Raw genomic sequence first — 68,642 nt, 5'->3', positions numbered from 1 at the left:
CGTTAGATTGTATAGCGTAAGTCGGTAATTCCGCTATTTGCTTTGCTATAGCTTTTATATTTTGCTTTATATCCTTCTTTTCTTTCGCAAACTCTTCGCGTAACCTCCGAATCTCTTCTCTTTTTTCCTTCTCCTTCCTTTTTAGACTTCGTGAGAGTAGTAAAAGTGGTTAAAGCGTATTATTCTCGTCGTCCGTAAGGTTTTCGGCGGTTTACTTTAAATCGAAGCTTAAAAGTATTCTTTATTACTCTTTTATTTCTTAAAAGGTCTATTAATGTTGCTATTCGTCGTTCAAGAGCTTGACTATTCTATTAGCGTAGCCCTTTTGCTTTAAAAAGCATTATACACCTTTAAACAGCAAGTGTTCTTTAAAGCTAATAAAAGTAGCAAACTTAAGGCTTCGTCTCGTATTGTCTTTCGTCATCGTAAAACTCGTCCAATCTTAACGTAAGAAAGCGTGCCGGGGCCCGGAATAAGCTCTACAAGTCGTAATCTCTTAGCCCTTTACATTTCGCATCCAAGAAGTCTTTTACTATTGCTCGAGCCGTAATCTCACTATCGGGCCTTGCGTATAAAAGCTCGTTTAAGTCAAATGAGATGCTCGATATCTTATCGTCTAGTCCTTCCGAAAGGCTTAAGAGTCTTAAGTATAATGTTTCTTTTGGCTGAATAGCTAAAGGTTTCGTAAGTAATAATAAAACTCGAAAGGTATAATACCTTACTGCTCTTTGTCGGCTAGACTCTTTACTTAAAGGTCTAGTTGCTCGATCGGCTATAGTTGTTGTCTGTTTGTATATAAGTCGATCTAAATTTAATTGGGTTGCTATATGTAGCAAGCGCGGCTCTTACAGCGTTAAAGTTGTTGTATAAAAGTAACTTAGTTCGGAATCACTCTTCCGTAAGAATAAAGAAAATCGGTAATATAAGAAGCGACTTAGTACGGAATCGCTTTTCCGTTATAAAAAGAAAGAAGTATCGTATTAAAAAGTATCTTCGCTATAGAGTCTTAACTTCTTTATGATTGATCACTTAATAGTAAATCAACCACTGATCAGTATTAGATTGCTTCTAAGCGATTAAGAATATATATTCGTAAAGTCGTAACGGTCGTCAAAGTACTTGCAATTGCAAAACACTCGGTTGATAAAGTATTTGAATTCTATCTGCTCCTCAAAGCTCAAAGGAGCTGATTCCTTTTATACGATTAAAAAGAATCACGTGCACTAGCTAGCTAATAGGTTTACTTGTCAAGTTGAGGGTCCCTTGACTGCTGACATGCTAAGCGAGGCATGCCAAGTGGCCCGTGAACCATGGTTCACGGGTGAGCTTCCCCAACTACTACTACTACTACTAGCTAGCTAAGGTCGATATGGATATACCGACAGATATAGCTATTGCTATATCGATTACTTTCGTTTAAATTATAGCTTAGCTAAAGATCTTTAATTTCTTTATAATTATATGCACCGACTTTTATTCGTTATACGAATGTATAATAAAACTAAAGACCATTAAAGAGAAGCGCTTAATAATCGATATCATAGCTATTCGAAAGTCATACGAAAAGCGAAAGCTTTCTAAAGTGCGCTAAATCGGAAGCAAATCCAACCTTGCTAACGTTATAACTAAAATCGAGGCCAATTCTTCTTTGCAAAAGCTAGTTTTGACTAATACCTTGAAGGTACAAGTGGACGGATAAGTAGAAAGGCCGCTATAAAGAGTTTAAAAGAATAAAATTGTTTTTCTTTTATTTGATAATTTACTTTCCTTTCTTTTTCGGTCGATATAGTAGTTGGCAAAGCACTGCTTGCTAAAGAAAGAGTTGCCGGTGTCGGTATCTTTATATCGATCTTAGCTAGCTAGTAATAGTAGTTAAAGAAAGCTTACCCGTGAACCATGGTTCATAAGTCACTTAGCATGCTTCGCTTAGTATGTCAGCAGTCAAGGGACCCTTAACTTGACAAGTAAACCTATTAGTTAGCTAGTGCACGTGATTCCTTCTAATCATATAGAAGGAATCAGCTCCTTTGAGCCTTAAGGAGCAGACAGAATTCAGATACCTTATCAACCGAGTGTTTTGCAATTGCAAGTACTTTGACGAACGTTACGACCTTACGAATATATATTCCCAATCGCTTAAAAGCAATCCAACAATACTTTTATTTAAATGTTATAATAGCACCTTACTTACTTAAAGAATTCCACTTAGCATACTTTAAAGCAAAAAGACCGCTAAAAGCGCTTCTACTTTAATTGCAAGCTTATAACGAAAAGAAGAACGACTATAATGACTTCGAAGATAATAAACTAATAGTACAAACTGCGAAAGCGCAGTTTTTTAAAAGAAGAAAGTAATATTACGGTAATAAGAAAGCGCCGGGTTACGTTTTAAATCACGTGGAGAAGTATAAAACGATACGCATATAAATTGCACGTTACTTCGTGACTTTAAGCTCTCGTCTTAACAAGACTTCTTATAAAACCTTTTCTTTAGCATTCTTTCCTTTTCTTTCCTTTTCATCTTTCTTTCTTATTATAAAGCGTACTTTTAAGTAGCAATATAATCATACTGCCTTCGACAGCCGTAACAAAGGGCAGCACGCAAGTAGTAACTGCTTTGCGCAGTAAGGCCGTAGATAGACCGTAAATTGTTTTAGCGAGACTGCGGATATATTAAGCGACTTTCTTAGCTTTAGCCGCTCGTTCTTAAACATATCGGCGGAACTTTAACTTGCGGTTAAACTAAACTTTAAGCTATCGTATCGCAAGTGTGTCTTCGTCTTTCGGACTCGTAATAATGCACGGAATAGTTATAATATCGATTACGAGAAAAGAAGTATACGTACCTTTTTTACGAAAGAAATATATTATTTCAATCTTCTTTAAAGCAAAGGCAATTTTATAAGTATTACTTTACTTAATAATAGAATTAATATCGTTTCGAAGCATAGCGATATTCCGGTCGAAAGTGCGACTAACGCGATACAAGCAAATATCGTTAGCGTACTCGAAGCGCAATATCCGGTCTTAATTAAGTAGCTCGGCCAAGTAGAGCATATAAAGCACCGGTGATAACGGAGATCTTTGCGGAGTGCCGCACTTTACGTCGTAAGTGTCCGTGATTTCTTTTTTTAATCGGACTTTAACTTTATAATTTAAAAGAAAGGATTCTATTAGCTTAAGCAATAAGTACGGCTAGCCTTGCTCCGTTATACGTTTAAAGAAGCGACGAATTAAGACCGCATCGAAAGCTTTTTAAACGTTTATAATAACTATAATAACTTAGTATCTAGCTGCAAGTGCGGACTCGATATCGTATGTTAAGCACGAAGCGAGGTCTAATGCAAAGCGCCGTAAGAAAGCTCTCGCGTGTTATAAGCTGAAAACGTCGTTAGTAAAGGCAGTCTACGCAATTCTTTTCGCAACGATGCGCTCTAGTCCTTTAAAGATGCACGAGAGCAGCAAATACTTTAACGACCTTACGAAGTTACGAATATATTCTTCGATCGTTAAAAGCAAGTTAATAGTGATTAATAAATGTGATTAGTAAATACGATTAATAAATGTATTTTCTATTATCGTATTTATCGTCGTAATTATTATCATAGCTATCGTTATCGCCGTAATCGTAGTCGTCGTTTTGCTGATTTTCGGCATTGCTTTCAAACTCGTCTTGCTAATCTTCGGCATTGCTTTTAAACTCCTTTCGTAACTCTTCGATTTGTTCGGCGAATCCATCTTCTTGTATTTAGCTGTAATCGTATCAAGGTTGATCAGCTGAATGAAAGTGAAGTAAAGAAAATCGAGTAGCAAAAGGTTGAACCAAAGGTCGAGGTAAAGGAAGCTAATTATCATCAGGTTCGTGAATGTACTATATACGTACGTACGTACTTACTTACTTATTTACTTACGTACCTGCTTTTCTTTTTTTAAGTACTTTTTATTATTTATTTATTTTGATTTACTTATATACTTTACATTTACGTTGCGCTGCTTTACTTTGCTCTGCTCTGCTCTGCTCTGCTCTGCTCTGCTCTGCTCTGCTCTGCTCTGCTCTGCTCTGCTCTGCTCTGCTCTGCTCTGCTCTGCTCTGCTCTGCTCTGCTCTGCTCTGCTCTGCTCTGCTCTGCTCTGCTCTGCTCTGACTTGCTTGCTTTTTCTTTGCTTTGCTTTGCTTTGCTTTGCTTTGCTTTGCTTTGCTTTGCTTTGCTTTGCTTTGCTTTGCTTTGCTTTGCTTTGCTTTGCTTTGCTTTGCTTTGCTTTGCTTTGCTTTGCTTTGCTTTGCTTTGCTTTGCTTTGCTTTGCTTTGCTTTGCTTTGCTTTGCTTTGCTTTGCTTTGCTTTGCTTTGCTTTGCTTTGCTTTGCTTTGCTTTGCTTTGCTTTGCTTTGCTTTGCTTTGCTTTGCTTTGCTTTGCTTTGCTTTGTTTTATTAAAAGAAGTTCGAGAAAAAGATTTTGCTAAGTTCGCGAATGCTTTGTATTTAATCGACTTTTAAATTTTTGCAAAAGAAAAACGCTTTCGAATCAAATAAAATTTATTAGCTTGCATTTAAATTAGCGACGACGACGAAGATTATACGAAAATTAATACTTTACTTTCGTCTTTTTTAATTAAAATAATGCTTACTAAATAAGAAGAGCTTAAGAAAGAGCTTGAAAAAGATGAGAAAGATTCGCCGTCGATTCGATTTATAATATCTTTTAATTCAATTTAAAAAAATGCGATAAAATAAAATTTTCGTAGCTTAATTGAGAATGAATAACATTATTAAATATAGACATATATATATATACATATTACTTATAATATCATAAGCAATATTATAAGCAATATAAGTGTCTACGTTCCTCGCCGTTTTTTGCGCTGAAGCGGGACTGACTTTTTTCGCGGGACTACTTTTTTCGCCCACTTTAGGGAATGTGTCACGGTACGAGAGCAAGGTCTTCGAATAAGGTCTAAATTGTGTACGAGGGATAGAAGAGATACTAAGGTACAAGAAGAGATACTACGTAAGTCCATTATGGAGGTTCGTGCGTTCCTCAGCCTTGGCATTCCTTGGCTGAATTGTTTGTTTCCTCCCCTTACAGAATGGCCCCAAAACCTGCGACGTCAAGGCCCACTATTATACAAATTCTACCTAATATATTAAAAGGGGGCTGTATATTTCGGAAGTTCAAGCTCCGAGACAATTGTAGCCAAGAATATTTACCGCGGGTAGCTCGGCAAATACTACTCTCCCCCCCCATGAATAAATGTCGGACCCAGTTTAGGCCCATAAATCATTGAGCGGTGGTTTCTTAATGGCTCAAAGCCCTGTCAACTCCACTGTATAGACTAAATACTGGTTCAAAGATACTTTCCATAGCTGAATCCTTATAAGTTGATTGGTTTAAGCCTTGGTAAGATCCTCTTGCGAAATTATACTTTCGACATTTATTCATGGGGGGGGAGAGTAAAAGGGTAATTACCAAAGTAAGCAATCAATCTATCCCCATCATTGCAATCTCTTGACTCGTAATGTACTGTGATGACCCGTAGGTCAATGACTCGTAGTTCAATGAGTAAGGAACCGACAGGCTCCATTTAATTTACTCGATAGCAAAAAGATTATTAAAAGCGCTACCGTTATAGCTAAAAGCTTATAACGAATGAAAAGACGATTATAGCAAATTGAAAGATGATAAGCTAATAATATCAATTACGAAGACGCAGTTTTTCGAAAGAAAAAAATGTCACGGTAATAGCAAAGCATAAATCACGAAAAAGTCACGAGGCTTAGCATACGTATGTAAATTATTCGTTACTATCCCCCCCATGAATATATATCGAAAGTATAATTTCGCAAGCGATCTTATCAAGGCTTAAACCAATTAACTTATACAGTAAGAATCCAGCCTTGAAAAGTATATTTAGATCAGTTTTTAGTCTATATAGTAAAGGTGACAGGGCTTTGGGCTATTCAGGAACCACCGCTCTACTATCCCCCCCCATGAATAAATGTCGAAAGTATATTTTTACTAGGGGTTTGGCAAGGGGTTTGCAGGGGAGCTGTGGGGGATTTGCAAGGGGGCTGTGGGGGGTTTGCAAGGAAGAGAGTGGCAGTGACTTAAGGAGGTCAGCCAATAGAATTAGCTAGAAACCCTTAGAATACGATCCGCAATTTTAAAAAACTGGCAGAATTCGTTGTACGTAGTACGTCGAGCAATTACGTTATCGCCGCTATCGCAACGATGAAAATTCAAGACCTTCTCAACTACGAACCTCAAAAGCTACCGCGCTACGAATATTACGATGAAGTACCTGATTCTCAAGCTTTAGAATCTTCCGCTTCAACGCTAGTTCCGAGTTCTCAAGCCTCTACGCAATCGTGGGACTCTCGAGACGGCCCTCGATCTACTACGCCAACGCCTTGCGATCAGCCTCGCTCTCCTTCAATTCAAATGCCTTCTACGCTAATTATACGAAAGCCTGTACCGTTAACGACTCGATCTGATCGTATTCGGATTAAAACAGCGCTATTTTTCGGAATTAAAGCGAAAGAGATACAAGAGAAATTAAGGTATACGGAAAGACAAATCCGTTTTGCTAAAAATTCTCTAGCTACCCCTCAAGTTCATCGACGCGGACGTAATCCTGCTCTCGACACGCCAAAACAACAACGCCTTAAAGAATGGCTTCTCGAATCTCCTTCACGCCGTCGAATTGCCTGGCGCCATATACCTTATCACGAATCTTTTCTTACCGAGCTTCGCGGATACGGTGAATCAGCTATAAAAACGGGTTTAAAACGCGCAGGGTATGTTCGACGAGCAGCGAAAAGAAAAGGATTTTCTAACGATCTTGAAGTTTAGGAAGAAAGGCTTAGATTCGCTCAAGAAGCGATTCAATGGTCTACTGAAAGAGTTGCTCAACAAGCCTTTTCAGACGAAATTTGAGCTTGCGGAGGAGCATTTTCACAATCGTATGTTACGTGCTTAAAAAACGGCGAAGATCAATTCAACCTTGAAAATTTGCAACACAAACACAGCAAACGTCCAGCTTGGATGTTCCACGGAACAATTTCTAAGTACGGTAAAGGGCCAGCACGATTTTAGGAAAAAGAATAAGGGAGCATGGATTCAGCTAAATACGACGCGATTATTCTTGAAGGTGTTCAGCAATGGCTCGATTTAAACCAATTATATTAGCAACAAGACGGAGCCAGTTGCCACCGATCAAGACTTACTCAAGCGAATCTTCGACGTCGAGGTTTTAAAACTATTAAGCATCCTCGATACTCTCCCGATCTTAATTTAATCGAGCACGTTTGGGCTTGGATGAAAAGATGGATTCAAAAGCATTATTATCAAGCTTATTACGACGCAGCTTCAATATCTTTCGATCGACTTCGAATAATTATTTAGGACGCTTGGAATGCAGTTCCTCAAGAATTCATTATTTCATTATATAATTCGTAGTGGAAACGATGTCAAGCAGTAATTGATGCACAAGGAGGGCCTACAAAATATTAAGAAATCAATATATACGTCATCTTGCTACATTTAGTAAGCGGTGAACTTCACGGTTTAAATATACTTTTGCTAAGTGGGTCCGACATTTATTCATGGGGGGGGATAGTATCATTTATAGGCCTAAACTGGGTCCGACATGTATTCATAAGGGGGATAGTACTACTACTTCATAACTTTTATTCCCGTCTTGGCACGACGGCTTATAAGATTTACCTTTCATATCTAGTTTCTTTTTCTTCTTCATCTTTCTTTTTTAATATTAAGCGTACTCTTAAGTAGCAATACAATACTGCCATCCATAGCCGTAATACATGCGATCTGCTTGCAAAGCTATAAGTTGCTTTCGTCGTTGCAATGCTTTCGTATTAACTTCGATAGTGCTGGTCGTGACGTAGTTAATACAGTATAGATGCTTCCTTTTATGAACTCTCTGATTCCGCTCGCAGTAGCTGAGCGGGGCTCGGGAACAATAAGCTTTTGATATCCAGCTCATGATTTTTCATTTGCCGATGGCCAAAGATTTACTTCGAATAAGATATGCTACTAAGGATATATATTTGACCCACTTAATAAAAGTATATTTTACAGGCAGAGTTCACCGCTTATTAAATGTAGCAAAATGACGCATAGGTAGTACATTGATTTCTTAATACTTTGTAAGCCCTCTTTATGCGTCAATTGTTGCTTAATATCGATCTTAATAAGAATTACCTAATGAAACGATGAATCCTCGAAGAACTGCTTCTTGAGCGTCTTTAATAATTGTTCGAAGCCGATCGAAAGATATCGAAGCTGCGTCGTAGTAAGCTTAATAATATGTGCTCGATTAAGTTAAGGTCGAGAAAGTATCGAAGATGCTTACCCTCCCCCTATCCCCATACGTACTCTCCCCCCCCCATGAATAAATGTCGAAAGTATAATTTCGCAAGGGATCTTACCAGGGCTTAAACCAATCAACTTATAAGAATCCAGCCTTGAAAAGTATATTTGAGTCAGTTTTTAGTCTGTGCAATAAAGTTGACAAGGCTTTGAGCCATTCAGAAACCACCGCTCTATAATTTATGGGCCTAAACTGGATCTGACATGTACTACTATTTAGTAGTATAAGGAGAGAGAATACTATTGTCCTCCCTGAATGAAAGACCGACCCACTTGGTAAAAGCATATTTTAATCGTTATGCTGACCGCTTGTTAAATGTAGCAAAATAACGTCTATATTGATTTTCTAGTGTTTTATAAGTCTTCCATATGCATCAATTATTGCTTGATATCGATTTTACTACTATTCATATGAAGAAATAATGAATCCTTGAGGAACTGCTTCCTAAGCGTCAGGGTTACAACGCTCTGGCCAATCCTTAGTAAGAATATACTTTTCGTCTTTTATTCAAGGGGATAGTACGTAGTACTAGTACGTCGTACAAAGAATTCTGCCTTGGGTCACTGCCACTCTCTCCCTTGTAAACCCCCCACAACCCCCTTGCAAACCTCCTGCGTAACTCCTAGTAAAAGTATACTTTCGATATGTATTCATGGGGAAGGAGAGTATAGCGAAGGCGAGGACCCCTTTTGCTAAGCCTCTTCCGAAGTATGATACGCAAGTAAACGTTCCCCTAAAAACTCCTTTTGGCCTTCCACTTGTTCATCTGCATCCTTTCTCGTGCTTTAGCTGCTACACATCATCGTTATGAAGGCCTCACTTATTAATGCTCTTTGCATGGCCACCCTGGCTGCCGCAGCTTGTTCTAGCAACGCAGAGGTATTTGCCAGCTCGAAAACATGCGTGAGCCTACAAATCCTAACCCATCTAATGTAGATCATTGCTGACACCGATCAAGTGTAACGCCCTAAGGGAGGAAGGCAGTCCGTCAAACACATTTTACCCAGACCAGCCGGGCTACAATGCGTCCATGGAAGGGTTCTGGTCGCTCCAGACAACCTTTGACACCCCCTCGTGCATCGTCAAGCCGAGGTCTTCGCAGGAAGTCGCGACCACGGTGCAGCTATTTGCCAGGCTCTCTTGCAAGTTTTCGATCAAAGGAGGGGGCCACACGCCATGGGCGGGAGCCGCGTCCATCAGCGACGGGGTGACTATCGACATGACCGACATGAGTGATGTAGCGCTTAATGCTAACAAAACTGTTGCTCGAATCGGCGCCGGCGCCCGCTTCGGCAAAGTCTACCGGGCCCTCGAGGAACAGGGCATGATGGTCGCAGCAGGACGTGATGCAAATGTTGGGTTTGGAGGCCTCGTCCTTGGTGGCGGATTCTCCTGGTTCACCTCGACCATGGGGCTCGTGGCAGACGGACTAGTGAACATCGAGCTCGTCACTGGAGACGGGAAGATCATCAACGCCAACGCCTCCTCCAATGCAGACCTGTTCCAAGGACTGAAGGGCGGCGGGAACAACTTTGGTGTTGTGACTCGCTACGACTTGAAGGCCTTTGAATTCTCCGAGATGTGGGGTGGCCTCAGAATCTACCCAAACACCACGCAAGACCAGCAGATTGACGCCTTTGTCAACTTCACAAACAATCTCCAGACCGATACGAATGCCAACATAATCAACTTCTCCGCGTACAGCGCTGCCTCCGGACTCCACCTCAACTGGAACTTCATGCACTACACGAAGCCCATAGTGGACCCCCCTATCTACGCCGAGTTCGATAGGATTCCGGGTAAGCTCACCGATTCGACCCGGATTGCCACAGTTTCCAATCTCACCGCGGAGCTGGGCACCAGTGAGCAAAGAGCCAGGTAAGCTTTCAAAGCCCGAGAAGATGACAGGATGTTTCTCACACCATAAGGAACCTCTTTCTGACCCTCAGCTTCGCCAACGATGCGGCGATGTACAAGTCGGCAGTTGACATTTCCAACTCTTACCTGAACGATTTCTTGGACACGCCTGGCCTTCTCGTACGTGCCAATAGTCTTTTCGTCGATATCTCAAGATCTGGTTCTCGACCCACGTCTTCGGAGCTGAGACGTCAATTCTCTTAAAATTTCGCAAACACTTGCAACGTGCACGGCTGACTCTGGTACAGTGGGTTCAGCTCTTCCAGCCTATAAACACGATCATCAGCAAAGCCTCTGTCGCTAATGGTGGTAACATTATGGGAGTCGATCGCAACAAGGACAACATCATCAGTATAGATCCCCCCTTCAGTCACTCACTCCCCTCCTCTAACCTTCCTCCCCCACCCACATTCTCACCACCTTCTAACACGCAGCCTAGTGTACCAGCTCTTCTTAACCTGGGACAACGACAGCGATGACGAAGACCTCATCAACGCCGCGTACGCCAGCATCGAGGCGATCAAAGCCAAGACCGTCGCCACCGGCACCGACAACCCCTTCATCTATCTCAACTACGCCGGCAAGTTCCAGGACCCGCTCGGCGGCTATGGCAAGGCCAACGTCGCGAAGCTCGCCCAGTTGTCCGCCAAGTACGACCCGAATGGCGTCTTCCAGAGGCTGGTGCCGGGCGGGTTCAAAATCGCCAATGCGAATCCTACCACGCCGTAGCGAGCGAGAGGCGGTTCTAAATGGTGCAGGAACCCTCTTGAACAACAGAGGAAGTAATTTCATCTTCTTTGACTAGTAGTGAAAGTCAACGCCTCTGCTAATCCTCCCAGATAGTTAAATACTATCAGGGCCAATGATTTCTCAATGTTCCCAGGGGGAACACTTATCAATATAAACAATTCATATTATATCTCTAAGATATTAAAAATTGAATGATCGCTAGAGAAACAAATCTGCCGCTTTCCCGTCCTCTACTAGTAGGCAGTGCAATTACACCATTGTGGCGGTCATATCGGGATATCGATCCGGCCGGGGCAGTATTGAAATCTTGCCTCACGTAAGGTAAATAAGTATCGGTGGAACCCTTTCTTTCTTTCTTTCTTTCTTTCTTTTCATTTCCCACGATCCACGACGCGCGAGATCTTTGGCATTGATGCAGGTTTTTCCAAGAAGGACTAGAGATAGGGAACGATTCATTTGAGATGTGTCTAAGTGTATAAGTATATTAGTGCGCCGAGGAAGAGGGATTTGCGGTGCTAGATGGCTTTGATAGTTGACTTGATGAAGATGGACTTGCAATTGGGAGAGGTCTGGCGAAGACTCTGACGCTGTCATATTAGTGAAATTGGTGATTAAATTAATTGTTAAAGTCCAGATGTTTTAGTTGCTTTTGATATCGGAGGCAGCCGTAGATGGTGTGCTTAGGTTTGTTTGAACGTTGTTGTCGTTGTTATTGTTATTAATGTTGTTGTTGTTGTTTTTCATGTTGTTTTTGTTTTTGTTTGTTTTTGTCATTGTTATTATTGTTGTTATTATTGTTTTTGTTGTTATCATTGGAATCCCGGCTTCGCTTATGGCCAGGCGCGTAGCGCTAATTGTTGGAATATTGGGTTCTACCTGTATTCTCGGTATGGACTAGCCTCTTGGCTGTCCTCTTGGCTACTCCTTTGTATACCGGTATAGGTAGCTCTCAGACCCTCATACCTAATCTACTGATAGTGGGCCTTAACGTCGCAACTTTTGGGGCCCTTCCCAAAAGTGGGCGAAAAAAGTATGTCCCGCGAAAAAAGTCTGTCCCGCTTCAGCGCAAAAAACGGCGAGGAACGTAGACACTTATATTGCTTATAATATTGCTTATAATATTACAATTAATATATATATTTAATAATATTATTCATTCTTACCTAATTAAGCTACGAAAATTTTATTTTATCGCGTGTCTTTTAAATTGAATTAAGAGATGTTATAAATCGAATCGACGGCGAATCTTTTTATTTTATTTTTTTTATGAATCTTCTTCAAGCTCTTTCTCAAGCTTTTTTTATTTAATAAGCATTATTTTTATTAAAAAAGACGAAAATAAATTTTTATTTTCTTATAATCTTCGTCGTCGTCGCTGATTTGAATGCAAGCTAATAGAACTTCATTTAATTTGAAAGCCTTTTTTTTTTTTGGCAAATATGTAGAAGTCGATTGAATACAAAGCGTCCGCGAAGTTAATAAGATCTCTTTCTCGAATTTTTTTTTAATAAAGCAAAGCAAAGCAAAGCAGAGCAGAGCAAAGCAGAGCAAAGCAAAGCAGAGCAAAGCAGAGCAAAGCAAAGTAGAGCAGAGCAGAGCAAGTTAAAGCAAAGCAAAGCAAAGCAAAGTAAAGCAGCGCAAAGAAAAGTGATTACAAGATGTAAAATTATTCTTTAATCATCATCGTCGGTTTCCTTAAATTTAATTCGAAAGATTAACCGACTTGCTGTAGCAAGTCGGCCCCACCAAGGCGGGGAACAATAACGGTGTACTACTCATTAAACAACAATTATTGATATAAATAAGAAATAATAAAAAAATTTATATGCTTAAAAAAGTTTTGCTTCACAAACGTAAATCGAAAATATAAATATGCATTTATTTTTAGTGATCTAGTACATTAAAATGTAAGGAAACAAGGCATATTGCATATTGCATCAAATGTGATTACTTGTTGTAAACGATCCAACTCAAAACCCTTCCGATCACTACCTCCTAATTCAGTAAAGCCAGTAGCCCAGCTCCAGCTCTTATTTTTTTTTTTTTTTTCGTTTTTTTTTTTCCTTCCCCTTCCCGATGCCTGGTTTCTGTACAGCCTAACACCTTTATTGATCACTTCCATCTTGCTTCTTCCCCTTTCTCTACCATACTCTGCTTACATTACCATCTTCGAAATCCAAGATCGTCATCCCATTAATAAATTCTCCGTCTTGGGAATCGGGTTCGTGAGAGATCATGCACAAGCGGCTTCCATACGACACGTCAGCAAAACAGGAAGAAGCTCAAGACCGAGGAATCCCTCGGAGAGCTCCCTTCTCGATCCCTGAGAGTTAGCCGGTCCACATCTAATTCTAAGCTCGGAATTAAGTGAGAGCTCGAATCTTCCATTGAAGTTCGGGTGGGAGGGGGGTTGAACCCCAGCCGTCTCTTTCAACAACTCAAACTCGAGAAACGAAATTCGGAATTCGAGCTTGAATCGTAACACGGACTATACAGCTTGAGCTTTGGGAGTTTGAGTTTCCGTGAGTTTTGATACACTGGAATATCCAAGCGACGGGGCTATTCTAGATCGATTCCTCTCGGCTGGATTCTCCAAGGCCCGCTACGCCAGAGAGACAGTACCATGTATATGTCGGTGTATTCATTGACTTCCAGATTAAGACGCCAGCGCATTTCAGGTTCTGCTCGGCTTTGTTGGAGATCAACCGAAGCTGAAAGAAAGTCTCATGTGGATTCCTCTGGGGCAGGCAAGCATGAACCAAGAGTTGTCGGTAGCCGCGGATTTTCTCCCGAAAGCCCGGCTGTGCAGCTGTGCAGGTATTAAGTGCAAGTTGCAAGGCACATTGACGATTACGCCTCCTTGACAAGAAGCTCTTTGAGGTGGCAAACGGTCTTCATGAAAGTATAAAATCTGCCCGCTCCCCATCCTCTCTTCCTCCCGTACCAACTTGCAGATCAAGCAGTTCAAGTTACTATTTACACACGAGCTCTTCACTCACTCCCTTCCAGCGAAAAATTATCGGCAGCTTTGTCGGAATGCGATTAAGTGGTGAGGGCAAGTACAAGGACTTAGCCTCAGGCGGCCGCATTAGCTTCGCGTAGGTCATGGGGACACGTGACCGGAGAGGCTGCGCGGCTTCCGTAAAAGGAGCTACAAGCGAGAACCTCCAAAGTAATCAAGTCGATTATCAACACAACCAGAACATCAAGTGTAGACCGACCCAACACCTGTGTGTTACCAACAAGCTTCTTTCCCCGAAAGACACCGCAGAAGCCGTCATCATGTCGACAGCGAACAATCCCACCGAAGCCACCAACCCGGAGGAGGTTGACACTAATGTCGTTTCGGAGTACGTGGAGCTGCTTGGAAACACTTCTTCGTTGGAGGACCTACAAACCGACGAGCAGAGGAGAGTTCTTGATATGGTCAGTAATCATTTTCCCCTTATCGGGATTTGGTCTCTAAAATGGGTTGCTAATGAACCGAACCTTGAACAGGTTGTGCAAGTCCGAAAGTGCGGACTGGACGACAACCTTTCACTCCCTCAGCTTGTTGTCTGCGGAGACCAGTCCTCGGGCAAGAGTTCGGTTTTGGAAGCCCTCACCGAGATCCCATTCCCCCGAAACGACAACCTGTGCACCCGATTCGCGACGGAAATCAGCCTTCGGCGTGCCAACACGGAGTCTCTGACCATCAAGGTCAACCCGGCCAGCACTCGATCGGCTGCCGAGCAGGAGAGTATTAAGAAGTTCACCGAGGTCATCACCAACTTCAGCGAGCTTCCACGAATCGTTGAGCTGGCAATGGGCGTTATGGGCATCTCCAAGGGAACCGAACCTGACTCCAAGCCCCGAGCTTTCTCTCGAGACGTTCTCAGCATCGAGATTAGCGGACCCAGACGCCCACAACTTACACTGGTCGACATCCCGGGCCTGATTGCAACTTCGACCAAGGGAACGACAAAGGCCGATGTCGACATGGTAACGGAGATCACCGAGTTTTACATTTCACAGAAGCGAACCATCTGCCTTGCTGTGGTCTCGGCCACCAACGACTATGCGAATCAGAAGATCCTCGACAAGGTCAGAGACGTCGATCCCAAGGGTGATCGTACTCTTGGCATCATCACCAAGCCTGACGGACTGGCTCCAGGCTCGGGGGCGGAACGTGGCTACATCGATCTCGCCATGAACGAAGACATCGAGCTGAACCTCGGATGGCACGTTCTCAAGAACAGAAAGTTTGAGGAGACCGACTTCACCATCGCCGAGCGAAACGTCGCCGAGGCTGCCTTCTTCCGCAAGTCCAACTTCAAGAAGCTGCCTCCCGATACTGTCGGCATCGAATCGCTCAGACGTCGATTAAGCTTGCTCTTGTTCGAGCACACCAAGAGGGAGCTTCCGCAGCTTCGTCAGGACCTGGAAGATCAACTCGAGAGCTCCCGGATGTCGCTCGTGAAGATGGGTACGCGCCGATCGACAGCCGTCGAGTGCAAGGCATACCTGTCCCAGACAAGTTTGGACTTCTACCAGACGTGCAAGGCTGCTGTGGATGGACACTACGAGGGTGCCTACTTCCAGAAAAATATCGATCTCACCTTCTCCCCAAGCTCCCCGTCCACAGTAGCACGGACCAGAGCTGTGATTCAATCTCTGAACATGGAGTTTGCAGACACGATGCGTCTCCAGGGCCACAAGTACCAAGTTGATATGGATACAAGACGTTCGGATTCGTCTGATAACGGGTCTAATGATGGGTCTGATGGGTCTGATGCGTCTGATGATGATAATGCTGATAACGATAATGAGGATGAGGATCACAGTGCCATGGGTTGGGCAGTCAAACCAGACCAGGCTGGCCCCAAGCCATTGACAAAGGATGAAGCCCTACAGTGGGTCAGCAAGGCACTGACGCGAACCCGCGGGAAGGAGCTCGTCGGCAGCTACAACCCCCTCCTCATCGGCGAGCTATTCTGGGACCAGTGCTCCGGCTGGGAGAAGCTCGCCCTCTCCCACGTCGACGCCGTAGCCAAGATCTGCCGCAGCTTTCTCAAACAGCTGCTGCGCGACAACTACCCCCCGGACGTCGAGGCTCGGATCTGGGCCTTCAAGATCGAGGAGCAACTGCGCGTTCGGTATCACAACGCTGTCGAGGAGCTGAAGAAGCTGACGCATGACCTCCGAAGCTACCCGATCAACTACAACCATTACTACACGGATACCATCGCCAAGCGACGCCAGCAGCGACAGAAGGCTGCCCTCAAGAAAGCCATGGAAGAGGGGACCGCTGCAGCGTGGAATTCAGATGGCCTCGACCTCGATGTCTCGCGGGTCGTTCGCAGTTTCGCCGACCAGATCAACCCGAACATGGACAGCTTCAGTTGCGAAGAGGCCTTGGATTCCCTCTTTGCCATCTACAAGGTAAGTCCCATCATCTAAAAAAGAAGAAGAATAATAATAATAATAATAAATAAAAAAAAACCCCTCTTCCGCCCACCAGCACTCCATTGCCCACGGCCTCTTCCAGACTAACGGAACCTCCCCGTCTAGGTGACGCAAAAGACCTTCGTCGCCAACGTCACGACCCAGGTCGTGGAGCGCCACGTCGTCACGGGCCTCGAGAAGATCTTTTCCCCCGTCGTCGTCAACGGCCTCGAGGCGGCGCAAGCCGAGGCGCTGGCGGGCGAGCCCGCGGCCGACCGGCTGCATCGGGAGCGCCTCGAGGCGCAGATTGCGAAGCTGGAGGAGGGCCACGAGATCTTTGAGTATGTCATGTGAGGATGAATAAACGAGGGATGAATCAACGAGGGATGAACAAAGAATGAGAAGCAAACAGATAAAGAATCAAAAAGAAATCGCCAACTCCTCGGGGTGGTAGGTAGTAGTACCGGTAGTAGTAAATAATAATAATAATAATAATAAACAACAACATCGACCCTCCTTCTAATCAAAAATTCCCCCTCCTTCCCCCCAATCTAAAAACCGGCCATCCTACTTACTCCCTATAAAAAAGGATTAACAAGTACCTACCTACCTACCTATCCCATCCCAACCCAACCTGCAAACCTCACTTGAACCCCTCTTGCCTCTCCCTCTCCCCCTCTCCATCCTTCTCGTCCTCTCTCTCCTCTCAATCATTTTCATTTTCATTCTCATTTTATTCATGTATTCATTTATATTCATTTATATTCATTTATATTCATTTATATTCATTTATATTCATTTATATTCATTTATATTCATTTATATTCATTGATATTCATTTATATTCATTTATATTCATTTGTATTCATTTGTATTCATTTATATTCATTTATATATATTTTTCCTGCAAATAAGACCTCTCCCTCTCCCTCTCCCTCTCCGTGGCCTATATACAAATGAAAAGAAAGATAAAAAGATAAAAAGAAAGAAAGAAAAAAAAAAAAAAAAAAAAAAAACCCGCTCAAGTCCGCCTTCAAAGTCTTGCAACTCCCATAATAGCCTTCTACCTATTAACACCTGCACTCTATCGCTCCATCTCTTTTCCAACAAACCTCCGGTGCCCTTCCTCTTGCTCCGCTTCCCACATGTACATGTATTTGTGTATATCGTGCTCAAACGACGTCGTGAAACCCCCGGATCAAACATTCTGGACAAATATATACATGCGTCCCATGTCCGTCCGTCTCGTCAAGTTCAGGATACTCCAGAGCACCACCCCAATCCAATTCAATCCAAGCAGCGGAATGAATGCTAGCAAGCAAGTCCCCAAAACACCGCAAATCATAAAGCTCTCTCTCCCTCCCTCTCCGCCCTGGTTTTCATTCCGAGGGCTTGCAAGCTCACCCCTCAGCCCAGCCAGCTCCTCTTCTTCCCTTCCTTCAGACTATCTACAATCCTGCACTCCCCATGACTCTGACACACCTTGCTCCTGCCCAGGTTCTTCCACCGCGGGCCCAGCGGCCCGTTGACGTAATGGTACTGCCCCACAAAGCGCCACTGTCTCCAGTCTCCCAGACTGTAGAACTTGTCGCCCCAGTGGCCGCTAAACCACCACCAGCCTATCGGCGCCTCGGGATTGTTGAGAGCCGGCTGCAGGCTCTCTGTCATGTGTTGCAGAGGGAGGTTCGTGGTCATGGAGCGGGCGTCGGCCCCGTGCGTAATGGACGTGTTGAAGTGGTATGCCAGATAGTTCTGCGCGGGGTCCCAGAGAGGCCCGCGGTCGGTCACGTCGGCGAGAAGGCCGAAAGGGAGGACATAGGGGTGCGAGCCGGGCTGCGCGTACATGGCATGGCTACCCAGCGCGGAATAGATGACCGGGCGGCCCTCCCTGCCTTTCCCCTTCCCTTTTTCAACCGCCGCGTACGAGTAAGCGAGACCGCCGGAATGGGCCGAGAAGAACACAGCCTTCGGAACGCCATTGTGGAAGCGGATGAGTGAGTGTTCCCAGTCGCCGACGTGGTTCCCGAAGCGGACATTGAGAACCGTGGTGCCCAGGTTGTAGGAGTAGAAGTAGAACCAGTAGGCGTCGAGGATGCCGGAGCCTTTGTCGACCAGCACCAGAATGGCAGGGGCCGGCGAGTACCCGCCAGGCTTCTGGAGCGCGGGGATGCGTTTCCTCAGGTCTTCGCGGAAAGATGCCTTGGAAGTTGAGTCTTTTTTTATTTGAGGTGGAGGTTGGGATTGGAAATTTGGAGCGATGGGCGCCGAGACTTTGTGCCTGGGACCGTACGGATCGAACCACGTCTCGAGGTCTTCTTCCGTTGGGACAGCGCCGGACGAGAACTCCTCATATACCATCGCTTCCTCCTCCAGCTCTCGTTCCTCCGTGTCCTCTTCATCCTCGTCATCGTCGTCGTACGGAATAGGCTTGTTAAACGCACTACTCAACCACTCCGGCCTCTCCTCCACATCATTCTTGCTGGTCAAGAACACAAAGCGCCCCCTCCTCCCCTCATTCAAACTCAGCAAGTTTTCCTCGTCGGGCACATAGTCCGTCAGATTCAGCGCCGTCTGGTTCTCGTACGGCACGACATGTCTCAAATGCTCGCGGATATCGCTTGGCCAGAACTCCTCCCTGGAGCACAAATGAACCAGCGGCGCATGGTCGAGCACAAACTGCGGCACCTCCTTGAGCACCCTGGTATCGCCGTCCCAGTCCCCCGGCTTCATGCGCTCCCCCTGCCCCGGGATCCGATCCCACACCGACTGGGCGTCGATATCACCCCCCTCGTCTTCCTCCGCCGGCTCCTGATCGGCCGTCTCCTGCTCCATGAGAAGCTCCTGCGCATTCTTCATCCTCATCTCGCGGCGGTTGTCATCCCGTCGTTTCGTCCACGGCCGCACAGCCGGATCCGGATGCCAGTGGGCCAATCCGCACAGGCCGATGTACCGACATGCCTGCCGGTCCAGCCAGTATTTCGAGGTGGAGATCCAGGCCTTGTCCTCGCGCTGCTCGTCGGCCTTGTGTTCGTTAGGGTCGAGGTGGTCTTTGAGCGCCGAGAGGCCGAATGCGGTGGCCACGATCAGGAGGATTGTGATGCCTCCGCGCACGAGGAGTTTCATTCCGGGGAACTTTGCGGCACGAGGAGTTGTGGTACAGCGTCGAGGTTGGTTGATATGAGTGAGGGTATGGTCGTGTTGTATAAGGGGTGATGGGGGGGGTTTAGCATGCTTTTGCTCGTCAATGCCCGGCAAAGAGAGGCGGGGCGGGGGATGATGCAATGCAGCGACGAATCGTAGTATGGTAGTTTGGTAGTATGGTAGTATGGTAGTATCGGTCCAGCGAAGGTAGTGTCAACACAGTCGAGGCGAACGGATGTACAGACCAGGCCGCGAGTGAGGTCCGACCCAGCAACGGCAGGGTGGAGAGAGAGATGAATGTATATATGGATGTATACAGATGGCAGTGCGCGGTCGGTGGTGCAATCCGGGTCCTGGGTGGTGGGTTGGTGGGTGGTGGGTGGTGGGTCGAGGTCCTGCTCTCGGGCCCGAAAGATCCGACGCTCGTCCGGTTCGAGGTTAGTGAAACCCGACGGCCCCGCCGCTTTGGCAGTCAGCCTTGGAGCGATACGCTGGCTGGCCTTGTCAATTTGTCATCATGGGGCTGGGAATGCAAAAATACTACTGTACTACTGTACGTCCCAGGCGGAAGTATTACCCCTTGAGGGTAGGGTAACCAGGGGGTTTAAAGTGGAAACTAAACTTTTGAAGCACCCTCGAGGGGTAATACTTACTACGTCGCAGGCGTAAGTATTACCCCTCGAGGGTAGGGAAAACAGGGGGTTTAAAGTGGAAACTAAACTTTTAAGGCACCCTCGAGGGGTAATACTTAGGCCTGTACCGTGGTAGTTTGGCCTGTACCGTGGTACTACAGTACTGTACTACTACTAAATACGTATCTGTACCTATCAGCTGACTAACTGGATGGGTCTTCCCGCTCCCGAAAGCCAATCGAGGAAACCACCACTACAGTACCACCACACCCCATCTAATCGTCGGCTCGCTTAGGTGGGCCTCCTTTCAGCCTTTCAGTCTTAGTCGGTATAAGCGACTGCGGATCGGAAGCGAGTGCGGATTTTTCGAAAATATATTAGAAATTTTTATTTATTATAGCAAATACTATTACAACTCAAAAATATTTACATAAATAACTAATCTACTACTACATCTTCTTCCGAAACATTTAAAATCGTATCATCTGATGAAATATCTGACTATCGATCGTTATTTTCATCAGATTCTGACTCGTCTTTTACCTTACGCAACGAATCGTTTGAATCTCTATTACTATCAGAATTGAAGCCATCGCTATCGATATTAATACTAAGAAAAGGAATAACATCTTGCTTTAAAGAGGGGTCTTTAACAGTGTCGGTTGTAATTATTAAATCGTCGTTATCGAGAGAAAGTTCGGGTTGAGAAAGAGTTGGTCGAGGAATACCTTTTTTACGAGGCCGCAAAATTTGACGCTCAAAAGGTTGTTGCATCTATCAAATCTCTACTTTGTAAACCAACTCTAGCTTTGCGGCTTCGCATATTCGTCGTATATCTTGCGTAAAGCGAATATAACGTTGTAAATCAATTGCGGTGTAGGAGTAAGCTAATTAGTAAGAAGTTGAAGAATGAATTAGCGTAACGCGTTGACATGCCAGCTTTGCAAGATCTTGTTTTGACCGCCGTGCTTGCGATTCTTCGGTCGCTTAAAGTAACTATTTAACGTGCGCTCATTGAGATCGTAAATACGCGCGGCAGTTTTTTAAGTCTCGTAAGGGTATTCGGACAAGAATGTTGTAGCGCGTCGAAGACGCGTCGCAAGATCTTCAATTGCATTAGGACTACTTGGTTAAGCGTGGCTTTTGTATTGAAAAATCCTTAGAGGCTTCTTCGAACGAGTGCGTTTTCGACCTATGATTAATTGTAAAATACAATTAAATTGGTTGTGCGGTTGTAGATTAAAAAGTAGTGTTGTAAATTGTATTTTGTATACGAAAACTAATAGTAAAAAAAAAAATCCGCACTCGCTTCCGATCCGCAGTCGCTTATACCGACTAAGACTGAAAGGCTGAAAGGAGGCCCACCTAAGCGAGCCGACGATTAGCCAACTGATGCGTGACCCGTATGAGAATCACGTGATCTACCTCAAAAAAGACACCACCGATCTCTGTCCCCCCCAATAACATCCCGACTATAAATATCCGCATCCTACAACCCATATATATCCATCCGAACCTATTATTACACACGCACTCATTTCTCCATCTAGGGTTACACCTTCATCCATCCATCTACTCTTCCCAAGTTCTTGAAAATAGAAAATCCTTCTCCTACTTTAGTTGCATAAGGTAAGGTATGTATGTAAGTTGCATGAGGCATGTAAGTTGCATAAGGTATGTACTTTGTAAATAAAACAAAATACCTCCCACCCACTGCTTCGAATCATGCGTCTTTCCTTCCCCTTCCCCTTCCTTTGATATACAGCTAGCTAGCTCTCTATCCTCTCCCACTAGGGAACTCCCGGATCAAGAATCAATTTAAAAAAAAAGAATCTAAAAAAAACCCAAGAAAACATAGATAGAAAGTGGAATTACTTCATTGATCGTTATTACAATCATCATTCTTGTTATTATTATTATTATTATTATTATCATTTACTATTATTATCATGATCATCACATTCCCCACCGTGCCAGCGCAGGAGAGATAAAGAAGGGGTTACCATTCCCCTTCCTTTCCTTCAGCCTCGCTCGCTATATAACAATCAACGAGGACTATGTGCTATAGATCTAGCCAGTCGTCCCAAACTGGCAGAGGTGTGCATAGTAGCGGGTGATGGCCTTTTTTATTTCTTTCTTCCAGGCGGAGGATATCCTCGGTACGTCGGTACGCAAGAGTTGATGGGATGGATGTTGACGACAGATGTAGCGAAGTGCTTTTTACTGAACGGCGATATACCTAGCTGGTGCTCGCTCGTCGGCTGGTCGAGCCGGAACGGAACGGACGTAGTCCACAACGCCGTGTGTCCACTGCGCGATAGCGTTTGGCGTAGGGCGTATTTCGCTGCATGGTTGTATCTGATGGTCCATCTGATGTTGTGTTGGAGAATTCAAGCACACCACAATGAGCGCGCTAGCCAGTGACACCGGGTGGAAGGCACGATTCGTGGTAGGCACGGCGCGGTAGCAACCACTTCCCGTCGAGTTGCTCATATCGGAGCGAGCGAGGAATATCAGACCAGATGGATGGCTCCCTCCAGCCGACAGAACGGAGATGGAGGGGTGACAATTCCGGGTTCCGTTTTTGTGAGATCAGGGCCACCACGATCGAGAGAAGACGCACAGCCTACGGCCAGAGACCAAACTCGAATGGATCGACGTAAGGGTAATCCGCCCGCGTGCCCATGATGGTGCTGTACTCGTCCTGGAGGATATCCGAGCCCAGGTTCGCGTACTCGGGGTATTGGCTCAGCTCGTGGCGCCGCAGGGCCACGGTCCACGGGAAGCTGGAGTGCGCGACCCCCATGAACGCGCTCGCCTTGAACATGATCAGGAAGTCGACGAGCCCCTGCTGGTCGAAGCCCATCGCCTCGAGCCGATCCCGGTCGTGGCCCGTGAGGAGATCGTATTTGGTCACCACCGTGACGTTCCGCGGCGCGAGGGAGCCGTCTGGGGCCACTTTGGACTCCTCGGCGATGCGCTTGTCGAGATACTGAGCGAAGAGATCGACCACGGTCTGGTTCCCGCTCGCAACGTAGACGATGCGGAGATTGGTGCGCATGATGTTCTGGAACTGCTGCTCGAATTGGTCCTGCATTCGAGAGAAGCGCCAGTGCTCCGGGTCCCAGGCCCAGACGGCATCCCTCTCGAGCCGGAGGTGCGCACCATAGAAGGCATCCGGGTTGATGGCCTTGCGTGGGTCGATGGGCAGTGAAAATTGTTGCTTCAGTTGGTAAAGGACCCGGGCTGCCAGAGCCTGCGTGTCTCGTCGGAAGGAAAGGATTTTGCCAAATTCGGCGGCGAAGGCGGTGCTGTCGTGGTGCACAGGATACTCGATGTACGTCTGCTCGATCTTGACATGGACCGGGGCCTTCGAGCTGATCATGACTTGCTGCTGCTCGAGCCACGTATCAAAGAAGCGTCGCCACTTCTGGGGCTGCTGGAGACCGGTCCGGGGATGGTCTGGCTCGAATTGGTCTCCTCGCAGAGATAGAGGCTCTCCCGCTCGTTGGTTGTAGAACGGGAAGTCTTCGACGCGATGGTAAAGACGCATTCCAGGGCATGCTTTGGTCAGATGATCGATAAAGGCTTTGCGATCAAACATGTGCTCCAACGGCACCTCGTTGCTCGTCTCGATGTCGGAAATATTGCCCGGATTCCGCTTCGCCATAGAAGGGATGACAACCGCAGCACCTCCGTGAATCGCATACCTTATGCATTTCAGAATCTGATTGCGAACCATACCGACGCCACCATGCTGCTCCTCGCACGTAAACACCAATCCAGGCCGGAAATTCGATGGGTGCCGCGTGCACACTTCCCGAATGGGCTCGTAATCAATCGGAGCCGGGAATTCGACATTCATCGCCTGGTGCAGGAACCTGCTGTCGTCGCCGGCGAGAAGTTCCAGGCTGGGTTGCGGTTCGTAGAAGAGGCCTGGGCCCCGAATTTTGATGAGAGAGGCCCAAATGATGATCAGGGCTGCAGCCAGACCGACGGCGGTCGTCGCATCTTTCCTGGTCTCGAATAACATGATGCTTAGTTGCCAAACAACTTTTTGTTGTTCGCGGAGAGATATATAAAGCAAAGCTATCGGGAAATAACCATATCTTTGTTTCTTTGGTCCTGAAGGGTCGAGGGAGTTGTGTTTCCGGATGGTTTCAGAGTCAAGTCATTCTGTGAAACAGAAACACCAATACGGATTAGGGAAACCGCTACAAGTAGGAATTCGGTGTCCTAGCCCGTGCGTTGGAGTGAGTACCGAGATCTTTGCACCGTGGCAAAATTCTTCGGCAAAAGGTGTTTTCTTGCCAAGGATTTGTGACTCGCATGGTATCGCTCCCCCGTCAGCTCCGGTTCCATAGATTCCCATCAACCTCGCCTTGGAATTGGAGGCCGTTCATTTTCACATAGGTGTACCGACCAGTCGCCTCGGAACTTACAAGTGGCAAAATCGGTGGCCACTGGACCAAGTGTCGCAACTCATACACATCCCGGCCGGCTCCTCCTCGCCCAGCTCCAAAACCACAATGCGCTTCCACCAACTACGCACAAACTTGCGCCGGCGAGCCCTTTGAATTCTTCCGGCCGACTCCACACAACAGTAGCCGTCCAGTGCGCCAGATCAAAACACGAGCGAAGAGATTCGCCTGTGCCAGAGAAGGTCGAGCGCTGTGAGGCGGGCACTTCGCTTTGCTCGATTTCTTGCTCCATAAGTGAGTAGGTCCAGTGGAAGAGTCTCGATAGGGAGAGGAATCCGAAAAGGGTGAACATGGTTCGGATGCTAACTTGGGAAGCTGTTGAGGTGGTGCTGCTGCTTTCTGTTGGAGCACTTGGCGAGAGATTCCAAAGTACGAATACAACAGGTATCTATGTTGTTAGCCGGCATACGCGTGCTGGAGAACTGGCTTACCAGCGCAAGAAACTGCCCGGTGATGCCCCAAGAGCTCAGTTTTCGTGTAATGGTTCCGTTCGCAGAGCCAGCAGGTAGTCTGCCAGTCAAGTATCGGCCCACGACGGGAGTGGTGAAAGTTGCGACAAACCCCATCAAGCTCCCAGAAGTGCGAGCTAGAGTGACAACACTCAAAGGGACTCCTGAATGTAAGAGGTATGTGATGAGCGCTGCTGAGTAGACGAGGACCGTAAGGTAGAGGAAAGCCATAGTGATTGAGGCCGGCCAAACGGCGATCGAGAAGAAGTGTCGGAGGCGGAAAGCCGGTCCTTCATAGAGTAGTGAATGGGCCTTCGAAATGAGGGGAGCCTCATGGCCGTATACTTCTCCCTCGAGAGCACCATCCAATAGCAAGTCCTGATCTTTCGGCAACGTTAAGCGAGGATTCTCTCGCGAAACATGGCTTAGACAATACATCTCAGCGGTCCACACGACGACGGTAGACAGGGCGATGATACTTATCCAGGTACTTCTTGAGTAAGCATTCACGATAATTGGGAGGAGCGACGGCGATGCAATTTTGCAGAACAGGTTTACTCTTGCAATGACTGCGTTGACCTGGGTCAATGTGTGTGGCGATGTAGCATCAGTCAACACAGGGATACAGTCTCTGCTAAGTGAGAGGCTGTTGCCCGTTGCACTGAGGACTTGGAGGATATCCAGAACGAGAATGGCCACGAATAAAATGTTCCTGGCGAACGTTGAATCGTGGTCAGCAACAGCTGGCCACAGAATCCAAGCGACATAGGTGAGTACGATTGCGCCATGATTCACTATAATGCTTATGCGCAATGGCGTCGTTCTGTTATTAGACTTATCGATCCAAGAGCCTACTGAAGATGCAAAGAGAATAGATGAGAGTGTCGAGACGATGCCACTGCATCTGTAAGCACACGATATAATATGGATTAGGGGAGCTGGGTGGAGCGCACCGTATTGAAGCGGCCGTAAGACTATGGGGAAACGCTGAAGCTACCAGGACAATCTAATATATCTCAGTGGCTATCTACAGGCACGAGTGCGACCGATATTGATTGGACTTACCGACACGTATTCGAAGGTCCGTATATTCCACATGAACAAGAAATGCAGGCTGTAGATCTTCCACCACCGGGTCTCGCCCGCAACGACGGCGAACTCTCGCGCTGCTGTGTGGTCGCCGAGGAGCTCGTCGCCGGCAAGGAACGCGTCGAGCGACTCCCGACCACTATCCGTGCTCTCTCGATCAGGGGTCGGAAGAAGGGCGTCACGTCGATGCGTCGCGGCGTCTCCTCGAGCTGTTTCGACAACCGGTTCGGCCATCCTGCGCAATTCCAGTGTCGTATGTCGTATATCACGGTTGGGACCTTTTCGAGGCAGCCTTCAGAGACGGGTTTGGTTGGCCTTGGGTCGGCTGTGTCGTTTTATCAAGGTTGTGTGCCGTTCGGCGACGAGACACGACTGCGGCCACGGACGGGCCTCGCCCCACATTCTATTCCAAGAACCACCTCAAATGTGCTTCAGTCAACGCCGCCGTATCCAAAACCATGTCCAGCGAAAGGCTGGCAGCTTTATCATGTTCATAGCGATATCTATTCTGGTACGTTCCCGGAAGCCAGTTCAAGGCAGGTTTGGTTCATGAACGTGCACTTCATATTCACCTCTTTAGCTGATGCGCAGAATGTGTACCAAGAGGCTTGTGTGTGCGATGCCGGCTTGAGTGCAACAAACATGGATACACACACACACACACACACACACATAAAAATATATCTCTCCCGCTGAAGGTTATTCGAAGCCTATGGCTTCGGGAGCACATTATTCTAAAGGGCAATTGGGCGGCAAGGAGCAGATGATCTCTAGTCTTGATACTCGTTCCAGAGGGAGGACTCTGGTTTTGGCTTTAGGATACATCTGAATACTTGCCTGTGGTAGAAGGCATTATCAATTCTCGGCCGACGGCCTGGCCTGTTCAAACAAAACCAACATTCCAGAGTCACTTCCTCGTAGCTCGGCTACCTCTCTCGCTTAAACAAAGCTGATCATCTACAACAGGTACCTTCTTCTATCGGCAGTTCGATATCCTCATCAGTCATTTGCAATCGTTATTCATTATTTCAATATGATATGATATACCGGCATCTTACGTGCGACGTAGAGTTGGGAATCGCAGCCCGCCTCTCTCAAATATCTCTCTAGTGGTCATGGTGGCCCAAAGATCTCCGCTTCACGGCCTCGCGTCCAACCCAATCAGTCCCATTCGCTCTCAACGCCTCCGTCGCCGCCGCCAGGTTCAGGCGCAACTGCTTCTCCAGGTACAGCGGCAGCTGGGTGTTGTCCCAGTTGCCCGCCATGTTTTGGCGGAGGATCATTTGCCCCTGACCCTCGCTATGCCCGTACAGCGTGACATCGGCAGCCGAGTGGCCGTCGGTACTCCACTGGATGCCGGCTCTCGTACTCAGCATCTTGCCCAGCTCATTGTTGAACGTCTCCTCGCCCTTCAGCTGGGTCAGCGTCAGGATCTCGGCGTCCGTGGGGTCGCTGATGCCGTAGGCCGGGAAGATGTTGGTCCGGAGGAAGGAGGCCGGGTCCGAGCCGTTGTAGGCCGTGAACTCGCCGTTGAGGAACTCTGAGGTGGAGTTGGCTGCTTTCAGCACGAGTGGGTTGTAGCCCACGAGTGTGAGACCGCCGGTCTCGTGATCCGCGGCAGACATCAGCTGCGTATCGGGGCGGGCGTCGACCCATCTGCGCACGAATTCCATGACTTCGTTGTATTGGATCGTGTCGTGCAGATGGCCGACGGGATCGTTGTTGTGGCCGGCGTGGTCGATGCGCGAGGCTTCGATCATGATGAAGTAGCCTGGTGGGTGTTAACATCTTTCTCACATGCTGGGTGGGAACGGGAACGCGGTGACGGGAACAAACCTCGCGTGGAGTTCTTGGTGGCGTTCTCGAGCGAAGTCAGAGCGGTCTGCGTCATTTCCAAAAGTGAGGGCTCGAGGCTGTCTACGCGGTCGACTTCGTAGGCCATGTGATCTGCTCTCGTCAGTTTCCCTTCACAGATAAAAAAACAAAACACAGGAATGGAGAATTCCATACTCAGGGCAAAAAGACCAAGATATGGTAGCGTCGCCTCCTCACCACCCTGCAGGCTGTCAAACCCAGCTCGGTCTGTGAAGACATTGAACCCCTTCTCTTCAGCGAATTCGAGCAGGTTGATATCATCATCACGGCAGGAACCAGTAGAGTCCTTGGGCACGTAATAGCATCTCCCACCTCCGAGCAAGATATCGACCACAGAACCGAGGGGGTGGCTGTATCCTATCTGGTGCTCAGCAATCTTGGCCTCGAGGTCCCGATGCTCGACGTGAGCCGCGTAGCCTGCATTCGCATCAGTAAAGAATAGAGGATTTGTCTCTGCAAAAATGGTAAACCGTACATGCTGGAGTTGCGTGCGTGATTCTGGACGTAGCAACCAAGCCTGTCTTGAACCCATCGAGCTTTGCAGCTTCGAGGATAGAGCCCACAGGCTCCCTAGCAACGTCAACGCCAATCGCTAGACGCCTGTCAGCCTATGATCCAGCTTTCTTGGAGGATGCAGAGAGGAACGAACCGGCGTTGTAAGTCTTGATACCCGCCGAGAACGCTGTAGCACTTGCTGCAGAGTCGGTGATCAGGTCGTCACTTGCTTGCGTACGGACAGAGCCGAGGACCTGTGTAGTCCTTGTTAGCACGCGAGATCGTCTCCAGATCCCCATTATCTTCCTCTCCCTGCTTCGCAAAAAGGATGATGACGGCCGCACAGCTAGGGGAGAAGGGAGGGTACCATTTGATCAGCAGCGAGCTGAGAAGTCACAGGTCGCGTGATATCCTCCCCGTTTCTCAGCAGCGACACATAGTCCCTCGCCATAGTCTGGGACGCAACACCAAAGCCATCTGGGACGATGTAGATGAAGTTCCTTGCGAGTGCGTCCTGCCAGTCTCCTGGGCCTGTTGACTGAGCGTAAGAGGCGGAAGCGAGAACGCTCAATGGGGTAAGAACCGAAACACGCATCTTGTGAGGAATTAGGAAATGAAAAAAAAAAAAAAACGAGTGACTGGGAGAGAAGGGGGAGGGGAGCAAAGCAAAGAATTGCCTTGCGGAATCGAAGTTGGGGAATTGGACGCCGCAATATATACTGTGGTCGAGATCGCGTTCCTAACCTATTTTTGGCCCTGTAACAGACGTTATATGAAGGCCTTGTATAAGCCTTGTACTCTCTCCCTAATGAATACATGTCGAAAGTATAATTTGGCAAGGGATCTTATCTTACCAGGTCTTAGACCGATCAACTTACGTAGTTTAAGGATTCATTCAGCCTTGAAAAGTATCTTTGAGACAGTATTTAGTCTCTGCAATGGAGTTGACAGGGCTTTAAGCCATTCAGAAACCACCGCTCTACGATTTATAGAGCTGAGCTGGGTCCGACATTTATTCATGGGTGTTCATGGGGAGGCCTTGTATAGGCCCCAACCATCACTTACTAGTACTTGCCTCTGCCCCACTAGACAGGTGGCTAGGTCACGTGCATAAGCCCCTATAGACGAGTGGCTGATTCCCTCTCTGAAACATCATACTTACAAATAAGACTACGAACTAGGAATAGATGTTACCTCTCCTCCCCCCATCCTTGCCTACGATTCTATTATGATTATACATATATATATATATATATATTTATATATATTTATATATCTCTCTCTCTCTTCATTCGCAGTCAGCTATATGCTGGAGCCTTTCCCTCCACAATACTTGTACAGGTCAATGTGCCTAGCGGATTGGTGATACTTGGCTCGAGGAGTCGAGGCCCTTTCCGCTGCAAGAGCCAGCATGACGGCCCAGCGTGTGCCGAGACCAAGGGTTCGCCGCTATCGATTATGTGCAGTATGTACTCTGTACCTACGTAGTACGTAGTACTTGCACTTATCAAAGTCAATCGAGCAGTACGTGATAGGCACCTGAGCTCGAGAGGGCTGCGAGACTCGGGCCGTGGACGTCGGCAATAGCATACGAGGCGATATATTCCTCTCTTTTCTAACTGCCAGAAGACTGCAGTACGGACAAGAAGGCTGTCTTGGGTAAAGGAAATACACCTACAGGTGGATGGATAGACGCACAGGAAGAGAGAATCCGGTAGTTGATGCAGGAGAAAAAGAAAAAGGTGCGAAAAGCTAATTTGATAGCCGAGACCTGTCATACATAGTAGTATGTAGTAGAATAATCAACTGGGCCGGCCTGATCAACTAAGATTAGAGTATGGATATTTTCCGCCGTCCCGATGCAAACCTAGGTAATCACAAACTAACAGACCGTATTTAGTAGTAAGTAGTAGTACTACTTGAGCAGTTTAGAACCTATTTCAACGGGGTCTAAAGATGAGGACAAGGAACGGCGCGGCCCCGAGCCGTTTGCTAGGATAGCGCGCGGAAGCCCAGAGCAGTTTTTGCACCTCAAGGCTTTCACGTATGCACTGTTTAATGAGTAGAGTATCTACTCCGTAGTGAGGTATTATGCGGTGAACTCAAGCCCCTTTCACCTTATCCTACTCCTTTCCTTATTATGGGTAGAAGTTCAGAATCCCTTCTCGAACCAGATAGAAAATCGTAGACAGGATCCCCATTTCAATAGGTATTCGGTATAGAAAAAAGGCAGGCTTCGTTTCCCATCGCCGTCGCTTGAATAGCCAGACCACCCGCTGATCGCTGTTACCAATCAAGCGTAGTGGTTCTCTCCAGAGTATTGTTCAGCTCACGCGCCAATGTACGTAGTAGCTGTTACCAATCAAAATGTATGAAAAGAGCACGCAGATGTAAATGATATGCATTGTCCTTTAGCGTCGATCTGAGTTCAGATAGAGGACTTGGTCCGAACGTTATTCACTCCCTATACAACTCCAAAAGACGTTCCCCCATTCTTGGGCGTTGCACTTTTCTCAACCGCTCCCTTTCCTCTACTCACCGTCCCCCAGGTACTATCTTAGTCCGGGCTTGAGCTTATGCAATCTCCTCAATACCTCTACGAGACTCAAGGCCAGCAATACTAACTTGACAGCTCGATATAAACACTTTTCAAATGTCTTTAGTCAAGAATTTACAGACGCTCTGCAAGTCCCTCCTTTCACAACTTTGAGGTTGGATTCCGAGGCCGAGGCCTTGGCCGGAGTAGCTTACGGAAGCTTGCTCCGTACACATCCAAGGGTTTTTAAGATCAATCCCACAAAAAAAAAAGGGGGCCATCCCAAATCCACATTTCAACGGGGGACTGGAGCCGTTCATTTGTACTACGTACTAGGTACGTATACGGAGTAATTCCCTCACCTACCACATTTCCCGAGGTCCTACCTAGCCCACTTACTTACGCAGCCAGCATACTCTACCCATCTATCCCCACGCAATTTTTTCTTTTTTTTACTTCTTTTTTTTTCCTCCTTTTTCTTCTTCTTTTTCTTTTTTCTAAAACCCAAGGAAAGACATTACTCCGTTCACCGCCTAGAAAAATCGGGGCCAGGCGGCAACTTTTGACTCTACATTAAGGCTGATTGTCGACATGGGGGGACAGCTACCTATCCTGACCGTGCGCTAACCGCACGAGCACCCATCTGCCATCCATGATTTACAACCTCATCCAAGATCTTGACCTTGAACCTCGACAACATACCGTACTACAGTAGTAACAATTTCAGCTTGCGAAGAGATAAGATTCAACCTGGTTTTCGTCTTACAACTACTACCTCGCAGGAGCCCCTTTTCGTTAAAAAGGCTAATTCTCTCACTGGCCCATGGCAAAAAAAGCTGGTTGGTATCCTCTCGGCTTGCAAGTACTCCGTACTCCGCATGATATCGACGACGAGATAAGCGATAGCAAACCAACCTTACATCTCACCAGATTTACGTAGTATGACTGAGTGAGAGAGATATCACGTAATGTACAACCCTCGCAGGACGCACGTTGTGATCATGACCTAGCCTCGGCCTCCACTCTGTTACATACCTACCGGTACTCCGTAGCCAGACCGTTCCCTCCCGGAACACGTACGGAACCAGACAAACCAATCAGTCAATCCATCCATCCATCCCTCTCCGTTGGACCGAACACTTCCTCTTCAGACCCTCTCGACTCCCTCCCTAGATTCACGCTCCGGGTGGTCTACAGCGTAGCAATAGGTACTCCATACCTACCTTACTCAACTCACAGCCTCCTCATAATCCCTCTACTCAACACACCCACAGGAGCGCAGCGCGCCGTATTTCCCACAGCCGAACACCAGTACCTCCTCTCCTCTCCTCTCCTCTCCTCTCCGCAAGCGACGACAAACTCGCAGGTCAAACAAGAGTCAAAAGTCAAAAGCCCAAAGCCAAAGCCCAAAGCCCAAAGCCCAAAGCAGAAACAACTGACAACACGCCCCGCATAACAGCAACCGACCAGCGGTACGTACCTAAGAGTCCACAACAAACTCACCCGATATGCATTGTATAGTATAGAAGAAGCCTACAATCCCATCCCGCCATTCCACATTCCACATTCCAATTCATCAATTTACCAAAATGACAAAGCTGGGATTATACCTACCTAGGTAAACCTGCCCTATCTATGCCTCCCGCCTAGCAACACAAGCAAGATCTCACTATAGCTATAACTATAACTATAACTATACTATACTATATCTATACTATCTGACAAGTGCCAAAACCCCCTTGGAGGAGGGAGGTTCGCTCCACCGTATAGAAAAGCTCCCGTCCAATCCAGACCATTTTATCCAGTCTGCGCCTTGAAAGCGACGGATACCTAGGAAACAACCCATTGGCCATCTTTTTTTTCCTTCCCTTCTTTCTTCCCAAGGTCTTTTGGGGAGGGGAGAGGGGAAGGGCTTTTTTTTTGTTTTTTCTTTTGCTCTTCCGGAGACGAGGGAGGGCTGTATGTATACCTGGGGTGACCAAGAGGTCTGTACGTTGGGCATGGTACGTACACATACACATACACATACACCAAGGATACCGATAATATATACCGATATATATATATATAAGATGAAATAAGATATATAATCTACTTTCTCACCTTGCCCCACCTCACCTCACCTCAGATCATTAAATTTTACAGTCAGCCTGCCGGACTGAATGCGGAAAATGCAATGTGGTGCGGTGTGATGCCAAGTCAATCCCAGGACATATTACCCCACAACATCAAGGTATATACCGGTATATATGCCCATCGCTCAACGAACAAATAGATAAAGAATCCAGTCATCCAACTCGTGCAAACCACCCACCCGACCAGGCCCCTCCCAAGGATTTCATCCCCAGCCAGTATGCCTGCCTACTTCGTCATTATTCCTGGATACTCTGGTCCACGTGACTTTCCTCTTTCTTGCTGAACGCCGAGCTGGCCCAGCCCATCCAGCTCGCCCGCTTCGACGCCTTGTCGTCCTCGCCGCTGACCTTGCGGTTCTCCGGGTGGTCCTGCACCAGGCGCAGCGGCCGCGGCTTATTGCCCGCGAAGGTAGTCGCCTTCTCCGCACGTGGCGGGCTGTTACCGGGCGGCGTGCTCACCTCCCCGCTCTCGCTCGTGCTGCCACCGATGCTGCTGCTGCGCTCGCTCTTCATGCTCGTACCTGGGAAGTTACCTGTTGTCGGCACCTGGCCTGTGTTTGGCATTCGGTGGACGGCGTTAGGGTTGGCCCCTGCGGCTGGGGGCGCGAAGAAGGATTGCGAGTGGCGAGGGGTCTGTGGCCCGTGGAGGGGAGGTGAAGCAGCCCCCCCTCGGTACATCTGGTTGACAACGTTGGCGGCACCGGCGGTAAACTGCTCGCTCTTCGGGCGGCCACTACGGTAGCTAGCAGAGCGGCCAAAGGGAATGCTGGGCGCCGTGTCCGGATCCGTGAGCGCAGATGATGGAGGTTGCATTACAGATTGCGGCCTTGGGCGGCGGGATCCCCCCATGGCGACGGACTTTGCGCGTTGCAGGATGGATTCACCACTTGCCTGTTCCTTCGGTGGGGGCGGAGGAGGAAGGTCTTTTCCATTGTTTGAGCTCCCTGCTGCTCCTGGCTTGAAGTCGGAGGATTGGTCAAGAATGGCTTCGAAGTCTTGGTGTTGGAGCAGGCGCTCGATGATCTTGTTAATGTAGAGGGTCAGGGCTTTGTTGGAGTCCTTTGCGGACTTCAATTCGGATTCCAGGCGTCTGTAGCTGTCGCTTTCGTCTTCACCGGCAGAAGAGAGCTCGTCTGCAAGGCTTGCGGGTGCAGCTCTGCCTTCTAAGGCGCTGAGCGCATCTACGTTGTGGGATGCGGATCCCATGAACTCGCTCTTGGCGAAGTCCCCAGTCAATGTCTTCTCGGAGAGGAGAAGTTGGTAGCTCTCGTTGTCCTCCATCAACCGAGCATTGGTCATGCGTGCTTCGAGCAGTAGTCGCTCGACCTCTTGCATGCGTCCACCGCCCATGTTCTCGGATTCCATCATCTTGATCTGTGCCTCTGCCAATTCTAGTCGGAGGGATTCTATTAAGCGGTCTTTTTGTAGCAGTAGCTTAGAGTTGTTCCGCGAATCGCTGCGATTCAGACCGGAGGTAGGAGCGAACTGGCTATCAATAGGTGAAGAGTTGTTTGCTGTTATAGTCAGAAAGAAGTCTTGCATATATAGATCGCGATACTTACAGCGTCTGGAGATTCTGCCCTCCTCATCCACACTCGACCTCGCATTCAGTGAATCTTTCAGCCGCTGGATAATCGTCTGCATCTCCTCCTCCCGGTTCGCCGACTCTTCCCTCTCCTTGGTCATCGCACTCCTCTCCGCCTCGTATATCGACTCCATCTCGCGTTTCTGCCTCAGAGCGTCTCTCTTCTCATTTTCCAATAGCTCCAGCCGTTCCTCGTTCTCATGCAATTTATCCTCCAACTTGCCCTGCTCCTGCAACGCCTCGTCCAACCTCGACTGCAGCACCTGGGTCTGCTTCTGAAATTGTTCAGACGCTGATTCCGTCTTACGCAGCTGCTCCTTCAAGTCGTCCAGTACAGCGGCCGTCTCTGCCCGGGCGTCATCGTCGACATCGGAAGCCAAATTGCTCGAGCTCAGGTTCGACGCGCCGGCACCAGGGCGCTGCATCGCTGCTCGAGCCGACATGGGGGGACCGGTGCGAACTGACCGACTGCGCGCAACTCCATTCGCAGTTGCGGATGCCGGGACTGGCGAGCGGGTGGGAGCCCTTGATGGTGCAGATGCGGTGCTCGTGACGGCCGGATCGGTGGAGGGTCGGCGGCCGGAAGCTGGACCTGAGGGCGGTTTCTTGGTTGCGGCAGACATCATTATTTTATCTATAGAGAGGGGATGGATTTGAGGATGAGGATGGGGATGAGGATGAGGATAAGGATGAGGGTGAGGATGAGGGTGAGGATGAGGATGAGATTGGGGAGGATATAAGGGAGAAGGATGGAAGAGGTTCGAGGCGTGGCTTATTGTTGTCCTTGTTCTGGTCCTGTCCTTGTCCGTGGCCCGAGTGTCTGGGCAACGGGATGAAAAGTAAGAATAGATTTCAGATGAAGTATCACTCGAGAGTCAGGTAAATAAAGTAAGGCTTTGGCAGATGTTCGTTCATGATAGCGATATGAATAATGTGTCCTTTCCCTTCCAGCTCTTGCTGATTTCTTTCTGGCTTGTGCGATCCCAGTTGCATAATCCCTTACAGGTACAAATCGAAGCGTAAACCGGTAAAAAAAAAAAAAAAATCATATCTAGGCCTAACGGGGCATAAGAGATTGAAACGAGGTTTCCAGGCTATTCCCAGTCGCTCTATCGAGGCGCGGTTGTACGGAGTAACATAAGCTCTGCCTATTAGTACTGTAGTACGTATAGTACCAATTGATGTCTAAGGCGTTATTGACAATGGATCATCCAAGTGCAAAATCTGTATCACAGATCTATATGCAGGCCCTTGCTTACTTAAAGGGCGGGCCAGTTTTATATATCTATGGCTAACGGTAGGAACTCAATTGCAGGTTCGAAGATGTGATCGAACCAAAGTTCCGCTGAGTGTATACCTTGGTAAGAAGGTAGTATGACTGACGGGTGTCTGATATGAAGCTATCTGGGCTGTCAAGTCCCACTGACATGCATCAAAGAGGATGGATGATCTTGGGATGGGAGACCCGCCGTGGTCATTGCAATCAACTTCCAAGCGGGAAGAGGGCAATCGATAAAATGAAGGCAGTTGTGAGAAAATTAAATCTGAGACGGAAGCTGATTCAAATAAGCTGATTTAAAAGTATCTCCAGAGCTACATACCACATCGGGTCTGATGTACAAAGCACGTGACATCAACCAAGGTCAGTCGGTTAGCCGAGCACACACAAGTCAAGGTCCAAATTTCCGTGCGCGAAGTTTTCTCGGAATCCACAACCAACGCCGGAGCATCAACACATTTCAAGACCCAACCCCTCACCCAAATCTTGAATCAACGCAACGATGGCACCTAACAAGAAGGCAAAGAAGGCCGCCGATGGCATCAACTCGCGTTTGGCGCTGGTCATGAAATCGGGAAAGGTCACTCTCGGATACAAGTCGACCCTCAAGACCCTCCGCTCGGGCAAGGCAAAGCTGGTTATCATTGCCGGTAACACTCCTCCTCTGCGCAAGAGTGAGCTCGAGTAGTAAGTCTCCCCACGAAGCAATTGGATAGTACTTCTGCTAACCTCGTCCTAGCTACGCCATGTTGTCAAAGACCAACGTCCACCACTTCAGCGGAAACAACGTACGTACCCTCACCCACACCCACACCACAAAATTTCTATGTCATTTCAGGCCGACGTCCTGGTCCTCAACGACCAGACCCGACTCCCGGGTCTGCGAGAGATCTGCCTAACGATAAAGTCTTGCAGACTTTGGAGGGCGCATTTGCTTACTATTCTTTGCTCTTCAGATTGAGCTCGGTACTGCCTGTGGTAAGCTCTACCGATGCTCGACCATGGCTATCTTGGATGGAGGAGATTCCGACATCCTGAGCTCGCAAGCTGAGTAGATGGCGCGACGGGATGGAGTGGTGGAGTTTAGAATGATGGACTGGACACGATCAATGTACGCTCTGCGGAGATTCAGTTCTAGCAATAGCGAATGATACCGGCGCCCGGCCTCTGGACCAGAACATGGGATATGGAGTGATAGGCATCGTGACTGTCTCGGACTTTGAAATTCTGGGATGTTTCGAATGCATGCGCCAGACCCATGGGCGGAACGTAAGACACAAGTCAGAAATTGTTTGCGCAATGCAGACAATAGAGGTCCGCAATTGATTCGTAGAAAGATAATCCTGATTTTCCCCAAATCCTAAGCTACCATAAATTGAATTCCATCCAAACCTCAAAACCAAACTGTGCTTCGGACTCCAATTTCGGCGATAAGCATGCACTTTTCGCCCCTCCATATTGGAAAATCGTAGTCTGTGGGCGGAGATAGGGTTGCTAATAGTGTAAGCGAGATCTTAGCGCGGGTCTGCTGAGAAATCAAAGGGTTGACCATTGCCTCAAATACCTACAACCCCGACAACTCACCCTCCAGAACCCATCCTTTAAAGACAGCCACCTCGAAATCATTCAAGATGGCCCGCCGACCTGCGAGATGTTACCGCTACTGCAAGAACAAGGTGCGTACGATATGTGAGACGAGAAGGAGACCAGAGGAGAGGCTGTGATGTGTGCGCTGGTGGCGTGAAAGGGATGAGCGCAATCTCATTGTGGGAGCGGGAGCATATCGAAGGCCGCAAAAACTGACTGCGAGGATAGCCATACCCCAAGTCCCGATTCAACCGTGGTGTGCCAGACCCTAAGATTCGGTATGTTCGCGCTTTTCTGTCGCGGAAGACACCGGGAAACTGACCCGAGTAGAATCTTCGATTTGGGCCGCAAGAAGGCCAACGTCGACGAGTTCCCTCTCTGCATCCACCTGGTCTCCAACGAATACGAACAACTCAGCTCTGAGGCGCTCGAAGCTGCCCGTATTTGCGCCAACAAGTCAGTATACCCCAGTGAAGGATTCCAGTGAAGGAAGATGTTGGGTCAGCTTCTCATTAGAGACGATATTTTACAAGCCTATGGTTTTTTTGTTAGATAGACTACGCCTCAGAACATACAGAAAGAATGCGGGAAAGTAGCAGGCTAACATTCTGGATCAGGTACATGACCAAGACTGCAGGAAAGGAAGCATTCCATCTCCGTGTCCGCGCCCACCCTTACCACGTCGTCCGTATCAACAAGATGTTGTCTTGCGCCGGTGCCGATAGACTCCAAACTGGTATGCGTGGTGCCTGGGGCAAGCCTAATGGAACCGTCGCCCGTGTCAACATTGGTCAAATCATCTTGAGCATCCGCACTCGTGATTCTTGTAAGCCTTATCCCTGTTCGAATTTTGAAAATTAGCCCTAACCAGAGAATCACCAGTCCGTCCAAACGCCCTCGAGGCCCTCCGTCGTTCGCAGTACAAGTTCCCCGGTCGCCAAAAGATCATTGTGTCCAAGAACTGGGGCTTCACTCCTCTCCGCCGTGAAGAGTACATGGAGAAGAAGGCCGGTGGACGTGTCATGGTTGATGGTGCTTACGTGCAGTTCCTGAGTAACCACGGAAATCTGGCCGAGAACATGCGACGCTTCCCGGCTGCTTTCCAGGAGGCATGAACGGAAGGTTGAGGATGACTGGCTCGGACGGAGTAAGCGTGGAAAGGAACGCAGAGGCGTATCCTCGCAATGGGATTGTCTCTTGACCTCTGGTCTATTGAGCCATTGTACCTAAGGAATTGCTGATGATCTTTCTACACTTTACGCCAATTTTGGGTTCGATTCTTTGGACATGATGTGAGATGATACCGGTACTATGATACCCGGCACTAGCATTCGATGGAATTTGCACGTGGACCCCACGCCTAGCAATTGATGGGAATGGTAGTGAATGTATGAGTGGCAAGTGCTACTCGGCTTTGCCTCTCCAACCTCTTACATCCAATCCAATCATGCCTAGTCCATCCGTCCTTTTCGAACAAGTGTCTCCTCGATTACATCCCATTCGAGTCTCCTCCCTCTCTTCCTCCCAACTCGTCCCCAACTTACCCCCACTCCCGTCCCACCTTCACTCGCCCTTCTTCAGCTGCCCAAACCCGAGAGAGAGAAAAGACTGGCAAGATCGAGGGTATCTAGGTAGGTAGGTAGGTAGGTAGGTAGCAATAGGTAAGTAAGTACTTCAGCCAACCTACTCGAAAGATAATGAGAAAAAAAGCTGAGACGGGTGACAAAGAGAGTTGTGTTTTTGGATACTGGTTGCCATGGGCTCTTTCGAGGTAGGTGGCTGATGGAGCCAGGGCTGCGGTTGCGGTTGTTGGTGGCACGCGGTGAGGAGAGGATAGTAAGTAAGGGGTGACTGACTGCTTGGAGATTTATTGCTGATTTCTTGTTGCTGCTGCTTGGGTGAATGGATGGATGGATGGATGGATGATGTTGGTGGAGGTTGATGTTATGTTGTATTTGGAGGTGGTATCGGGATCGTGGTCTAGGATACAACTGATTTTCTCTTTTGCAGAATCAACTTCTTCTGAATGAATGAACTCTTTGGTTGTATCGCTATACCTATGCAGTAGAGAAGGGAGGGGGTGGAGAGGGGAATTTTCTCTGAAGATTCGATAATGATAGTGTTTCCCTCTTCCATGATGAGCGCTCAAGGTCTGCTTCTCGAGATTGGCGGTGGACGGTGGAGCCGCCGGCGGTCGATGGGAGCCTCCTCGCTGGCAAATGTTGAATAAAAGGCTTTACTGTTGGCGTTACTGCTGGAAAGCAATTTTCTTTTAGGAACTTCGGGCTATCTATTAGCTTTGATGGTTGATGTTATATTGCCGCCTGCATTCAGGGTTAGTAAAGTAGCAGAACCCAACCCGCTGACACTTACCTCTCGTCTCTTGACCGAGGACACGTCCATTGACCGTGGACATTTAGGGTATTGGCATTACCAATATAGTTATCGACAATGAGCTCTTTTGTGTAGGTTGCTCTTGCGGCACCAGCCAGCCCGAGAGACGTTGAGGATAGGAAAGAAATGCATCATGAACTGATACCCGTATGTACCGAGCATGTTACTGACAACGAAACGGAGGTAGGTCACGAATAAATCTGTCGTAAAAAATCAGTATATCAGTTAGTAAAGCAGTGAATACTATCAGAGTGGCATGATCAGCATCAGACGAAGAGAGAGATGGAGGTCCAGATTTCTTGACAGGCTAAACGCTTGATAGCGTACTGAGATATCATGATCTTCTAGGACGTCTTTCTCGGGATGAAATTCGGGTCTTGAGTCCGATATCTTTTCAGTCTCCAACTAGACTTCGTGTCACGGCTCTGCCCTAGGATTGCGATAACTGATCGCTCGAATAATCATAGACGGGGAGAAAGGAGTCGTGATGATGGTTTTTCACTCGTTGAGTCTCAGCTAGAGAAAGCAAGTTCGGTCCAGTCCAATCGATAGGCGTTATATCATTTTATGCTTGACTTGAATTTCGAAAGGCAAATCGTCGCTCTGCACTTGAAAACTGCGTTTTTTTTTTTTCCTTCTTCCGAATGCTATACTTGGTGTTTTTAAATTTCCAATTGCAGAAAACAGAAGTTGGTGTCGACGTTTCGGCCTCGAAATTCAACCCTCCTTTACAACGTTTGACATAGCTCGGCGCTAGAAAGGACGTCGCGAGGCTTAGATGTTTCGTTCAATTATATCTATTGCATTTATCTCGCCGCGGTAGTCAAACAGGAGCGTTTGTGGAGGGTGCTCGAGGAACGATACTGGCCATCTATCTATTTTGACCCGTGACCAGGGCTCGTCATGATTGGGTCATGTCCCACTTTCCGTCCACGCTAAGCGTTGTTACCCGAAGCCCTAGTCGCACAAATTTTGATTTCCATCATAAAGCCAACGTCAGGCGCCCTTAATATCAATTCAATCAGCAATGATTCAGGTGCATTGGTCTAGCGGTATGATTCTCGCTTAGGGTTCACTCTAAACATGCATGCGAGAGGTCCCCGGTTCAATCCCGGGATGCGCCCATACATACATGAAATCATGACTTTGTCTTTTTCACATTTTTTTTTAACTCTTCTTTTCAGAAATTCGTCTTACGTAGCCTTCCGTGAACCGTTTTTCAGGACCATTCTTATGGATTCAGGACGAATCCAACTACTAATATGGGAGAACTTCTTTCTACAATCAACATGGACTTCTACTCACGATTGCAGGCTTCACCGTGAGCTACGATGTTCTCCAAGAATACTACGGGAGCAACTAGGTTTTTCAATGGAAGTAAAAGATGTTACTGGTATCATCGGCACGACGTCTAAAGGTGTGTCGTGTACCTTTGAATGCCATTTCTCTTCGCCCACTTGGCTCTGATTCATGAATAATGTACTGCCAGTGGTGGGTGGTATCGACTGTAGCTGTATCGAGGTGCAGAACTACCTGCCTAACCCAATCTTCCCTCCTGGCGCTCAGCCTCCTTGCGTAGCGAGCCCAGATATGGATAAGCAGGTGCACGAAACTTGATAACTTCGAACTCCTACAGTCACACGTTGCTGGTTGAGAGAGAGAATGCTTGAGAGGAGTCTTATCGTCGGAGTTCTGGAGGAGAAGCACGGATATGATCTTGGATTTGAACGAGGTCGGTTATAGAAAAGGGGTTTGTTTACCTTTCGTCTTGTACAAGTCTAGGGAATGAGTGTTCGCGAGCTCTGAAGGCCATATCTAAACGCCTGAAGCTAGCCAAGCTCTTGAAGCTCTGATATTGTTAGTAGCGTAGTAGCGTGATAGAAATTGGGCACGTTGATCTCAATATCGCATGCACTACTTTTCCTGATGAGTGGAGCCTTCGCAAAAAATCACTAGGGCGCATTTCAAACCCGTCACTTTTCACTTGAACCTACTCATCGGACCGCGCCCTCAGTCAAGTCTCTCCCAGCCTCCCCACGCAGGGCCATCCCACCAGTTGTGCCAAACAGCGTCGTCGGTTCTCAGGGCAAAGATGTCATGCCTGTTCGCGCCCCAGCTCACAGCAGTCGGGGCCGAAACCAACACGCCCCCTAAATTCTCCCAGCTCGCAGACCAACTTCCATTGGCATAGTATCGGTGATACATCGCACCGTCGATACCAATGCCACTGTGAGTTCAATGCCGTTGTTTAGCTTTCCGAGAACAAAACGGTGTGGGCATTCTCCTTGATGGGAAAGAGAACAGACAGGTAAGGAGGGTGTGAAAGTGGATCTCACAAGAGATCATATCTGCCTCGACCCCAGCTTACAATGCTCGGCTCCGAAATGAAGTTTCCGCCCAGGCTCTGCCACTCAGTCCAGGAACCGCTCCACTGATTGATCCACGAGGCACTGTCGGTTCCTCGTCCGACCACAGCGAGGTCGCGAGGGCCCGATGATTTGGCTGCTAAAGGCGTGGTAAAGACTTTACCAAGATTTCTTAATCGTCGCTTTATCGTATATCAACTTAGAACTTGCGATAAAAGGACGAGTCGGTGCGAAGACCGAATAGATCGAGACGTTCTGGTTCCCAGGAGACTGATTTGACGGGGGAAGTGAAGATGCCGCCGAGAGGTTCATACGCGCTGCACTGTGATGAGGAAGTAGAAATGTCTGTACAGCTTTGAGCTAGCAATTGGGGCTCAAGCGCGAGGGAAGATAGCGTGAGGGAAGAAGATACCCTTGATCCCTCCCAGGACTTGTGGAATGCAGCATTTTTAGTACCGAGGCCGAAGAAATCGAGGCGGTTATGGTCCCAGCTGCAGACGTCCACTGGAGACTCGAAGATGCCGCCTTGCGATTCCCAGCCACTCCAAGCGCCGCCATTCCACCCTAGATGTGATGTGACCGACGATCTCGGCGCTTGTGATTAGCAGCGAGGAGGGTGAGGTCCAGCGTACATTTATGCCATGCTGCACTGTCGGTACCCAAAGCAAACACATCGAGGTGATTCGAGCCCCATGCTGCAACAGTTGGAACGCTTGTAGAAGCGCCTCCCAGTGACTCGAAGCCTCCCCACTACATTCAACGTCAGCCAACACCGCTCTGCTCATTGTGGTACAGTGGGTAGCAAGTAAACACATCTGATTTCCGTCCCAGTAGTTATGCTGGAGATCAGAAGCCCGATCGCCAGTCCTGAAGATGTCGAGACGGCTCCTGCTCCCGGAAGCAGCTGCGACTGTAACCTTGAGGAAGTTACCCCGCGCCCGCGACGAGATTTCGAATTCACCCTTTGATATGGCCTTGCGGTTTCTGATTCCCAGATCTTACGGACTGTGATCAGTGAATCTGTATCTATTCTTGGAAAGGGGGTGGGTCATGTAGGATCTTGAATTAGAGACCTCCCACTGGAACTAGTCGGGCCACTCGTTATGCTTCCAATGCTTTTTGAGTGAGCATGAGGTGATCGGTGGCATGACTGATATCGTAATACTCCTGAGATATTCTACGATGTAGCTATCCATAAGTACTACAGTACCTTGCGTCGTTGTTCTCCTGTCTGAAATCGGCCAGTTCTTCAGCCTAGCCAAGTGAAAATCTGGTGTGACGAAACGACCCGTTATTATTATTGTTTTTGTCGTATTTATTAACGTCTAGCGGATTATAAGCGTAGCATGCGCTCCCCGTGCTAAGACCTTTTATAGGGTACGGAGACGTGCAAAGCTGAAAGTTGATTATAAGAAAGCTGGGCGGAGCTTCCTTTCAACAAGTCCGATCAACAGTATGGAGCTTCTTCTTCGATCAAATCGAGCAAAAATTTACTCGTTTGAGCTTTAGCGTATATATAGATCCGAAAATCCTAAAAAAAAATTTCCGACGAACTCTTTTCGTTTTAATTTCTTTTCTTGCGCTTTATCGTCGTCGAGATCGCGAGACAAAACGTTACTTGTTTTATCACGCTCGCGGATCTAAAGCCTTTTTAAAGCGTCTTGGCTACGTATTTCATTCTTCTTCGTAGTATCGTATCGATCCGAGTATATATATATATATATATATACATAATAATCGTTTAAAAAACCCAGCTGGCAAAAGAAGGGCGCGAAAATAACGTATAAAGCAGATTGCTATAAGCTAATCGAATAAAGTAGTTGAAAGTATCGAGAGAGAAAAAAGTGAGAAAGCGCAGGTCGTAAACTATGAAAAGATCTTCGGTTTATATATTCGGAAGCGAATAAGTAGGTCGTAATGAATCTTCCGTTAGTTATTTTATATAATTTGCAAGATTAAAAGACGTTTATAAGCTTGCACCGGCGTCAAAGTGGAAGTTCGATTCTGCAGGCCTACGAAACGATCCGTCGGGAAGCAACACACCACCAGCATCCCTTTTTCGGGCGCACAAGCTTTGTATTCTCTTGAATTCATGCGAGGCTGCTAAAATCCTATGTCCTGAGTTTTCTCAGCTTGATCTTTCAGAGGTCGACGAGAGATGGCTGTAAAACTGGTCGTGGAGTCGCGCCAAGAGCTAAGCGAGCTGAGAAGCACATATCCTGGGCCACCTCATCGTCGTCCCATTCTATGGGATTGATTCATGTTGCGGAAATAAAGCGGTTATGTGAGACTGGGTTTCGTGGATCAGATGTTGGTTTTCCGCTGGGTCGGTGTAGGGTGAATGTACGGATGGTAACATCTTCGGAGAGATGTAGATTGCAATGTGTTAGAGGCCCTGATTAGTTCTTCTTCGGTGTCGATGATTTGGATAGCACGATGACGCATTTTGGAATCTTTTACCGTAGAACTTGTAGGAATCATGGTTCCAGGGTAGAGGATGACTGTTTGGGCTCGTATAGATGCTCGCTCGTGGGTGTATATCTCTCCAGAATATTTTCTGTCCTCGGGCTTTGTAATAATACACATGCTCGGGTGGCTGTGCTAAATAATATAATAAATGGAACCGTCGCATTGCTGCAGTAATATGATCAAATAATATTGAAGATGTTTTATAAATACAACTATAAATTAAATCGAAGTTATTTGACTCAATTTCGATTGCGGTGATAAATAGCACGGCTGAAAGACGATATCTCTCAGATGCGTTTTGCCTAAGCCTCGACTGAAGAGATGAAAATAAAGATACGTACACCCAGAAATCATAGCGGCAAGATCTTTACAAAGCGATCAGCTTGTCATACTTATGGTGCAGCAGTAATGCAGTATCGACGAGGACCGTCTCAACATTTGCATCCGAGATATAATTTTGCCCATGGGCTATCTGGCAGCATTGATTTGAGATTTATGATCAAATTATGACTCTGATGTCTGAAAGACAAGCGGGAATAGATATCATTAAAAGGCGGCCAGGACCATGTTACCTTCAAGTTGCGACGAGCCTTCAAGCCACTTTCGCTCGTAAACTTCGTCTTCTGGAAAGAGAGTTCGTGAGCACCTGTGGCTTGCATTGTACTGGGTCAGCACTTGAGAATGTATATCTGATTAATGCGAATAGTCGGCGAGAATTACTTTTCCGGAATTGAAGGCTGCTGATATGGCGAAGTGAAGAAGGGATTCGCCAGCTAAATAAGCGAGTTACATGCGCTGGGGTGGCAAAGGACACCCAGCCCCGTCGGCCTCCTACATTAACCTCAGCGCCAGGCCTTCATAACAATGGATATGAGAGTTATACTACATTCCCTTGGGGTCATCCTCGTGCTCGCTTCTCACTCGGGCTATACCGCTGAACTCTCGTCTCCAATTCTTTCCCCCTTCTGAGTACATTCAGCGCGATGGAGCGGCCTGTTTCAGAATCACCGGCTGTGGGCGAGGCTCATCAGACTGAAGATCTGGTTGGCAGTGGCTGCGAAGTTCATGTTCATGTTCTCGAGTGGCGACTCCATCTTGCCAAGACTTTCTTCGATCAACCTTTCCTCCTCTCTCATGCCACTCCGTAATCAAAGCCGGTCGACCAGCTTTAGATCACCCGCATCTGCACACTGGATCTGCAGACCCATGTTATCGCAATCCAATTAATTCGTATATAGGCCACCACACCAAGAGCCTAGACGAGCATTGGCCAGTACCCGAGATGCTTGTTCAATGCTTATCTCGTCTCGGGAGGTGCTTAAATACCTCCGAGAATGCTTGTCTCGGTGAAGAGGTGTTCAATCCTGTACCACTCCCAACGTTATTTACGGCGCTGTTCCCAAACCAGAAGGTGCCGATACCATCCTATACTCAAAAGCCGGATAGCAAAGCTTGACCGGCACATGTGTCACTCGCTTGATTGAGCCGGAGTAAATACACCAGGGCTCATCAGGCTGCCAAGTGATAAGAGCTACGCGCCCGGATGTACGTGCCTTCTCTTTTGGTTTGCCTCCGTCGATCAAATCATGGCCCGGCTTTGACGGCTTCCTCTTCAAGTTCGAATATGCCCCTTGAGGCCTTGAGGGGAGTCTGGAGTGAAGTCCTGAGATAGAGGCATGAGCAGCTGTCCACTCTTGAGCCAAGGCGGCGAGGCCAACAAACCAATTGAGGGAGTGGATGTTTGCTCGCAGCCCCCTCCATAGTCGGGAGTAGAGTACCACAGCATGTTTATATAAACCCATGTGCATTCCCTCCTCCAGAGAAGCAACCATCCTCTCACAACCCCCGGTCCTTCCTTAAGCTCCTCATCCAGCCCCTCGCACTCCGTTCCCAGCAAGTCCTCAAAATGGCTTCAAGATTCCTCGCTGTCCTCGCTCTTGCGATCTTCCCTACTCTGTCCATCGCAGCCGCGATTCCAGAGGCGATCGCGCCCGCCATCGTTCCGGGTGCTGACAGTATGTTCATCCTCGAAACCCAGTCTCCTGTTCGAAACCGGGAACTGATGCCTCCATAGTTGTGGGAGGCTCTGCCGCCGTTGCTGGCCAGTTTCCTTCCCAAGTCGCCCTGCTCGTCGGCAGTTCTCTGTTCTGCGGCGGTGTCTTGATCAACTCCCGAACGGTTTTGACTGCTGCCCACTGCTCCGTCGACTATGCTGCATCTGCTGTCACCGTCCGAGCCGGTTCGCTCGTCAGTCGCTCCCCTTGCCCGACCACCCTCTTCTAATCCCATCTTCACGTGGCGCACCATTGTGAGCGACGCGAGTACTGATGTACGAACAGCGATACGCATCAGGCGGAACTCTCGTTAGGGTCTCCAGGATCCTCGTCCAGTAAGTGATGAGACGATCCCTTTCTCCACCTTCGGCACCCCTTGGGCCCAGAAGCCACCTGCTGACTCTCCGCGTCACTCTCTAGCCCCAGCTACAACGAAAACACCTTCGACAACGACGTCGCCCTTTGGACTCTCACAACCGCTATTCCCAGCAGCAGCACTATCGGGGTATGTACCCACTCACGTCCTCTTCTCCCACGATCCGAGAATCAAAGCTGCCGATACCATTTCTCTGGAGCCTCTCCATATCTCCAGCCGCGCCCCGCATCTCAACCCTCTGCAGAATACAGGGACTAACCATCTCGATCCAGTACGCCACCCTCCCCGCTCCGGGCTCCGACCCCGCCGCCGGCGTGAGCACCACCGTCTCGGGCTGGGGCCTGACATCCGAGTCGGGATCGACGCTCCCGGCCTCGCTCCGCTACGTGGCCGTGCCGGTCGTGTCCCGCGCCAGCTGCCGCAGCGCGTACGGCACCTCGGCCGTCACCACCAACATGTTCTGCGCGGCCGCCTCCGGCAAGGACTCCTGCTCCGGTGACTCCGGCGGACCCATCGTCGTCACCAGCACCGGCGTCTTGGCCGGGACGGTCAGCTGGGGCCAGGGATGTGCCGAGCCCGGGTACGCGGGCGTCTACTCCCGAATCGGCAACTACGTGACCTGGATCAACGCCAACAAGGCGTAGATGGGCGACTGCTGGGGCTCACGGGTTGGGGTTGAGGGGCGGTGGGGGATTGGCGGGAGGCAGAAGGCATGCCGCTCGCTCGCTCGCTGGCTTGTTTGTTTGTTTGTTTGGAGGAGAGATGCCAGCGGGTTTTGTGTGCTGCCTGTAACTCACGCAGACTCGGATCAGATACTTGCAGCTCCGGATATGCTAAGGCTGTGTGGATGTTCGCTTCAGAGGGCTCGCTCTTGGGAGACTGAACAGGTCTTCTTCCAGGCCCGAGGTAGAACCACTTACATGGATCTCCCGACCCAAGCATCCATCTCCTTGAATCTGCCTCATATCCCCTCAAGCGTGATTCGCTTCGAAAGGCTCCAGATTTGAGGAAAGTACGGTAGACTGGCCTCCACCGCCAACACCCCAGCTCTCTCTTCTCCTTCCTTTTCCTCATCCTCTTCTATTCGCGTCTTCTACCAGCTCTTCCTTTCTCTGCACTCATCAATCAATCTCCATCAATCAATCTCCATCAACCAATCTCAATCCTAACCACGAATTTCCAAATCCCATCCTCGCTCACTCAATCCTACCTGCCCGCCTGCCTGCAGAGAAACATCTCCACCCCTCCATCTCCGCTCCCATCTCCACACCGCCCACCAAACACTCGGTACCACACACATCCATCCCAGCGGCCCAGCTCAATCCGTTCGTAGTAGAAACACCAACCCAAGAATCCCAGAGCCGGCGCTGCGCTTTGATTCTTTGCCGCTGTGACGTTTTCCCCTCACCCTCCCATTTTTTACCCTTTTCCACCCCGTGTGTTTCTCAGTTCGGTAACAGCACCAGCATCAACATCAATATCAGCACCAGCACCAGCACCAAGCCCAACAAGCCCCTCGCAGCCGACCCGAAGCATCACCACCACCCCCACCGTCGCCACCGATACAGCAACGACCCAGACAAGCCTGATATTGAAACCGCATCGGGTGAAAAAAGGGTGCAGGTGACTAACTGACCTAAACATGCAATCCCCACGTTCCTTCTGCATCTCCACCCCCGAATGAGAAAGCAGAGGCGCTCGATCGGTATGATCGTCTTGATCTATGATCCTCATGTCATTGATATGCACTGATTGAGTAGCTCTTTTATCTATCTATCTATCTATCTACGATTATACGTAGATGCGGAATCGATAGCAGGGAAGGGGAAAGAGAATGAGAATGCGAGAGAGATAGATATATATATATAGATATATATATATATCTATGACTATTAATGATCATCTCATTCACACCTCATCCTCCTCTCGTATCACCTATCTCCGTCCACGAACCCGGGCTGCCAGAGCCCCAGAGCCTACAATTCTGCCCTTACCCGATCATAAGTACAGTACCGGTAGCATGCTAGGGATTACAAATACCAAAGACGGAAAAAAAACCCGGGACGACGGGATGGGAGTGAGGGAGGAGGAGAAAGGGAAGGAAAGAAAGGGAGTAGAATGAGAAGAAAGGGAAGCACCACAAGAGAGATAACCACCGCTTGCCTTATTGGCACACGGTCGGAAGGTCGGAAGGGGAAGGAGGAGAGGGATAGGAGGGGGGGGATGGGGATAAGGATAAGGATGAGGACAAGGATGGATGGATAAGGATGGATGGATAAGGAATGGATGGAGTGGCGGTGGCGCAGTCGGTAAGCGAGCAGGTAGGTTAGGTAGGGAGGTAGGTACCCACCCACTTAAGCTGGCGCGACCCGCTTTTGCGGTAATGCTTTGCTTATCGGTGGTGCATATGCATACAGTACGGAGCATGCATGCGTGCATATGCATATGCATATGCATAGGTAGTAGTACTAGTTCGTACGGAAGTTAGTGATTCGGTTAACTAACTTGGCTACTTGGGTTTAGGTGGTGAGTTGTCTACAAGTACTACGTAGCTGTCTGGTTAGGTAGGTAGTATGTATATTTGTATGTATGTATGTATGTATGTATGTATGTATGTATGATGTATGTATCTTAAATAAACCCCTTAATTAACTAAGTACTTCGTAAGTAAACACCACTACTAGGTTCGTACCGAGCGCGGATGGATGACTACCGGTATAGAGAGGAGGTACGTATCATATAATAATACTACTATACCTACCTATGCACATGTACCTACACCTGTATCATCAGATAAGATCATCAGATAAATACCTTAAGCACGGCGATAGATAGATTGCTCGATACGTACCTAGATACCTACTGTTACGTACCTCCTCGCGCGACCCGCAAGCACATCGCTCTGTCCCGACGTCGAAAAAACCATCCCCAGCTCAACCAACGCCAGAGATTCTCTATATCTACGAAGCGTGGCCAACGACCTACCGGTACCTACCTACCGTAGTACCGGTGCAGACAGAGCGTCCGTTGCCATCTCCTCTCCCTAGTTTCTTCAAACGATCCACGCGCGGGAACGGATACCGGTACCGGTATGCTGGCCGCACCAGTAGGTGGGTATCTAACGTACGTAGTACGTAGGTAGTAGTAGTACAACGGTACCTACCGTATCTTGCATCTTCCGTGATGGAGACCTACTACGTAGTACCTACCTCCCTCCTCGCCGCACCTATCCCTTTCTAGCCTGGCGGGCCGGCGCGAAGGAAGGGGAAGAAAAAGGAAGGATCAATTGAGTTTCCCCGTTGACTACGTAGGACTACGTACTACGTACTACTAGTACTACTATTTACCCTTTCGATTAAATTAGACCGAGGATCGACCGATCCGCTCGAGGCGCGCGCGTGGATGGGTCCTTTTGAGTTTTTTTTTTTTTTTTTTTTTTTTTTTTTCTTTTTCAGATCGCCTTACTAGTAGTACTTTGGGGCGATTTTTTTTCTTTTCGTCATTCCTACTTTCTCGAGAGAAAGACGGGAAAAGCTAAAGGAGACGTCGGGATACTGGTAGGTACCGTACCGTACTGTAGATGTCGAGATGATGGTCGTTATCGTTAGCGTTCTCGTTCTTATTAGCTGTCGCTATCATTATTATCATTATTATCATCGTTATCGCTATCATTCGTTAGAGATACAAAAAAATCTCGACCGAGCGTGAGCGAACTTGCCACTTTCGCTCCCGCGTGGAACCACGAGCATGCACACGACGTCGATAACTAACGTGACCTTCAGAGCAGTTGGAAATAAGGTAGGGAAAAAAAAAAAAAAAAAAAAAATTTAAACCCTCCCCAACGTAGAGTTTCAAACGTAATAATATACTTCTACTCTGCGTAACGCCACGGCGATCCCCATCCCCTATCCACCCATCCACCCATCCCCACAAAAACCCAAGAAACCGGTTCCGCACGCATAAAATACTACCGGTACGTAGTACCTACTACGTACCTCCTACGTACCTACTACGTACCTCCTACGTACCAAAACAGCCGTGAAACGGTCCGCTAAGGAGTACGTCGCAAAAAAAGAAGAAGAAGAAGAAGAAGAAGAGAAAGCCTCGGATCCAGGACGGCTGTCGAGCACACCCTCATCCACACCCACACCCACACACACACACACACCCTCCCTCTCCTGTGGTCACCCTTCCCTCTCTTTCTTTCTTTCTACCGGTACTTACTTACTACGTACTACGTACTTCTCCAAAGCCCTCCTCCCTTCCTCCCCTATAACCCCCCCCCCCCCCCCCCCCCCCCCCCCACCAATCGAAGCCCAGCCAGCCCCGTCGGAATCCTACGGAACCTGTCCTGTCCTCTCCTCTCCTCTCCTCTCCTATCCTCTCCAGTACAGCCCCCTTCTCCCTCCCTCCCTCCCTCCCTCCCCTTCCCCCGGAAACACTCCTACTACGTAGCAGTCTCTCGTTCTCGTCATCGTCAGAGTGGGCGGGCTATCTACCTACCTACCGGTACAAGTACAAGTACAAGTATCCAAGGCTGAAAAAAAAATGGAAAACGCCACCCGCCACGACGACGTGAGCCCAGCTTGCCTTGCCCTTTTCAAGGGCTCCTTCTTCTTCTTGTTCTTGTTCTTCTGCGTTGGCGGGCGATGAGATGACCCCCGCTTGGCGTGACGGGGGGAGCGGAGGGCAGGGCAGGGGGAGGGACCGCGACCGCTGGGAAGGGAAGGATCCGAGTTCTGAGTTCTGGGTTCTGGTTGGGGGGATTCGCGAGATGGATCGATCGATACCGTAGATAGACACGTTGTTGGAGTTTGCTGGATGGATGCTTGGGTGGTATTGTATGGCTAGGTTGTATAGTATAGTATGGTATGGTATGGTATGGTATGGTATGGTATGGTATAGTATGGAATCAGGGAGTGGTGCCCGGACGCCTTTGATGCCCTTGATGCCTTTGATGCCCTCGATGCCCTACGACTACGACTACCTACGACTTGACCTCGGTCGGCTGACCCAGAACCAACACCTGCTCCGCTGCCTGGCACCAGCACCAGCACCAACCAGCACCAACCAGCACCAACCAGCACCAACCAGCACCAACCAGCACCAACCAGCACCAACCAGCACCAGCACCAGCACCAACCAGCACCAACCAGCACCAACCAGCACCAGCACCACCGCCACCAAACACCACCCCACCACCCCACCACCCCACCACCAGCCCCACTGTCCACGCCAATTCCGCATTAGCGTCGAGCCAAGATCGGTCTCCACTTTTCGCTCGGCCATTCCATTCTCTCATCATCTGATTATCCCATCATCCCCGATTCAACCACATCCCTAGCTTACCAAACACTCCGAGATAGATACCTTACACATACAACTTCTACCATCTCTTTTCAACCTCGACCGTCTCATCCACCACCCACCACCACCACCACCACCACTATCCCCACCAGCACGAAACCCCGTGCTCGTTTCCTTGCTGTCGCTCTCTTCTCTCTAATAACTTCTCGTCCGTCTTCTCATGGGAACAGCAGACCCTCCAGAGATCCCATCGCGCTGTTGTACTACTTGAAAATTCTACTCGAAATTCCGATCCCAAACTGACACGCGAACTCTCGCGGCGCCGCCATCGTGACATCTCACCATGGCCTCGAGCATCCTGGTGTTTGCGCCCTACGGAGACTTGACCTTCGTCCTGCAGAGTCTGGTGAAGGAGCCGCGGCGGAAGGGCAGCTCGTTGCTGTACGTAAATCGAAAAATCGCGGATCCGGTTCCGCTTCCGCTTCCGGATCCCGTGACCGCGCCGACCGGGTGACTGACCGCGCCACAGATCCTACAGACCCCACAAGAGCAAGTTCGCCAAGGTGTACATGCGGGTGTCGTCGCGACTGGTGATGCGGGCGTCGCCCGTGTTCAAGGCCATGCTGAAGCACAGTTTCCGGGAAGGCCTGACTCTGCGCTCCACGGGCAAGGTCGAGATCCCCTTGCCCGACGATGATCCCACCGTGTTTGCGCTGCTCATGGACATCGTGCACGGGAACATTGTGCACCGGGGTCGGCCGCCGCCGCCGATGGACACCCTATTCCTCACCAAAATCGCCATCCTGGTCGACAAGTATCGGCTGCAAAAGCATGTTGCCATGCACTCGAACGCGTGGGTGGAGTCCCTGCGAGGGGAGATTCCGCAGACCTTCGGCCCAGACCTGATCCACTGGCTCTGTATCTCCTGGGTCTTCCGCCGGCCGGCCGAGTTCAATTTTATAACCCGCATTGCGGAGAGGGAGAGTCTCGGGCAGGACCTGGACACGTACTCCCCCGCACTGAAGGAGAATCTACCCATACCGGAGCGGATAATAGGTAGGCCACGCTCCCAGCACCGAAACGGGGATCGCCAACTGACACGGCCAGATAATATCCTGTCCAGGCGGCTCAAGGCAATCCAGAGTTGCTTCGACGTCATCGGACGCTACATTGATGTTCTGCAGGCGAAAAAGCCGCGCTGTACATCCTCCCGGAGCGAGTCGCATAGATATACATGCAATAACATCCTCCTAGGATCTCTCCTCGAAAGCTCCACCAGTCTCGGACTTTGGCCCCCGGCCGACGCGCCCTACAAGGACCTGAATTTCACGTTCCTGGCCCGCGAGGTGATGCAGATCAAGGTCGTCTCGTTCTGTAGCAAGATGGGGTACACGAACCATCCGACGGGCTCGCATGGGGTGAAAGCCGAGATCGGATCGGCGCTGGTGAAGTTGAAGACGCGCTTTTCCGGGCTGCACCTGAAAGATTACGATTAGAAGGTTCTGTGGGATTTCGGAGCCTCGATTCGAGGAGAGATCCCGTCCACCCCGATCAACGTGGTGTCACGTGCGCTACGCTCACAGCTGGATTCACGGAACTTGATTGCGGAATATCGGGGAGGGGACCGCTCTGCCGAAGATCGGTATTTTCGGTCAACCGGTCATGTTGGGGAGAATGGTGGTGGCCTATCCATGCCGCCCACGAAAGGTCGTGAGCCTGATCTCGCAGGTGGGAATTTTCACGTTGACCACTGACGGGTGTCACGTGGGCCTCCATATTGCGTCCACTGCCCATCGATATCGCACCCGAGACGCGAATAGGGGTACCTGCTGGGGTACCTGCTTGTAATTCGAGTCTAGCACGAGCGTGTCTTGAGATAAACAAACGGGGGAATCTCAGAAAGAGAGTAAGAAGGGTCTGTCAAGCCTAGGCGAAGCAGTTGGAGGATTTCATTTTCAGTTAGCTGTTGAAGTTTTCTCGGGGTGAGTGGGGGGGGGAGAACGACTACTTTTTATCATGGTAGAGAACTTGGGGGGGAAGGTTGGGGCGCTGGACGCACGGACTACTTGTTCAACGGGCGGGGTATACGAAGTACCTAACTTTAATTCCGTAGCTTTCCATCTTTGGCAAACTGCAGCAGAGTAATTATTCCCTTTCCCTTCTCCTCTGCTCCAGCTTTTGCATTCCTGGAATTCTCACTTAGTATTTACTTACCAAGTTCTATCTCCGGAGCATCTACTCAATCGCCAGGGCCGCCCTCCCCCCCTTTCATAGAGACAATGTCCGTCGTCTAAAGTATCTAGAGTATATCCGACCGTCTGGAAAGTATATCCGATGAAGATTAATTTGCCTCGGATACGTAGTATCTCTACCTATCTACTACGTATCTACACAGTAAGTAGTAGTACTGAGTCAAAGCGACCGACCGAGCCTCTCCTCTCCTATCCTATCGTCTCGTCCTCGTCCTCGTACTTCGTACTTCGTACTCCACACCTTCCACATCGATTTCCTCGCCGTCATCTCGCGCTTGAGTGTGTGCTGCTTGGTTGGTTGGGTCGGGGTTTTACTTGGGAGTTGGGTCATGGGTGTGTGTAGTGTGGTATTTTGTAGACTTCGCTAGCTATCTACCTACCTACTACTATCTATGACATTCTTCAATTTCAATTTCAATTTCAATTCTAACCTGTGCAAACAGCCCCCGAAACGCCAAGCCAAAGTGCCCGGGTCTCGCTACGTACCTACCGTGCTTATCGCCGTTGGGTGGAGGCGCGAGCGAGCACGGTAAGTATACCGGTAGTACCTACCTAACCTATCTCTAACGGTTACGCCCTCCACCCGCCCAGCCAGCCGTCGCGAAAAAAAAGTCAACGACCTTGTCACGAAGCCAGTACCGGCACCTACGTAGCATTTTATCGACAGGCAACAGAGACAGCCGAGCCGCCCTCGCAGCCCCCCCCCCCCCCCCCCCCCCTTCCAAGGAACCGCTCGCCGTCTGCGCCATCCATCCATCCAGCCACCACCGTCCCTGAAACTCGTGACCGGGACCGCACCGTCCTCCTCGTCCGGAAGCGGGCTCTCCCCTGTCCCGTGACCGCGGAGGGCTGCGGCTGGATGCGAGGATACGGTACCGGTGCCCGTGAGCATGGCTTTGCAGACCTGGCGGCGGCGAAGGCGTCGTGCATAGGTAAGGTAAGGTACGTGTGCTTCGAGGAGACGGTGTTGGTATGTGGTTGAGGCATGGGGGTCTGTTTGGTACATATAGGAGGGGGTTTGGGCGAGGTGCGAGGAGATGTATCTGTCTGTTTGTTTATTTGTTTATTTGTTTATTTGTTTATTTGTTTATTTGTCGGTCGGTCGGTCGGTCGGTCGGACGGTCGGACGCTGAGGATGGGAGCGATGGAGGCGGATGGAGCGGCGGGCTTGTGGGCGTGGGCGTGGGCGGGGAGGTATACGGACCGGTACCTAGGTAGGTACTGTATGCTTGCCGCTTGGTATACCGGTATGTGTATGATGAATGTCCGGTCGCCGGTCGCCGGTCCCCCCGTCCGGATCGAAAGATGCGAGTCGTTGGAGCCATCTTAGAGAGAGCGATACCGTATCCGATCCCTGAGCTCGACTCGACTCGACTCCCGGGGAATCCAGTCTAGTCTTTGGACACGACTAGGTAGGTATCGATATCGCTGATCACGGGCACCACTCTCATCTATCAGCGAATCTTGCGAAACCCCGACGAGTGCATTCATCGTACGCAGGATGTCGCGGGGGGGAGGAGGGCGCGTTTCATCGCTGGGCGCTGGGCGACGACGCCGCAGCCGTAGACATCTACCTAGGTATCTATCTATCTAGCAAGGCTTTGCAGTAAGTAGTACTACGATGCTGCTCAACCTCGCTGGGACGCGGTCAGCGACGAAGCTCTTCTCGAGCGATACCGATACCGATACCGATACCTACGTAGAGCATCTCAGGAGCGCACTACCGGTACGAATGATAAGTAATAAAGTAAAGTAAAGTGAGAAGAATCGCAACAGTAGCAAGATACAAGTAGCTAGAAAGAAAGGAGAGTCGAAAGAGGAAAGAGTGGACGGAAGACGAATGGGCACCGAAAGAGGGAAGAAGGACGACGGCTCATGGAATGGGAACGTGGCGAGTTTTTTTTGGCTTTTACGTAGTACTTAGTGCATGACTTGAGTGTTGTTGGTAGTTTCGGTTTGTTTGGAGTTGCTTGTTACAGGAGAGGTATGTATGGGCTTCGAGGAAGAAAGAGTGCCAGTGTTCCTTTGGGAATGGTGTTTGGCGTCGGGGAACGTCGATGTCAGTATGGCTAGAGGCACTCTGGTCCGGGGCAGATTCCAATTTCTACTTCTAGTGGTTGGGACCCCAGGCTACTAAAACCCCGATTTCAAAATAAGTGTTCGTGTTGTTTGGATGTTCGACTTCTCTCGTTTGGTTGCGGGGTTTTAAACACTTTGTTTTGCCATGAGATCTCATCACCGAGTGCTTTTGGCACTCTTACGACCCCGAATCCGGCCGATTTTTTAGGGAATGGTTTTTTTTTTTTTTTTTTTTTTTTTTTTTTTTTTTTTTGGCTTTCGTGTGATTCGGTACCTGGTCAAGCTACCCTCTGTTTCTCAAAGCCTCGTCAACATCCCCCTCGAAATCCCAGCCGATCCCGCAACAGTGACCGACCCCGCTCAATATCCACCTCGTCCGGAAACTCGCGCAAGAAGTTATCAAAAGCTCGCAGGCAGCCGTACGAACTGATCAGGCCATCGATGCTGCTTTTCACCTCCACCAATCGCTGAATGACGGCCATCCTCACAGCCCTGTGCAGGTCAACCCGTCAGCGCCCCTTCCCAACGACTCCCATCGCTGCCGATTTCACCATCACACTCCTCCGTATCTCGGGGACTCACCCTTCGTAGATCACTTCCAGCGAAGGCTCCATGCACATCAACTCTTTCAGCAAATCCACATTCTCCTCCGCCGGATCGCTGAATCTCGCGCCAAGATCGTGCAGGGCATCGATGCGCGCGTCTAGGTCGAGATCCCGCTCGTCGAGGTAGTCTTGCAGGCTCTCGCGAAAGCGATGTCTTCGAAGGGGGGTGCGGAGGTGAGAGCAGGCGCAGCGTGTGAAGGCGCTCGTTATGGGATTCGAACGCATCGTGGGCGTTTCCGTGTGTTGAGGGAAATTCGCTTATCAGCTCAAGTTAGGGAATTTATTCTCTGAAAAAAAAAAAATAGGGTGCAGAGATCCCCCTGATTCGTTGCTGGTTTTTGAAAGGTGATCGCGGCCAGTGTTCTAAGTCTTAAGAGGTTTGGTGGACAAAAAGGGTGGAATTGTGGAATTGTAGAAGGGGAGTTGGTGCGAGTCTCAGAAGGAAACTTGAGACCGGGGGATTGTGAACGGTCTTTATATTGCACAAGTGGCACTCTTGAGTATCTTCCACAATGCAGGCCTCCTCTTTGATCGAGTGGATATAGCATTTGTTTCTGGTCAAAAGCGTGCCTCGAAACAATCAATAATATACAGAAGAAGTGCCCACCGGCAGATTCCAAAATACGAATATCAATACAGGCAGACAAAAAGACGGACTCATGGATCATATATACATAACGAGAACGCGCGAGACAGGACACGGACTTTCTGGAAAGGGGGGGTGTTTGCTTGAACCTGTCCTGGTAATATATAGCTTAGATCTTTTTCATCAGCCAAATGATACTCTAAACTTCTAGATCGGGGTTCAGTGCACGGAGGCTCATTGCCATCTCGGTCACGCGCACGTAATTCCCCTCGTGTAGTCATGATTGGGATAGATAATCAACAGGTAAAGAGAGGTGCTTGGTTCTCGAGAAAGTTCAAAATGCAGGAAAAACGACACAGGTAACGAGAAAGTGAGGGTGAACTGACGAGGGATCAAATAACGTACCGAGAGGGCTGAGAGCTGAACTGGAGGACTGTCGCCTTGTCTGGGATAGAAAACAGAAATGTAGGTCTTTGGTGGCGAGTTTGTTGTAGTTGCACACAAGCGAGAAAGCTAGGTCGGGGCCTAGCCGAGGGCGCCCGTCTATGAGCTAGGATGACCGAGGACTAGCTCAGCCTCGGAAAAAGTTGGGAACATTTTTTTTATGCGACTGCTCGACTTCATCAACTTCACAGTCGCCCCGCACCCCTCGTCAACCGCGCACTTCACCAGCCCGAAAAGATGTCGCATCCAATCCAGAAGATCCAGCCTTCGAAGTTTCCCAGCGGACCGTCGCCAATTACCCCGGATCAACGATATTGGAAGTCCTTCAAGCACTCGCAGAACCTGTCCTGCCAGTCACCGGTGACCCATATCTCTTACCCAGCGCCGTCTCGAAACCCCCTACAGCCCTCGAACAATGACTCTTTCGTCGTGACTACAGGTACGAGGGTGCAGATATATTCGATACAGAGCCGCAAACTTACCAAGACCATCACACGCTTCACCGATATTGCGCACAGCGCAGAAATCCGACGCGATGGCCGGATTATGGTTGCAGGAGACGATTCGGGGAGGATACAGGTGTTCGACATGAAGGAGCGGGCGATCCTGAAGACCTGGGACGAGCACAAGCAGCCAGTATGGACGACGAAGTTCTCACCGACCGAGATGACGACCCTGATGAGCGCAAGTGACGATCGCACAGTCCGTTTATGGGATCTGCCGAGCCAGGAGAGCACTACGAAGTTCATTGGGCATTCAGATTACGTGCGAAGTGGGGGCTTCTTGCCGGGCACGATGTCGAATATGCTGGTGACGGGAAGTTATGATATGACGGTCAGACTTTGGGATCCGAGAACAGCGACGAAGGCTGCGATGACTTTCAAGCACGCTGCACCAATTGAGGCAGTCCTCCCGCTGCCCTCTGGGACCACGGTATTGGCGGCAGCAGACAATCAAATCTCTGTTCTTGACCTGGTCGCCGGAAAGCCTCTGCACCTCCTCAAGAATCATCAAAAGACCGTTACTTCATTATGCCTGGCATCGAATGGAACCAGGCTGGTTAGTGGAGGACTAGACGGCCACATCAAGATCTTCGAAACTTCACAGTGGAACGTTGTTGCCGGATCCAAATACCCATCACCAGTTCTCTCGGTTAACGTCATCGCATCAGGCCCGAACCAGGAGGATAGGATTCTCGCGGTCGGAATGCAGTCGGGAGGATTATCAGTGAAGACTCGTCTAAAGGGGAAGGAACAGGCCGAGGTGCGAGAGAAGAAGAAGGAGATGGAGGCGCTGCTTGAAGGGACATTAGACGAATACGACGCGAAGAACAAGAAGCGCAAGAGAGCAGAAGAAATGACGAGGAAGAACAAAGAAGCTGCAAAAAATACCACCGCGGAACAATCAGCAGTACAAAAAGTCAACATCCATGTTGAGCGGAGACCAGCACCAGAGACTGTTTGGGAGAGAGACTTACGCCAAGGCAAATACGCACATGCATTAGATGCAGTTCTAGAGCCAAACTTGCCATCGTCCAAGGTCTTCGAAGTCTTGCAAGAGTTGAGATATCGCAATGCGCTAAAGATTGCGTTGGAGGATAGAGAGGAGGCGACGATTCTACCGATATTCAAGTGGGTCAGCAAATACCTGCCATACCCGAAATACGCCAAGGTCACCCACGAAGCGGCCGATATCCTCGTCGACTTGTACCGGGAGCGAGTAGTGGAGTCGGAAGCTATAGAAAAGTGTTTCAAGGCGCTGCATCGAAGAGTCAACAATGAAGCGGAAACGATACAGCAAATGCTGCAGGCACAGGGGATGCTCAAGCTCTTGTTGACCCCAAGACCGTGAAGGACAGGATCATGTTTCTGGATTACTTTATGTTTGTTTGCATAGCGCTGGCGTTTTGGGGAGGGCTTCAAAATATGGGCGGGCATTTGGCAATTTCTGTACCCCGAGCTGAGTACCTCCATCATCCGCCATCGGATCCAAAATTCAATATCTGATGATCGAATGTACTTTTCGAAATCTTGTTTTTCATCAATTGATCCCCCCCGGTCCTCCCCCTTCCTCACAATGGCAGATGGCAGAGCTCGAAGCGCGCCCAATATCTCGCTAAATGCACGATTTGATTGTCCGAAATTAAGCTATTATTTCCCAATCCGACCTGTGGCAAACAATCGTCTCGACGATAGCCAGTACCTGTCCCTCCCGTCGCATATGAGCCTTCTTGCTACTGTCGTTTTCGTCCTTGAGTAACTCCTCAATCAAATAGGCCAGCTCCTCGCGAACACTCCGCTCCCCCTTTCTCAGGATCCCACGAGTTACATCCCATCATGAGGTCCTCCCTCAACTGTCTTGCAATCGCACCGACCCTCAGAGACCACACACTCGACCTTACCAAGTCGATCCACGCCAGAACGAACGGCAGGCACATAACTGCATCAGCAGCCATCACCCACCCCACGGTTAGTTTAGTCCCACCCACGAGCACTTGAGTCCTCAGGCCGTACCCCTAGAGACGGGCGGGGGGTCACAAAGATCATATGCAGCACGTAATAAACGTGATCCACGTCCTCTCTCGTCGCGAACAGCGCCGAAGCGGAGCCGCGGGGTCCCACGCGAGCTTCTCCTTCCTCGCGTCCACCCACACGTCGAAGTCCGCCGGATCCAACTTCCTCAATATGTAATATGTTCATGTGACCGCCGTATCAGGCCGTCCGTTCCCGCGCCGCCTTCACGAGACAGGCCACGGCTTTGTGGTGCGGTTCTGGGCTGCCGACGACGGTGTCGGCGGGGAACCGCTGGACGGTTCGGATGCCGCAGTGCTCGACGATCTTGATGCAGAGGAGGAAACTCGGGATGGATATCTGGGAGGGGAGCGCTGGTCTGCTGTCGGAGGAGCGGGGGGTGGCGTAGGGATGCGAGTAGAGGAAGGCGATCAGTTCAATGATGTGCAGCACATGCCATGGAACGCGAAGTGGGCAAGGAGAGATATTCTTATGGCGGAGCGGGGATTCTCGCAGGCCCAGTCCTGATCTATCGTCGGAGGGTCTGGCCTCAGGTCTTGGAGTCGCTTGGAATCCTCTCTCGTTGGAAGAATATACAGAGCTTAAGCTTTCTTCTCTACGTGCATTTGTGGCCGGTCTAAAGGGCTAGCTCCCGAGGCGATCACACACCACCGCTACACCAGACACAACAGAGACTGATGTAAGTAAGAAGTAGTGACCTTTGAAGCTTTTACCCCGAAGGAAGCTTGTGAAGAGCGACCAGGTGGAGACCATTGAAGAAGCACGCCTCTTAACGCTCCTGGCTGGATGAAGGAAACAGTAGCCTTGTAGACAGTCTCGACGCCTGCGAATAAGATATCCAGGCGCTCAGAATCCCTATCTGGGAGAATTTGACAAAGTTGCGCACAGCTTTCTTCTGAACTGAAGCTAGAAAGGCGATCGTAGGATCCCCAAGCCTTGCATTACTTTTATATGCCAGTTTATGAACAAGCCGTGCTTGGTTGGAGGGTTGAATTAATCTCCGCCATGGCACTTTCACCTCGAGCTGGTTTTCATCTCTGCTTTCCTTCTTTCCGATACAAGTTGTCGTTCAAGGGAGAGTACAGTGAGATGTGTCTGGCCTGAGGTCTCTTACAAATCTCTCCGCTGCCACCAACATCTCCTAGATCAAAGAAAAGATCACGCCGAGATCCGCTTCCATCAGACCACACTCCCGGGCGCCAAGGCCGGCTGGTGAGCCTTCCTCCCAATCTTCTCCATGAACCCTTCCTCCCCCGCACTCCCGCTCACACTCCCACTCTCCCCCATCTCGCGCCCATGCCGCCGCTTCACCCGCTCCAGAATCCAGAAGTTGTACAGCCCGAACAAGCCCCCGGTAACCAGCATGCACCCCGCCGTCACCATCGCCGTGATCCTCGCCGTGACGCTCCACGCGCCCCGCTGCTGCGTATACACGCCCACCAGACTGCTGATCAGGCCGGCGAGGCTGTTCAGACAGCCCGGCAGGAAGATGCGGTTGAGCAGCCACACGTAGTTGCCGCGCCACGTCCACCACAGCCACAGCATGCCCAGCGCGCCGACGCCGCAGCTCGTCCCGGCGATGACGAGCAGGGGGATGTTCTTGGCCGTCTTCGCGATGGCGGCCGCCGCCTCGTTGGACGTGTCCTCGAGGGAGCGCAGCGAGGTGAAGGTCCCCGGGAAGATGACGAAGCCGGCGAGCAGGATCCAGGTGAAGAAGGCGGCGAGGATGTTGTGCAGGCGCGGGATGGTATCGAGGGCGAGCAGCATGGTCATGTAGCGGGTCTGCGCGCTGTTTTGGCGGTTGAGGGTAGCATTGGGACGGGTGGGCGGGGTGGGAGAGGGTTGGAAGCGGCTGTTGTTGTTGGGTCTGAAAGGAAGGTGGGCTTGTGGGACGTGGATGGTTACTTCGAACGCTGCACTTCGAGCGACAGGTTTGATGTTTCCTCTATCGTGGTTGTGAGGGCGATTTATGGGGAGGGTGCCGGGGCGACCCATTGTGGTGTTTTTATTTGATCGATGGAGGTGCCGTAATCATGGATAATGGTCTCTAGATGTACTAGCACAATATAGCTAGCTACCTAGCTGACAGTTGACTCTGGACCAGCTGAGTCAAAGAAGAAGGTATACCGTATTCAGAACCTGCGGTACATTTCAGCAATATATGAACGATAAGTAAAGATCACGACCAAACCAGCCCGCCACGACATTGACTTACTTATTTATACTGCCTCTAAACAAACGGACCGTTTCTTGAAGCGCTAGAATCAGCTCTGCCCCCTGCAGATAACTCCATATTGCTTTGCCTAGTACCCATCTTGTCAGAGCAATAGCCTTGATAGTACGGCGGCATAGTCAATCGTTGGCGATAACCAATGGATTTACCGTTTCAGGATGGGTCGGAAGATGGGTCGTTGGTCGTTGGTCTCGCTTGGCGAAGCCAGCTTTCCGACCCCTGGCGCTTCGGCTGTCCGAGGTTGGGTTGGTCCAAAAATTGTTTCTGACAGCCATAAACTTGAACAGAAACACAAAGGCAGATGAAGGGGAAATTCAAGCGAGGTCAATACGTTATCACCTCTGAATGAGAACACAGTCAATAAAAGAAGCCGTCAGGTGTGACTAGCGCAGTTGCTATTCATTGTGATGAGCAGCGGCTGATGCTCACATACTCTTAAGAATCACAGCTATTGCGTACCTCCACTCATAAACATAGCCTTAAATTCAGCATTGCTCTTCGGCTTATTAACCGCGCCGCCCTCCGCTTTCTGCTGGCCATTGACTTGTGTATTGTTTTCGCCCGAAGTCTTCGGACCACCAAAGCCTAGACCTCTCTTCTGTCCAAGGCCACCTCTGCCACCAGGGCCGACGGGTCTCCTAACAGAAGCCGCCGGTTGCATGAATCCGGCGGCTGGCATCTTAGCCTGGCCAACTTGTATCCGATCACTCCTCGTCTCTTCCTTCTCCGCAAATAGATCTTTCAGCCCTCCCGTTCTGAGCTTCCTACCGGGAACAATCTCATGGTTCTCTAAAGCTAGAGCGGCTTTACCTACAGATGCGGCGTCCGTGTACTCGATAATCGCTCCTTGGTGATCAAGTCGTAAGGATAGTTTTAGAATTTCGCCATAAGACTCTGCGAGAGCACGCACTCGCGCGTCGTTCACCGTATCGGGGATGTTCATGAGACAAAGGGTCCGGTTCGATATGCCGCCGCCCGAGGTATGCTGAGCGTGGGTGTTGAGGGATTCGGCGGCGGCCGGAGAAGGTGACATGGCATAATCGCCGGCGGGACCTGGCGATGCAGACGATCTTTTGCTGAAGGTCGTTGCCGTCGGTTTAAAATTCGTGGCTCCTGCCATCTCAACGTTGAGAACTCTAGACTTGAGTTTTGTCTTGTCCAAATCCAAAGCCGCAGCAGCTCCTTCCTTCGTTGCAAACGACACGAACGCGGCCCCTTTGCTCTCTCCCGAAACTTTCGTCAAGAGATTCACTCTCTCAACCTTTCCATATTTCGAAAATAGCTTCTCCAATTCGTCTGGCGTTATGCTCGGATCTATGCTCGTGACATGAATCTCTCTTCCTTCTGCCAATGCACCTTGACGCTTCTGCCTGTTAGGTGGGTCAGAGTGTTTTGCGACTAGCTTGTACATACCACCGAGCGACTGGCCATCCAGCTTAGTCGCCGCTGCCGCAGCATCTACGGTTCGGAAAGATATGTAACAAAATCTCCGGTGGCTATTGACCTTGAGACTCGGCCAACGAATGCTGAAAATCTCACCACATTCTTTGAAGAGTTTCCGAAGGTAATTTTCATCAGCGGTGGGCGGATAGTTCGTCACATAAAGAGTCAGGCCAGTCCCAGGGGTGACTCGGATTTGCCTATCGCCGAAGTACTTGCCGTCTCGCAAGAGCGCAGACTGTGCTTCCTCGTGGGTACTAAATTCTGCCATAGCCGTCGTAGATTGCTTGTCTGCCTCAGTACGCAGCGTGATGTTATTCAAATGTCCGTACTCCTTCAAATACTGCCTAAATTTTGTGCTAGTAACATCAGGTGGCAGGTTTTCTATAAGAATGGTTGTGTTCTCTCGGTCACGCTTCAGGTGTTGCTCCCGTAGTGCGTCCTCATCAGCGAATTTCACCTTCTTTTGGGCGCCGGGATCGAGGTTTTCCACCGCCGTTTCGCGCTTTCTCTTCGACGCCCCAGACGACGTCTCACCCTCAGCCGAGGGCTCTGCCTCTGTCTGAGGTTGCAGTTGAGCATAGGCGATCGCGGCATCCTCTGCCTCTTTCTTACGCCTGTTGGCGATGTTTCGAGCTAGTCGGTTTGTAAATCCCATTGCCTTTAGTAATGTGTCGATTTGCTCATAGTTGTTGCAATGCCGGAGGTAGACCTCAATCAGCTTTTCTGGCCAGTCCAAGTTCCTGTATGCAACGCCTTGAGCTAAAACATCGGTAGCCAGTGTGACCGGACCAGTTGGACCTCGGACAACCATTTCCCATAAGTAGTACTGTTGCCAAAACTCGTATCCATTAGCTGCAGCGGTGTGGGTGAGATTTTTCCATTGAATCCGAGCTTCATCGTATGCATGTTTCCTTGTCAAATGTTGGATGAAGATATGCTCCAGGCGAAACAGAGGGTCGCCCTGCCAATTATCCCTTCCAGCCACTCGCTTTCCCCATTCTCGAACATCTTCTAATGCAGTTGGAAGACCCATATCTGCAACATCTCTGTCTTCCTCAGTGGCTCCAGCATTTTCGGTCAATCTTTTCAAGTACCCGGCCCACGCAGTGTAGAACTCGATGACACTGCCCATTCCGTCGCGATCCAATTCACGGGTATTGGTCGCGCGATGTTTGATCGCCTCCATAGTAGAGAAGGGGAGCGACTCGGACTCTGCTGAGAGAATATAGCGTGCCCACAGCGCCCCTGACCACGGGCAATGGTTCGTAGCTCGGGGAATCACAGAAAGCACTGGCGGTAGTTGGTTTTCGGCGGCTTGGTCCTTGTTTCTGGTAAGGAAAATCACGTACTCCTCCCACACGCTAGGATCTAATCCAAGAGTGGTTCCAGCGAGTGCTCTTTCATACAAAGCAACCAAGAGAACCATTGGACTCGGAGGTTCCCATGCTTTTCTCTTCTTGTAGTGCTGGATTGATTCCCAAGCTAGATATGCTAGCATCTGTGACTTGGCCGCCTCAGCACTACCCGATTCCACGGCACGTTTCAACTTCAACTCATGGTCTGCGCGATTGCTGTACAGATCCTTCGCAGCCCTCGATTTGTTTGTAATCGCGACCATCGTAGTTTCCCAAGCTGGCAGGTCGTACTTCGTGAGGAATGACGAGAAAGTTTGCGAGGTCTCCTCCCACGTTGCATGGGGTGTCTGCAATCGAATAAAAAACATTTCCTTGAGACGCTCGATATGCTCCCTCCTCGGGTCGGTGGCAAGATGCGCAAGCTCGATTGAGACCCATCGATCCCAAAGCTCATGGCTGTCGTTGATTCGGTACTCTGTCGCCGCGGCGCCCTGCTTCCATACCTTGATCGCCGCGGCCATAGAGAACATCTCTTTCCCAGCTTCCTGTTCCTCCTTGGGCCATCCGGCGTCGCCGTTTTGGCAGTCGGTATGCAGGGACCAGAACCATTCGCAATAGGCCAACCACAACTTCATCGACCAGGGCTCTGCGACGAGCGCACGTTGTGTGTACAGCTCGACGACCGCGACTCTCTGAGTAAGGTCGCAGGCGGTCCTACTTGCCTCGTCGAGGAGCGCAAGCCATCCGTCTTCTCCCACCGGATCGGCCATTGTCCCTACTTGTTGACTCTCGAATTTGTTGGCCGAATATCGCGCTTCGAAGGTGATTATTTTACCATTAAAGTGCTTCCCCGAGTTGTTGGAGTGCTATCTTACACGCGGTTTGTCGAATTCGGAGCTGCTGCTTTATTCATAGAGCTTGTAGGCTGGCATATCTTAGCCTGCCCCACATATATCATATCACCACGTGACCATAATCAGCTTTTACGAGTTTTTGACACAGACTGGTGTCTCTTTGCGTGGGTGAAGGGGAATAGCTTTATTCCCGACCGCCACCATGAGTCTACAACTTCCTTCGCGGCGGGCTGCAAGATCCGGTATGTATTGCCGATGGAATTTCGCGTGGATTCAAAAGCTGATTGATGCATAGCCGCCGTGCTGGTGTCATCCCCTCGAGCACCCAGCGACGTTCTCACATCCACGACGCAACGACGCTCTGTATCTATTTGGGATATCCGATCCTGGACGCCTTTCCGAAAGGATGCAACCAACAAGAATAAGAACCTAAACCCGCTGACCGAGGAGTACCTACGGAAGAAGCCCACGGCTGCTAGGGGCCCCCCCAAACGAGGAGATCTCTCCCCGTCATCCATCTTCGAGGATGAGAAGATTGCCGGACCCAAGCCGGATGCTGCAGCGACCAAGGGCGGACAGGAAAATATCCCACGGGATCGTGAGACTATGGCTGCGTCATTAGACCCCGATCCCAAGAGTAGACTACGATGGGAGCGCAAGATGGTGATTCGGGACATAACCAGAAGGGGGCGGATGACCAAGACAGAACAGCTGAAGAAGGAGGAGAGAGTGTTGCAGGCGAAGAGCCACGATTTCAAGACCTCGGTCAAGAAGCTTCTTCCTCTCGCCAAGCAAATTACGGGCAAGACCGTCGAGGACGCGATTGTGCAGATGCGATTCTCGAAGAAAAAAGCTGCTAAGGATGTCAAAGAGCATCTGGAGTATGCCAGGAACCAGGCTATTGTCAAGAGAGGGATGGGGCTGGGGCTAGGTGTTGATGAGAAGTTCCAACCCAGGATTATCATGACTAAGGATGGCAAAAGAGTCAAGGTGACAAATCCTACCACGCTTTGGGTAGAGCAGGCCTGGTGCGGAAGAGGGCCGTTTGGAACTACTCCGGACTATAGGGCGAGAGGTCAAATCAACATGATGAGGAACCCCACGACTGGTATGTGTTGCCCTGGCTTCCATTGGAATCCTGCTAACAGTAGTAGGTTTGACTCTTGTGTTGAAGGAGGAGAAGACGCGAATCCGTCTCCATGAAGAGCGCGAGGCGAAAGAGGCAAGGCGCAAGGTCTGGGTACAATTGCCAAACAGACCGATCACTGCGCAGCGACAATACTACTCGTGGTGAGGTGTGCAACGGCATCGCTTGTAAATTACTGTCTGTATTATCTAGAGGGAACAATGCGTGCAGCTATATCCCTGAAATTCTCTCCGTACTGCTTCCTCTTCTAAATCCCTGATACTCTCTTCGTACTGTTTCCCTTCCTAATTCCAATGCGCCCAGCTTTGTCCCTGGCAACTTCCCCGTACTTGTCTCCCTCTTTATTGCAATCCATCTAGCTTTATACTCATCATTCTTTTTA

At 49.3% G+C, this 68,642-nt stretch overlaps 17 protein-coding genes across 17 annotated transcripts; 9 read left to right on the top strand and 8 right to left on the bottom strand.

The window, feature by feature from the left end:
* Nucleotides 1–9,197: 9,197 nt before the first annotated feature.
* Nucleotides 9,198–11,036, top strand: L3040_005830 (uncharacterized protein; the record flags this gene model as incomplete). The annotated part of the gene is made up of 5 exons (XM_007296751.2): nt 9,198–9,293; nt 9,349–10,268; nt 10,319–10,427; nt 10,556–10,658; nt 10,747–11,036. 5 exons carry the CDS (start codon nt 9,198–9,200, stop codon nt 11,034–11,036), a joined length of 1,518 nt encoding a protein of 505 aa, XP_007296813.2.
* Nucleotides 11,037–14,339: 3,303 nt separating this feature from the next.
* Nucleotides 14,340–16,835, top strand: L3040_005829 (uncharacterized protein; the record flags this gene model as incomplete). Its single annotated transcript, XM_066154664.1, has 3 exons — nt 14,340–14,483; nt 14,556–16,478; nt 16,608–16,835. 3 exons carry the CDS (start codon nt 14,340–14,342, stop codon nt 16,833–16,835), a joined length of 2,295 nt encoding a protein of 764 aa, XP_066011511.1.
* A 1,053-nt stretch (nt 16,836–17,888) lies between these two features.
* L3040_005828 (uncharacterized protein) lies at nt 17,889–19,604 on the bottom strand (the record flags this gene model as incomplete). The annotated part of the gene is made up of 1 exon (XM_007296749.1): nt 17,889–19,604. One exon carries the CDS (start codon nt 19,602–19,604, stop codon nt 17,889–17,891), a length of 1,716 nt encoding a protein of 571 aa, XP_007296811.1.
* A 3,276-nt stretch (nt 19,605–22,880) lies between these two features.
* Nucleotides 22,881–24,287, bottom strand: L3040_005827 (uncharacterized protein; the record flags this gene model as incomplete). Its single annotated transcript, XM_066154661.1, has 1 exon — nt 22,881–24,287. The coding sequence occupies one exon, from the start codon at nt 24,285–24,287 to the stop codon at nt 22,881–22,883; it is 1,407 nt and encodes a 468-aa protein (XP_066011510.1).
* Nucleotides 24,288–24,600: 313 nt separating this feature from the next.
* Nucleotides 24,601–26,507, bottom strand: L3040_005826 (uncharacterized protein; the record flags this gene model as incomplete). Its single annotated transcript, XM_066154660.1, has 5 exons — nt 24,601–24,691; nt 24,807–25,123; nt 25,167–26,082; nt 26,138–26,190; nt 26,250–26,507. The coding sequence occupies 5 exons, from the start codon at nt 26,505–26,507 to the stop codon at nt 24,601–24,603; spliced, it is 1,635 nt and encodes a 544-aa protein (XP_066011509.1).
* An 872-nt stretch (nt 26,508–27,379) lies between these two features.
* On the bottom strand, nt 27,380–29,238 carry L3040_005825 (uncharacterized protein; the record flags this gene model as incomplete). The annotated part of the gene is made up of 6 exons (XM_007296747.1): nt 27,380–28,044; nt 28,110–28,220; nt 28,284–28,565; nt 28,624–28,740; nt 28,798–28,897; nt 29,011–29,238. 6 exons carry the CDS (start codon nt 29,236–29,238, stop codon nt 27,380–27,382), a joined length of 1,503 nt encoding a protein of 500 aa, XP_007296809.1.
* Nucleotides 29,239–33,551: 4,313 nt separating this feature from the next.
* L3040_005824 (uncharacterized protein) lies at nt 33,552–35,525 on the bottom strand (the record flags this gene model as incomplete). Its single annotated transcript, XM_007296746.2, has 2 exons — nt 33,552–34,828; nt 34,877–35,525. 2 exons carry the CDS (start codon nt 35,523–35,525, stop codon nt 33,552–33,554), a joined length of 1,926 nt encoding a protein of 641 aa, XP_007296808.2.
* A 1,155-nt stretch (nt 35,526–36,680) lies between these two features.
* Nucleotides 36,681–37,233, top strand: L3040_005823 (uncharacterized protein; the record flags this gene model as incomplete). The annotated part of the gene is made up of 3 exons (XM_066154659.1): nt 36,681–36,865; nt 36,918–36,966; nt 37,135–37,233. The coding sequence occupies 3 exons, from the start codon at nt 36,681–36,683 to the stop codon at nt 37,231–37,233; spliced, it is 333 nt and encodes a 110-aa protein (XP_066011508.1).
* A 576-nt stretch (nt 37,234–37,809) lies between these two features.
* Nucleotides 37,810–38,880, top strand: L3040_005822 (60S ribosomal uL16 domain-containing protein; the record flags this gene model as incomplete). Its single annotated transcript, XM_007296745.2, has 5 exons — nt 37,810–37,854; nt 37,994–38,043; nt 38,096–38,221; nt 38,383–38,591; nt 38,648–38,880. The coding sequence occupies 5 exons, from the start codon at nt 37,810–37,812 to the stop codon at nt 38,878–38,880; spliced, it is 663 nt and encodes a 220-aa protein (XP_007296807.2).
* An 8,020-nt stretch (nt 38,881–46,900) lies between these two features.
* L3040_005821 (uncharacterized protein) lies at nt 46,901–48,068 on the top strand (the record flags this gene model as incomplete). Its single annotated transcript, XM_007296743.1, has 5 exons — nt 46,901–47,009; nt 47,069–47,241; nt 47,334–47,383; nt 47,469–47,553; nt 47,697–48,068. The coding sequence occupies 5 exons, from the start codon at nt 46,901–46,903 to the stop codon at nt 48,066–48,068; spliced, it is 789 nt and encodes a 262-aa protein (XP_007296805.1).
* Nucleotides 48,069–53,074: 5,006 nt separating this feature from the next.
* L3040_005820 (uncharacterized protein) lies at nt 53,075–54,227 on the top strand (the record flags this gene model as incomplete). The annotated part of the gene is made up of 3 exons (XM_066154658.1): nt 53,075–53,172; nt 53,261–53,787; nt 53,839–54,227. 3 exons carry the CDS (start codon nt 53,075–53,077, stop codon nt 54,225–54,227), a joined length of 1,014 nt encoding a protein of 337 aa, XP_066011507.1.
* A 3,143-nt stretch (nt 54,228–57,370) lies between these two features.
* Nucleotides 57,371–57,892, bottom strand: L3040_005819 (uncharacterized protein; the record flags this gene model as incomplete). The annotated part of the gene is made up of 2 exons (XM_007296741.1): nt 57,371–57,554; nt 57,645–57,892. 2 exons carry the CDS (start codon nt 57,890–57,892, stop codon nt 57,371–57,373), a joined length of 432 nt encoding a protein of 143 aa, XP_007296803.1.
* A 1,042-nt stretch (nt 57,893–58,934) lies between these two features.
* L3040_005818 (uncharacterized protein) lies at nt 58,935–60,548 on the top strand (the record flags this gene model as incomplete). Its single annotated transcript, XM_007296740.1, has 1 exon — nt 58,935–60,548. One exon carries the CDS (start codon nt 58,935–58,937, stop codon nt 60,546–60,548), a length of 1,614 nt encoding a protein of 537 aa, XP_007296802.1.
* Nucleotides 60,549–61,033: 485 nt separating this feature from the next.
* Nucleotides 61,034–61,735, top strand: L3040_005817 (uncharacterized protein; the record flags this gene model as incomplete). The annotated part of the gene is made up of 2 exons (XM_066154657.1): nt 61,034–61,169; nt 61,413–61,735. 2 exons carry the CDS (start codon nt 61,034–61,036, stop codon nt 61,733–61,735), a joined length of 459 nt encoding a protein of 152 aa, XP_066011506.1.
* A 672-nt stretch (nt 61,736–62,407) lies between these two features.
* Nucleotides 62,408–63,223, bottom strand: L3040_005816 (uncharacterized protein; the record flags this gene model as incomplete). The annotated part of the gene is made up of 1 exon (XM_007296738.1): nt 62,408–63,223. One exon carries the CDS (start codon nt 63,221–63,223, stop codon nt 62,408–62,410), a length of 816 nt encoding a protein of 271 aa, XP_007296800.1.
* Nucleotides 63,224–63,909: 686 nt separating this feature from the next.
* On the bottom strand, nt 63,910–67,029 carry L3040_005815 (uncharacterized protein; the record flags this gene model as incomplete). Its single annotated transcript, XM_007296737.1, has 1 exon — nt 63,910–67,029. The coding sequence occupies one exon, from the start codon at nt 67,027–67,029 to the stop codon at nt 63,910–63,912; it is 3,120 nt and encodes a 1,039-aa protein (XP_007296799.1).
* A 286-nt stretch (nt 67,030–67,315) lies between these two features.
* On the top strand, nt 67,316–68,407 carry L3040_005814 (mitochondrial 54S ribosomal protein uL22m; the record flags this gene model as incomplete). The annotated part of the gene is made up of 3 exons (XM_007296736.1): nt 67,316–67,355; nt 67,409–68,221; nt 68,268–68,407. The coding sequence occupies 3 exons, from the start codon at nt 67,316–67,318 to the stop codon at nt 68,405–68,407; spliced, it is 993 nt and encodes a 330-aa protein (XP_007296798.1).
* Between the last annotated feature and the right edge of the window lie 235 nt (nt 68,408–68,642).

The sequence above is a fragment of the Drepanopeziza brunnea genome (genome assembly GCF_022702325.1).
Source record: "Drepanopeziza brunnea f. sp. 'multigermtubi' strain 214-2 chromosome Unknown ctg9, whole genome shotgun sequence".
In the NCBI taxonomy this organism is placed as follows: Eukaryota; Fungi; Ascomycota; class Leotiomycetes; order Helotiales; family Drepanopezizaceae; genus Drepanopeziza; species Drepanopeziza brunnea.
Note: the sequence above shows the minus strand (reverse complement) of the source record. Positions and strands in the feature narration are given on the sequence as shown.